The 72,089-nt window shown below is 38.6% G+C and overlaps 1 protein-coding gene across 3 annotated transcripts; it reads right to left on the bottom strand.

Moving 5' to 3' along the window:
• Positions 1-1,768: 1,768 nt before the first annotated feature.
• Positions 1,769-12,294, bottom strand: BMPR1A (bone morphogenetic protein receptor type 1A; the record flags this gene model as incomplete). Of its 3 annotated transcripts, none has more annotated exons than XM_082486754.1 (10): positions 1,769-1,894; positions 2,931-3,061; positions 3,669-3,844; positions 4,608-4,905; positions 5,299-5,485; positions 6,203-6,347; positions 7,195-7,294; positions 8,475-8,568; positions 10,100-10,202; positions 12,134-12,294. In XM_082486754.1, 10 exons carry the CDS (start codon positions 12,277-12,279, stop codon positions 1,769-1,771), a joined length of 1,506 nt encoding a protein of 501 aa, XP_082342880.1. The 3 variants fall into 3 exon arrangements, with proteins under 3 accessions (XP_082342880.1, XP_082342879.1, XP_082342881.1); XM_082486753.1 differs by having other exon boundaries at positions 5,299-5,491; positions 12,134-12,279; XM_082486755.1 differs by lacking the exons at positions 6,203-6,347; positions 7,195-7,294; positions 8,475-8,568 and having other exon boundaries at positions 5,299-5,491.
• Positions 12,295-72,089: the final 59,795 nt, after the last annotated feature.

The raw sequence follows: 72,089 nt of genomic DNA on the forward strand, positions 1-72,089 counted from the left end.
TTTTTTTTACCAAAGCACAAAACACACCATATAAATAACTTCCCTTTTTAAAGTTATCTAGAACAAGATTTACAGTACAAAGTTATAGGCACTTAAATTATCAAATAAGTTCAATGGTTCAATGGTTCCAATACTGTGTGTTCATTCTTCGGATGATTCACGCATTTGAAGCTTCAACTTGAGTTACGGTACTATTTTCTAACTTCAAAGTAGAAGTGCCAAAGGAGTTATAAATCAGTAATCCTGCCTTACAGTAACCTCATGGAGGGGTTCTGGTTTTTAAGCAACTTGTCTGGATCAGTGAAGAAAAGGAGGGAACTGCAGTTTCCTGTGCACGCCAAACAGTTGGCACAATAGGACCAAATTTTGCAATTATCTTGACTTATCTTCATGAATTATCTTTCAATGCCATTCCTCCCAAATGTGCCTAACTAGAACTTAAAACACCCACTGATTTACCTTGTCTCAAATATTAAATTCTGTAACTGTCCACGAAGTGGCCCACAGATGTGGCCTCCTGCATTTATATCAGGGCAAGCCAGCTCAAAATCTTCTGCACGTTGTGGATCTTATCTTCAACAATTCACACATGCAGTTTTCCTGGCCTTGACCTTTACCGTATTCTCTAATCTTCCAAGTGCCTGGCCTGTGTCTCCTGCCTTCCCTCTTTCGTGTCTGTAAACTAGACTTGTTCTCAAGCCTTTCAAAACTTATCTTCTGCCTAGTTTTGTCAAATGATGAAAAAGCATGCTCCTACAGCTGACTGATTCCCTCCTGTATGGAAAAAAGTTCAGAGCACGACAGACACCTACCAGTGAGTCCCAATAAAGTAGAACGGCAAAACACACCAGCAATGGTCTTTCTGTTGAGATGTTAAGTATTCTACAGCAAAAACACTGGTTGCATGTGGCATTGTGAAAAATATGCCAAACTTCATAGTCATCCAATTATGGAGCCACCTAGACTGTAAGTGAGATGACCAAGGCAGTCTATACCTCTAAAAGAGATTGTTTCAAGGTCTCTACAGACTCAGGTAGGTATGCCTTAATGTATTAATGGTTCATGTTTTTGCAGTTCTCCTTGTGACCAAAACAAGAATAGAAATAAAATTAAAAAGGAGATTCTGGAAGATAACTTAATGGCAAGGAGTAAATTCTGTAGCAAATCTCTAATTGTGGAGCCCCAAAATGCATGGAGCCCTGACCATAAAACTTTGTTCATTTAAATGGTTTCTTATCCATTCCAAATGACAGCAAAATAATCCTGGCACACGCATAAACACATAAAGAACTGTTAAACTGAGTAGTATCACAAACAGATTCATAACCTACAGGCTGTTTCACAAAAACTCGGTATGGATTGACTATGTTTTATCAGGTAGAAAGCAAAAAAAAAGCTTATATTCTCCATCTCTGTTGAATCCATATAGCTTGTTAGGCTTTCACAGAAAGCACTGTAATCTGAACATTCAATTCAGTACCCAGAGTTTTACTGGAGACTCACTAAGTATGACTGAAGTCTCAATGCAGCTCAAACAAAAACAAAACGTGTACTTTATCAAGGCTGTCCGTTTACGTAGCATGTAGTGTGTAGAGACTCTCAGTATCACAGTCTATGAAGTACTGAAAGATTTGATTAGCAGCCTGTAGAAGTGTGCTGAGAAAATACACTGAATCTCAGTTATTTCCTCTTTCCACATAGGTCTCACCCACTTTTGAGTGAAAAGATCTAGGAGTCCAGCTTTGCTCTCCAAAGTCAATTTACTATGTCAAATCTTTACATCTTGTGATTCCACCATCTTGGCAAGTGTCTTCTTGATCCTCAAGGCAGTGAGCCGCGAGGCAGGATTATGAGCCCAGCATTCAGACATTAATTTCAATATTGCTCTTAAACACTGCAAAATAAGAAACAAAGGAACAGCATTGTAACAACTGACAGAACTGACAGGTGTCTAATTTTGGTTCGCTGTCAAGCCCAAATCATAGAACTCTGAAGTCCAAATGTGCAACTTCTACATTTTCTGCAAAATTGCTGATGGAGAACTATTACAAATAGATCAACTAGAAAAAACCCCAAACCAACAGCCATGTCCCAATCCTCCTGTTTCCTCCCCTTCACTGCCTAGTATTACAGTAACTGGAATTAACTGAAGTGTTTCTTTAGTTTCACAAAGAAGCATTACCAGAACTTATCATTACAACTCAAAAACAGCGGTACAAAAATGGTAGCAATAAGAAGAAAAATGTCCATATATATGGCAAAAAGACTGTACAGAACTTTTTCACTGAAAATGAAGACGTGACAAAACTTTTTCCAGCAGTCAAAAAATAATACGGAAAAAACTGGGAACTCCTAAAAGAAATCAAGGATTTGGGGAAGCAAAGGGATGGCATACGGAGCCTGCTATGTGAAATAGTTACTATGTTCAAGCTGTGGCCCTTTAGAAACACATTTGGATTTAGTATTTCAGTTACATCATAGTTTGCCCTAGAACATACGTTAAAAAACAAACAAACAAAAAAGAAATCTACAAACACAGTGAAATCGCTTCATATTCCATGAACTACCTTAAGCGACAAATCAGTATGCTATACATTAAGACTCATAAAAGCAATTAAAAACTCATTTCGGTTTTAGCTCCAATCAAAACTCTGAAAATATTCCACTATTTACAAAGAGCTCAGTTAGAGCAGCATTCATACAGTTGGATGCTCCTTAAGGGTATATTCCCACTGAAAAGATACATAAAAAATGTGGTATTTTGAGTTGATTTCAAACGTGACTTTCTCCTATTGTTGCTGTGAGGTTTTAAAAATATCAGGATGTCTGAATGTGTTCCCTATTTTACAATGTTTTATTATTTTAAAAATTAAAATACCCTTCCGCATTAATGAACAAACTGAACTAATTTTTCCTTTCAGCATACTCACTTCATCACTATTCCATCTATTCGATACTACTGGGCGTAGGCGTTTGACACACACCACTTCTCGCATGTCCTCATAGGATGGATCATTTGGCACCATGTCATAATATGGCAACTGATACTCTTCAACAATACCTGGAGATAATTGTGAAAGATCAAGAACCATTAAAAAAATACATAGATTTAATTTATCTACTCTTGAGATTTCCTTAGCCAGGAGCAAAAGTTGACTCAATTTTGCACCAAGGCAAACATGCCAGTGTTATACTGTGATAAAAACCGAAGAAATTTCACTCTAACAATCAGACATTTAATAGAAAAGCTCCAATATTATGAATATTAATAGCTACAATAATTCCTTGCAGTCCCTTTGTCTTTGATACCCAATGTAGAGTTTGACATCTTCTAACCTACCACATGCTACAAAGAAACAGGGGGAAAGTGTAAGACGGAAGGATGGAAGAAGAGAATAAAAGTAAAGATCTATAAGGTCACAAAAGAAGAGTGAAAGACAAGGAAGGATCAGTCTTTCTGAGCAAGGAAAAAAAGCTTGAGATGCTTCACCGTAACAATCTAACAGTTCAGTGATTTTTCAATCTGTACTCTGGACAGACTGTTACTGCTACTTTTAAAGAATGCAGGCCTGTTGATATAGCGGGCTTGTTATATTATTTCCTGGAGAAGTATTGTTAAAGTGAGACAAGAGCTTGGTAGATTTTATATAGAATATTTAAAAGTTTACCTCCTGTGACGCAGCGCCGAGCCATTTCCCAAATGATCAGCCCGAAACTGTAGATGTCAGCCATGATGTATGGTTGGAAATGGTTTTTATTCAGGCTTTCATCTAGGACCTCTGGAGCCATGTAACGTTTTGTTCCCACTCTAGTATTCAAGGGAACATCAACTTCATTTGTGTCACTATATGAAAATATTAGGAAGTTAGTGAATTGTGAAGACATGGTATGAAATCCTGTATGATGCAATCACTACACTGCAAAGTTCCCATTTACAAATTAAATTCTTTCTTTTCTTTCCCTCTCAATAATACACTTAAAATACATTGTACCTCCCTGAAAAAGATTATTTAGAAAAACGATAGTGAGTATGGAAGTTGACAGTTTACTGCTTCTTTTGCAAGACACCGAAAACACATATGAAAAAACTGAATTAAATATTACAAAGATAAGTATATTTGGTAACAACTCAGAAAATTATTTGCAGAGGCTTATGCTTTCTTTCAGGCTCTATTGTAGCAAGAGACAACTCTGTTGAACTTAAAAAAGTATTCAATAATACTATTATAGTATTACCTTTTCAATTAAGTTTCAACTCCCTTTGCACTGTTCAAATTTTCTATGAGATAATTTATAATGAAATTACATGATAGTCATTACTATGAAAGGCTTGTGTTGAATAACAAATAAATTAGTCTCCTCTCGCTTTCCTCTATAAAGCTACTTCTATTTTCCACAAGAAGAGTCTTTTCATTGTTCTCTTAACAACCTATGTTCATCTTGATGCTTACCAGCATTCAAAGGAAGAACAGCATTTTCCTCTCAAAAATGAAAAAACCTGAAAGCATGCAACCAAATGACTCCATCTTCCTTTTAAACTGGGCATCTTGCGCATTAAAAAAGAATTATATGAAAGTTTTCCCACTACAGAGCATTTGTTCATCTACCTGTTAAACTTGACTGCAAGACCCAAGTCAGCAATGCAGCAGGTTCCATTTTTCTTTATCAAGATGTTTTTACTCTTCAGGTCCCTGTGTGCAATAGCAGGTTTGCCTTGTGTCCCATAAATTTCTGTGTGTAGATGGCACAGACCACATGCAGCAGAATACGCCAGTTTGAGGAGAGCCCTGTTGTCTAGCGTAGTGCATTTCAGAAAATCATACAAAGATCCGTTTTCATGATAATCCGTAATCAAGTAAAGCTGTGTCCAGGAGCCAGTGCCTTTAATATCTGCAGCTATGAAACCTACAAAATACATAAGCAAAGTTATAATTTATTTGTACATATTTTTTTTTTATGCAACAGATTTAGTAAGAATTCCTAAAGCTATATTGTCGTGGACTGTATCAAAGGATACCTGTTACCCTTATGAAAACGAATAATATAAAAGCTTAGATTTCAACTATACATGAGGTTACCATTCTGATCTTCCAGCAAAGAGATTGCAGACACATTTCCAACCAAGAGCAGCAAGATTCTACCCTTTTAATAACATTTTATTAGCCTACATTAAGGGACACCCAGCTGGTTATTCCAGAGGAGCTGACATATAACCCTCAAGCCACCCACTAAGAACTACTCTCCTCCTTCGCCTTCACATGAGCCCTCCAGTAGCCAAACAATATACTGCTTCCTTACCAAGGATGTTTTCATGACGCATTAAGACAGTTTGGTAAATCTCCGTTTCTCGGAACCAACTGGCTTCTTCTGTGGTGAAAAACACTTTCACTGCGACTTTTTCACCCCTCCATTTACCCATCCACACTTCACCATATCGTCCTTTTCCAACTTGCCTCACCATCTGAATTTGTTTGGCAATAGTGCGCTGAACCTAGGGAAGAAAAAAAAAAAAAAAAAAGAAAAAAGATGAGGGGAAGGTGGAGGAGATCAACCAAAAGCACCTGGACAAGCTGCTTCTCAAGCTTGGATTGCTTTGAATTTTGATCCCATCGTAAAATTTGTTCTATATTATTTTCCATTATTCCCATTGCAAACTCATTGCTGCCTCCGAGTTAGAATTGTATAGCAAACACCGAAAGATTAAATCAGCTCAACTTCTTATTTGAGATGCATTCTCTTGCAATTCTATTTTATAAAGAACTACAGTCATGTGTCTCACTGGCTAATTTTCATGCAAGTATTATATAGGATGGTGAATCAAAAATTATGAATCAGCCAATAAAACGCAAATCTATTTTATTGGACAGTGGACACGAAGGAAAAAAATATATCTGAGTTCACTCAATTCGATACTGGTCCACTCATTGCATTTTTATCTTAATGTCTGTAGGTTCTAGTTTTTCTTTAATTTTTGCTGATGCCAACAGACTTCCTACCATATAATCTAATTTTGCACTTCATTTTAGTTATGTGCAAGATGGGCTTTTGTACATGTTTAGTTTGTACTATATGTTTCACGGTAATTGCATGTAAAATAATTAACATACTCTATGGATAAACTGCTTTATTCTACACAATAGGTACAAACCAAACTTTATATTGGATGGAGTTCAGCAAAGAAAAATCTTAGTTTATGATTTACCAACAACGGTAGTCCTGATCCACTCCCAGAACTCTGTGACTGGTCAATAAGGTCTTTTAATGACTCCCCAGCTGGAATAAACGCTTCATCTTGTTCCAGGTCACGATTATAACAGTGCCTCTTTGCCATCGACTTACAGTAATGCCTGCAAAAATAACAGGAGAAGTTAAGCTGAACTCCAAAACACTCTTCAAAATATGCAGAAAATTGAGCTAGGCAGAAAGCTATTTAAATAGCTTTTTTTTTTTACTGTACAATTTTTTTCAGAAAGTTTTTTAATATTAAGAAGTTGTTGTAATACATGTAGAGGCATGTCAGTTTATTATGAGTCAGGTGGAAAAACAGCAGTTTTAATACGCAGGCCACTGCCAGTGTTACGAGCATAACATCACTCGTTTTGGTTTAAAGTAACAAATTGAACCTTGAACCATGGCAGATGAGGCTGGCACACGCACATTTCTACTGAAACTGCTAGAACAATGATCAGCTCTCCAGCACAGGACTGGAGCTGACAGAAGCAGGCATAGTCTCTTGAACTGCACCTGCATTAATTGCCATAGCTCAGCTCGTCAATTATTTAATTTTGAAACACAAACAGAAAAAGGAGAAGTTTATAAAACAAACCCTTGTCCCTATAGGTTTGCAAAAGCACTTCACAAAGGTAAATCTCAGAAATAGATGTAATTTAACTATCAAAATTCCTGTTTACTGGATGCTATAGCACTAAAGTTATATGTAGCTTAGAAAACTGTAAATACTTTGTAGCCAGAGAAAAGGATCAAATTCACTTAAATTCTATGCTGTGAAGAATTCATTTTACCAAGCGATGCAAACTGCTATCTACAGAAATGTGAAATTAAAACAGTTTTACTTGCAATCTATTTTTGTCAGAAATACATACGATTAACTGAGTACATTTACAAAATAACTGTTCTGTTCACACTCATTTGGGAAATTAAAAACTTTGCGAACTAAGAAAGCACTTTCCTTACTTGTAACAAAAGCAGCTAAATAAGATGATCATGACAATTATGCAGACTGCCATAGAAATCAGCACTGCCATCCAACGAATGCTGCCATCAAAAAGTCCATCTATTTAAAAAAAAAAGTAGTTAATTTTCCAAAGTCTATTAATTAAACATCTATTGAAAACAGTTTATTTAGGTATGATATTTTCATATACTGTGTATATGTATGTGCACAAACTGAAACACGGAAGGTTTTGTCTGAATATCAGGAAACACTTTTTTACTCCGAGGGTGATCAGGCACTGGTACAGGGTGCCCAAGGAGGATCAGGCACTGGTACAGGGTGGGATCTCCCTCCTCGGAGATATTCCAAAGCTGTCTGGACATGGTGCTGTGTAACTGACTCTAGGTGGTCCTGCAGGGGGACTGGACTAGATGATCTCCAGAGGTCCTGTACAACCCTCAACCATTCTGTGATTCTGTGACAGTAGTCTTGCCAAAGGTCAGAAAGGAACTAGACAGCTGATGCACATAACATATCAGTTCATAAGAAATTACACAAAATTTATAGTGTTTTAGTATCAAAGTAAGTATTTACATCAGAAAAGTAGAAATAATTTCATTTGGGTGACGACAACAACAACAACAACAACAACAAAAGGATTTAACTTGAGATTTCTGAGTCATTGGGCTTGGTTGACTCTTATTAGTTTGTTCTTAGAAACAGAAATGAAGGATTTACAGCAGTAAGATTCTGAGAAGGTATTAAGCAACACTTAAACCAGTACAACTTGTCTAGCAATAAATGAGTGAAAATGCATGAAAATATAAACTCTTTTCACTGGGAACAAAAGAAAGAAAAGAATGAATTTACAGTAGATAACAGTTAATGTCAGAATGCTTAAATTTTTAAGATACATTTATCATGGCCAAAGTACAGCACATGTCAAGAAAATAATTTTTAAAAGAAAAGATAACAGGCTGTGGAAACAGAATAAAACAGGATCAAAAGATCACATGCAGATCAAGATATGAGCAAACTGAGTAAGAGAATAAAAACACTGTGAGTGACTGATGGAGGAAAAGATTAACTTGGACGTGGCAGAACAGGAAAACTGGAAATAGAGTATGACATGTAGTACAGAGCTTTACATCAAAATTACTTAGTAAGGAAAAAATAGATCCGTGCAATACTGTAATTACATTTTCTCCTTTTTTTTTTTTTTCTGTTCATCAGGAAGAATCAAATCCACATAGCATTTATTTAGTAGCAGTGTGAACATCTAGGAGCTGTTTACCTGTACTATCAAGTGGTGGTAACGTTGGTTGTAAATCCTGATTGCAGAAGTCAGTCCGACAGCACTCAATTGTTCGACGTAATTGTGCTTTAGGTGAGTCCTGTTGAAGAATTGAATAAACATTCAGATTTTGAAGTGATCAGCCAGGATGGGGACAGGTGACACTACTGATACAACACAGCACAGACAGAAGTTTAAGCTATTTTATTTAAAAAAAACCACAAACCACACACAATTCAACCTCACCATTTAATGTAAGAGACGACTTCACAGTGGAAAACAAGCACCATTCTAATCTCTTTGGGTGCATATGTTCTACGTCCACATTTTTTTTATTTTTCATGGAACTTTTTTACTTGGTGCACAGAAAGAGATGGTTCCCATTTGCCATTTCATACATTGCAAAATTTTTAAGCTTGGTCAAGAGCAGTTAATTGCACATTAAGTAAATACTGCTCTTAAGACAAAAAAACCCCAATTCTTTTAGAAGTTATTCTCTAGCACTCATCGTAGTAGCACTGTTAGCTTCAAACACATCTTCAGTGCACCACATAAAAGATGGAGGGGCACAAAAATTAATCTGAAGGTAAGACGCTAATATAAATACAAGAACAATTTCAGGAGGTCATCATGACACCTCAGGTCTGATTTGCAGTAACCCTAAATATTCACAGCTATAACTGAAGTCAACAATGCTTCCAAAAAGCAGTGCTACTAACAACTACATTATACAGAAACGCAAGTCCTAAAGATTTAAAATTGAGCATCCAAAACAGTGACAGCATTTTGGAAAGGAAACAAAAAAAACCCCAAAGGCAAGCAACCCAGCTGGTGATTACCCCTGAAAGCTTTGTTTAATGTAAGCAATGTGACAAAAGAAAAGGCAAAATTCAGTCTTCCAAGGCAATATTCAGTTGCCTAGCTAGTGTTACATCCCTGCCTTCTAAACAAGTCCTTGCTTTAACTGTGTTTTCAGTTCCAACTTTTGTAACAGCTAAAGAAATTCTAAAGGCAGCCGTCTGCTTAATTATACCTCTTTAAATCAAAAGCAAGTTATACTCATGCAATTAACGACACATAAGTCTCCTAGAAAGGAAAAAAAAGTTGTATGCTGGACAGGAAAACATACACATTTGATAAACCGTGTACGTGTTCATGAAACTTTAAGGGGCTCTTGTGTCATCTGTGAAGACAATTCCTTATGATTATGGTCTTCTGTCAAACGAGCTGAAGAAACCACGAAATTCCAAATTAATCAAGAAATTCTGTATTAGAACATAAACTACTCAGATAAATTAGGCTGACTATAAAGTTGTCTCTTCAACTGAGGAAACAACTGACAGAAGTAAAAGGCTGATGTCCTCTGTTCGTTTTGTCAGTGCCTTACAGATACTTGCAGAGAACTCCAACAAGCCATAAGTCTATTCCAATCTTTGCTCAAACACCATTAAGTGCCCTTTCTGTCACTACTCACCCATGATTGTTCAGTCCCGTTCTCCTCAGTGGTAAATGGAAACATGCAAAATTCTATGACTGCAGTTGTAAACTACAGACATTTAAACTGCTTATACAGTTTCCATACATAATCTCCATGTAAACCTTAAGTTTTAATGATATCTCATTTTTTTTACCTTGCACTGGAAGTCTGAACCTTCATACTTCATGCAGCCAGAAGCAAGTGTGGGTTCTCCATGTTCATCTTCCTCAATGATAGCAAAGCAATGCCCATTAGTTCTGGAATAAACATATCAATAGTGCTTTACCAGCATGTTTGTTGTTTAATATGCAGCATTAGTTGACCGCAAACCCATTAAGAACACTAGAATGGCAATATCTAGAAAAATTCTTCTTTAACACAGCGGTTACCATAGTTTGAGAACAAAAGACCCCCCACAACAGTGTTTTCAAAAAGAACTCTGTAGGGATGTTTTCTCACAAATATTCTTTCTTTTACTTCCTCACCCCCTTCAAGATTGCTCGTATCCAACCACACACACAGAGTTGTTCAGAAACAACTGAGGGGGTAAAAGAGCGGAAATCTGACTAAACTGACCACAATTTTACAGGGTAAAAAGATTTAAAAAAATCACTTGTGTCTGATTCTTGAAACTGCAATGATAAACTCTCAAAGAGAAGTCCCAGTATGTGAAAGGTGGCTATTTCAAGGTCGAAAGCTCAGCCACACTTTCCCCACATAAGCTCTCTCAAATATTCAGCCTTTAGGGCAAAACAATCAAACAAACCCCCAAACCCCCAATCCATGCTGAAGTTAACAGTAACAAATAGATTAGATTATTTAAAAAAAAAAAAAAAAAAAAAAAAAGGCACTTCAACTCTCTATTTTCTCTTTATACAAATACTTTGATTTCTATACTATATGAAAATGTGAACAATATTTCTAAGGAATGCCAAACCAATTTACCATGGTAGGTATGTGCTTTCAATACCTGTAAAATTAAGATTTTATTAAGTAAATCAAAATTCATTCATTCTTTCAACACAGACACTAACGAAAACAAATCCAGAAATATTTTTGCTTGCCAATTTTTTTTATTTAAATGAATGTAAATAAATGCAGACTTGGGAAGCATAATTCCATAAAATACCCTGCACATGAACACTGCATAAGTGTTACTAACTCTAACACCTTTATTATCAGCATAATGTCTATACCACCATTAGCTCAGAGGCAAAAAAAAAAATCAGTAAGGCCTATACTGACTGCATACACTAGAGGGCGATAAAAGGCAAAAAATAAATATCAAAGAAATTGAAAGACAAAATAGTGGATCATAACTGAGAATTTTCTAGGTGAAAAACTGTGTTTGTAAAATACTACCTGTGTTTACATTTAAAAAGATAGTAGTGTTTACTCCACCTCTTTGGGTTGCACAAAAACCGCTTTATCTGTCAAGTGACAGCTTAGAGAGGCTTAATATTACGTGTTAAAGACTCAAATCACAGTAGCAAGTAATACGTTTTCCATTATGTATCTTTATATTATTCTTAAGGAAGAAAACAGAAGGGCCTTAAACATAGAACTGGAAACAAAGAGGAAACAGGAAAACGAAGGACATTTCACAACATGAAAAAGACATGTTAAGCAAACACATAATCAGTGCATGAGTCTGTTAGGATTCTTCTGCCTATCAAAGTTAGAACCACCCTCCTGTCCCTGTATGTTCAGAGGCTTTTCTTATTTTCCCCCTACCTTTCCCTCATACTCTACAACTAATGAACATGTAACAAGAAGAATTCCCAGTAAATGGCTATGTTAGTAATATTACCTTTTGACTACCAGATGAAGAAATATTAGACTGAGCAAGGAGGTAGTCATATCAGAAGGTTTAGATTTGGGTCATTTAGTACTCACCCGGTCACAAAATGCTACAGGTTACTTAAAGCCTCAGTCCTTCAAAGCAGTTGCTGGGGGCAAAATGACTGGTTGCAAATGGTTTTAAAGTACGGTGAAAGCAGTATTGTTTACATACAGATGGCTATGGGGTTTAGTGCTCAGCTCTCCACAGAACCAGCGAGTTTCTCATCAATTACAGTCAAATCACCTGACAGAACCTCAGTCAGAACTCTATAGAGATAGTTTGCTCTCTCGTGAGCAAAAATAAGCCTCTTCAAAGAGCCTCTTCTATCCTGTACGCAATACTTACATGCATGTGTTATTAATAGCATCATCTGGACAATGTCCTGAGCAGTAGCACTTAAGAAATGGTAAGGTGTCCTCTGGAGCCAGCGTTACTCCATTTGCTTGTTTCTTTTGGTCAGGATTTGTCTTCATTCCTGTGCCATGAAGCATGCTGTCTAGATTTTGACCTGGACATTTAAATAAATAAAAAAAAAAAATAAATTTTTTTGCATCTCTCATAACTGTTCAAGAGCTTTACAGGCAAAACATGACAATAGAATAATTATGCTAACAAATAACAAATAACTGAATTACACAAGATATAAGAACTCCCAAGATTACGGCAGAAATTTGAGTTAATAATTTTATTCTAGAAATACCTAGCTCAAATATTTTGTATCTTAACAGACCTTCCAACCATAATCAATATAAACAGAAAGAGGATATTTTCCCTTTTTGAGGTAGGGCAGAAAAGTAGTGATGTAACTGGTAAGAATTTTCTGAAGAAAGGCTTTCTCATTCATGTGTTTAGAAAACCAAAATGCTGACCGACGATAACCACAACAGTATGATTTTGTGCATGACTGGACGTACTTAATATGCAATTTTCTAATTTTCTGAACTGAAGTAATTTTTTATGGATTCACAGTCTCATAGAAGAGCAGTAATAACTCCAAAATCTCTTGGGTTTTTTGATCTCTGTATACATTAGTAGTTCAAAACAGAACTAAAGTAAATCTTGTTTGCAAATTAAATTTCAGTAAATGACATGAACGTCCACACAAACGAGCTTTCAGAGAATAAAAATAGGGCTAAATTACATTCCAAGTATCCCTCAGTTTCTCAACAGGAGAAGAGTTGAGCATCATTTGTTCTAGTTCATATTATTAAAGTGCTTTTGTGAATGTAGGCATTCCAAGGAAAGAAATCCATCTGTTTTCTTCTTAGTGAAGAGCATCCAGAAAAAAAAAAATTCAGGAACATTATCTGCCTCATTTCAAATATGCTTTGTGGCCACTACATGAGATAATAACATCTTCATCCATCTCCCCCAGCTTTATCACACATAATTTTACCCACAGAACATCCCTTTCTGCCCATCACCTAACAGTATTCTTGGCTCTAAGTCCTCAAGGGTGTGAACCAAATAAAGCTAGAAGAGTTGTGGACAGACTGTCACTTGCACTGACACAATTTACAGCAAGTGTCTGTGGGCGGCTCCGTGTGCAAGATAAGAGAATAACCAGTTAGGACCGATAGAAGCTTTTACACATTCAGTTATAATTAACAAAACTGGAGGTATCTCAGTACCTCTCAAAAAGATTGTAGTCACAATAAAATTTTCAATTTATCTAGGAATAAAAAAAAATAAAATATTTTGACCAGGAAACTCAGTCTGTTTTAACAGATTCTTGCGGCTTCCTGCCAAACCCATCAAACGCTAGCTGCAGAGTAATGAGAACGTTACTCTCATGTTGTACCTTGCTTGAAAGATGTGCAGAAAAACTTAATTAGAACCCCGTGCAGATACCACCCTCTGTATCACTCTACTGTAACATCCACTACATCATTCAGCCAAATGTGCTATTAAGTATTTATGAAATTTGATCTTATAATTCTGAAATAAAGAGGACTTGCAGATTTCCTTATCTAATTCGTACAGCACACCCATTGCTTTTTCCCCTGATTCAGCCATTTCCCTGAAAGTAAGGACACTGTGCCTTTTTCAGATACAATTAAGGGTATATCCTAAGAAAGTACAGCACCATTCACCTAAACCCTCGAATTACTCAGGCATGTCTTATTTGAAATGTAGTTTTCATAACAGTACTTCAGTAACACCCGAGTTAAATATTCCCGATATGTACCCAGTTAACAAGAAGGTCTAGTGCAAATAACGGAGTTTACCTGTGCAACAGGTAATTCCAATTTAACCAAAAGGAATTTTGCACATGTGAAATAGCAGCACCTCCATCTGCCCCCTCTTCTACAGTTTTCTTCCCAGCAAAACCTGAAAGCTACAAATGTTACGCAACATTCTTTATTCACATTTAAGAGATCCTTACCTGCTCAGAGAACAGGTAATTCTACTTAATATTTAAAGGAAAAGCCACTGCATATGTACAAATACTATCTTTCCTTCTAATTGTGTTGAACTACTAAGGTATCTTTTCTAATTAATGTTATAAAATGGCCTTTATCTTCAGGGACATTCCACATATTAAAAGTTACTTTATGATCTGTATCTCACAGCCACTCATCCATCTTCCTACCCTGAACACTGAATGCAGCATTTTTTCAATTCATTAGAAGAGACATCAAGGAACCCTTAAAGCATGGCTTCTCCTAGCTCAGAAGAGAAAGAACGAAATTTTTATGCAGGTCTGGGATCTTTTAAAGCAGTATTACTCTTTGTAAACTAACACTGATACATGACTACAGGTACATCAACCTTTTATACTAAAGATGTGATTAAATACATTTTTCCTCTTTATTATGATGGATTGTATAACAAGATTTGTGAATAATACATACCAAATAAAATAAAAAACAGTTAACTATTTTCAAAGAACCAGCATCTTTGTCTTTTGTACAGTTTTTATAGGCAAGGATTCTTATTCAGAGCAAAAGCAGACTACAATTTCATTATCTTTGTAAGCTGGAAGAGAAACAATAGTCCATGTTTCATCTTACAGGTAACATCTGAATTGCACAATAAAAAAAAGGGGAAAGGGGAGGGAAAAAAAGAAAAAAAAAATCACTTCCCTCTTGCATTTTTACTTTCTAAGACCGTAAAGAGAACTGTTATTAAACAGGAGTTTAATTGAGTATCCAGGAAAGGAAGAAAAAGGAAAATATTGAGACTGTTTGGGATCACTTGAGAAGAAAGTTTTTAATAGCCCCCTGTATAGATATTATCCCTAACTGTATCCTTTATTGCAGTAGTAAAATTCATCCTCAGTATTTCAAGAAAGATTAGCGTTTATCTGAAAGACACTAGGTATGGGGAAGGGAGTTGAACGTGGAACGTGACTTGGCTTCCATTCACCTGAGATGTTAAGAGGGCAGATCAAGATCTGAACAGGGTCACAGGATGTTTCATTGCTGTTTTTCCTGGTTAACAGATACTGGGTGAGTGAACAAGAGTGAATGAAGGATGTGCCTAAATGACATCTTGCTTCAGGAAGCACCTGACCTTCTTGCACCAGTGCTCTCATTATCCCCCAGCCTCAGAGCTCCACCTCTCAAACATTCACACTGCCTTATCTTCCTTCTGGGAGCAGGACAGAGAAAGGGAGGATCACGTTTGAGGGATCTTGCCACACTACGCTATTTGATGATGTAATTAATGGCTTCTTTTCCATGACACATGCAGCTGTCAGCTCCGCGGTGCAGCTAAGAAACACACATACACAATCTTACATAACCTTCAAAGGTGTAAATGCTATGCATTAATACATACAGCTTCAAAAGAAAAATGTTTGCACTGAAATACAGAACCCAGGGATTTCAGGCACAGCAAAGCTCCTTTCGCCATTATTTCTTACCCTCTAGCTGTAAACTGCACCGGGCTGCTGCGGCAAAATAAGATACATTCGCAGCAAATAAACTGTCACGCGCTGGAGGACTTGTTCAAGATCCTGGACCAGTTTCAGCCTGTTGGTCCAGCCTTGAGAATGACAGTATCATATACTTTTACACATGCAAACTGCTCTACAATGTATATTTTACAACATTTAAAAAAACCTTACAACTTTCAATGAAACATCAAGAGTGATCGTGAGCTGGAACATTCTCCTCTTCTCACGTAATCACAGCGTAAGACAATAAAGAGAAATAAGCTGATGGAACTTCCAAGTTCCCAGTTCATCATTTGCTCTGCCCCATCACAACACTGTCTCATACATATTGCATTAATATTAAATTTCTAGAAGTGTGAACAACTGCTACAGATAAGAAGGCATTAAAATGGCTTTCTGTGTAAAATTAAATTTTTTTAAATAATAAAGAACAGCTCCTGCCAATGTATCATAGCCAGTCCTTGATTGAAAATATAAATTATTCAAAGAACTACTTCCAATCATAGAAAATAAGTTAGACTATAAAATGTATTTTAAAGAAGAACAGTACATTAAAAATCCCACTATGTTACAAAAGTAAGTCTACTTGAAAGCATGGCTTCAAATACTAATATTAATATGGATAATCTTTAAAAGGTACTGTGCGTGACAGTGAAGTGCTATTAACCACTAAAAACTGAGCTAACTTGGTTGCAACTCAATGCCAGGATACATATATAATTTCATTAAGTCTTCTGATCTAAGAAAAGATTCGTACAACCCACGAAAAACACAGCTCTATTGAGAAAGGCACAGAGAGCAGTAAGTGAAAGAAGGCAAATACAGAAATCAAATTATGCCTATAGTTTCTTACTCAGCTGTACCCCCTCTACCTCCACAAATGAAGTTGCAACGCCAGAACCAGTAGCCTACAGCATTCACGTTGTTCAATAGCTTTCTGAATTCATAATGGTATAATTAATACAGATGTTCCACATAAAAACATTTTTATTCCAGAGTAAATTATCCTTAAAAGGGATTTATCCTAGAACTACAGTATTCTCAGCATTACTTTGTAGCTATTTTGATCCAAGCCTGTAAAAACCAATAAATCCAGTATTTTGATAAAAAGAATCTTTGTCAGAAGCCCACATTCATCTGCCTTCCCACTGATGCTAAAGCTGTTCACTGGGACCAGCCGAGGCTCAAGGTTTGCCCACGCTAAGCTCTTTTCATAAAAGATGAAAGTTGTACCAAAACTCTTTCTGTTAGATAGACCTTCCCCATGAAAAAGACATACCTTGAAAATTTTATGTGTTAGTTTTAAACGACTTTTTCTTGCTTTAGGATGCAGATGCTGCAAAATCATCCACTCTAATAAGGACATTTCACCTTTCGACCTATCACAAGCTTTCATAATGATTTAACATGTACTGCTATGTGAATTAAACCTCAGTACAACTGGTATAGCTTGAGTGAAATATTAGTACTTCTTCTTAAAACATATTAAAAAAAAAAATCAGAAAAAAAGCAGTTTTATGAGTGCAAATAAAACATCTTAAATGCTTCTATGAGCTCTGTGTCTGGCATTTTAACCATAATTCTCCCCATAGTGCATTTTTATATATCAAGCCTGTGATCTCCAAAGACCAGGCATGTTAGAGGTAGCTCCATCTAGCAGAACTGGTTCTTAAAAATCACAGCATGTTCCCAGACTACTTGTTTAAAATCTCTCTCTACCACCCTCCAGCTGTCCCAAGAGCAACACCAGTGCTCAACACAGACAGTCAGTCCCTGCCCCACTACCTTCCCAAACAACCTCTACTACCACTTCCCCAAAAAAGTTGTTTCTGAAGACTACTCCCTGTTCTTATGTATTCAATATAAAAGCCAGAGACAAGAAAGTGTTGCGTGTATTTTACTTTAAAAAGTACATTGCATTCTATTTTAAATTAAATGGACTTTTAAAGAATAAAGTTACTTAAAACTAAATTTGAAATTATAATAAAGAAATACATAACCTTTTAATAATCCATTAAAGTAACTTTAATCAGAGAAATATTAAACAATACATGTTTGCTGCCAATGTTTTAAAGACATTTAAAGACAAATGCAGCCACTGGGGAAATCACTGTTAAACAAAACTACACTGTCCTCAAGCCGTGGATCAGCTTCTGACAACTCTAAGATCCTTCTGCAGATTTTAGAATATTTTCTTTATTTCAGATTAGTTTATATGTTTAAATTTGGTAACTATTTCACCTGAAATTCAGAAAGTGCATAAAGGTAAAAAAAAGTAATATCCTTTTCTAAATCAAATCTTTCAATAAAAGTAAGTATGACAGTGAAATCAAATCTCAACAGATTTTTTCATTTCACTAACGGACAATGCCAACTTTAATAAGTCTGTTCTAATACAAAATATTAACATTAATTGTTTTAAAATTTAACTTTTAAAAAACCTTTCTTCACACATATTGAATACTAGTAATAAATTTTTAGTCAACTAATTTACAAGGATTAAAATACTGGTCTTCTGCGGTGTCTTTGAATGACACAAAGGTGTGACGAACCACATATCTAACACTACATCATACGGTAAACCGACAGTAATGAAGTACAAAATTTAGGAGAACATGTTTTAAGTATACATTGAGTTCTTTAACTACACCATTACATATATTGATTAGTTACGCTCATCAAGGCATTACAAAAATAAAGAAACAACTCTACTCAGAAGCAACTGTATCTGAACCTGCACTAGTGGAAAGACAAAAGCATATTTACCACAGTTGTCAACTGCCACTGAAGCTGATAAACTCTTGCCTTAGATGAGCAAAAGCAGGTGGATGAAGATGCGTAGGAAGTCACAGGTCTAATGATATTGCAAAGGCCTTCCACAGCCAGAAAGGAAATACAAAAATGTTTTTCTTGAAAAGGTTGCTATTAAATCTAGCCATCTGCTACCCAGGTTTATTTTTGATCATTTCTCATAAGTGAAAAAGCCCCATGAGCTATATGGAAGATACAATCCAAAGGGTAACCACTGTGTCCCCCCCCCCGTAGTAGCGACCTGAGAAAAAGCAGCTGTTCACCAATGATTTCATGGAACGGCCCGTTTTCTGCTGTTGTTGCAAGAATATTTTCACATTAATCAACACATGCAGCCCCTTGCTTTTTAAAGTTACCTATTAAGGAATCTAGTGTGTATACATACGTGCTGGTACACAGACATACTTGCTATTATCGTTCGCTCAGGTCTTAGTAAGCCCTGAGATTCCTACTCTTTTGAAGAAGCCTCCAAAACAAGTGAGGGAGCAAACCATTAAGCTGGGTGCTAGTCACTGAAAGTACACATGCTGGGTGTTTCTACTCTCTGCTTTTCCCTCCTCTTTCTGTAAATCACACAAATTCTCTTCACATCTGCACGTGTCTTCTCCACCTCTATCGGTGCCTTTATGATGCATTTTTATAACATCCTGCATACATTTTCCTGGTTGAAACTATTCTTTTCACTTTCAATTTCCACTTTTTAAACTTTTCACTTTAGATTTCTTCTTTCCTATAAAAATTTCAAATACTTGATGACTATCAACTTTCCTCCCCCACCCAAAACACAACTCCTCCCTCCATGAATCTAGGGACAAGCAGAAAGACTTCACTGTTTTTCTACTCACCACCTCTAGAAACCAAACATATTTCATACATTTGAAGACAAGCCCTTAGGCAACTTGCATCAAAGAACCAACAACATTTCAGCAAGCTCAACTTTCCCATGGCTTTCAGAACTTGCTCAGTATTGATTTGAAAGTCAGACATAGTCCTAAAACAAGGCAATTTCTTCTTTAGAAGCTGAAACAAATTTTACAGGGTCTTTAAACCTTATTTAGCTATATTATTTATTACAAGTTATTTATTAAAGCAGTATTAATAAATGTGATCATGGCAGGAGTTAATGCAATTTAAATTTTTGTCACTACGAGACCTGTATATTTGCATTATTATTTCTATTTGTATCTAGAGGGGAAAAAAAAAAAATTGTTCCTTTAGTTGCTATTGCCTTTGAGTAAAATGCTGAATATTGACTAAAGCAAAGGGGTAACCACGATTTCAGTAAAGAGAACACGTGTTAATTCCCAGCCGCTTCAAGGGAAGAAGCTGGTATCTTCTGCAAAAAGCAGCAAAACTGCTTGCATACTAGTGAAACAAGCTCCACTGCAAATTGCTATATCTGAGAGTATTTTAGACTGGAAGAGACCTGGTACCACCACTTGGTCAAAGCAGGACCAACTTCTAAGTTAGACCAGGTTGTTCAAAGTCATTCTGGTCAAGTTTTGACTATCTCTAAGAATGGATATTGCACAACCTCTCCAGGCAGCCTGTTCTAATGCTTAACCACACTCATAGTGAAAATTTCTTTCCTAATTTCTCACCAAAATTTCCTTTATTGTGATTTATGCCTGCTACCAACTTAACCACCTTAAAGCTACCTGTAAATATTTGTAGATTTGTAAATGTTAAAGATTTACAATCTTCAACTCCATAAACTTCAACTATACCCAAGCTAGGCTATTTCTGCATAGATCGAGCGATTTCTTGCCAATTAAAAATTACATATCAAAATTACACAACCGGAAGAGGGACTGGTCTTGAGAATTTCGCTCTCCCAAATTAACTAACATAATGAAGACGGAAGAATGTTCTTTTTGTTGCTTTTCTGGATTTATGCTTGTTTTGTTGCTTTCAACCTTGAAATCTTTGCTGCAACGGCAAAGCTTCAAACGAAGACCCATGCTCTTCCCCACTCCTAAAATACACGTGTGAACGCCTACAAACACACACAGTGAATTAAGCCAAACATCAGCGCTTAAAGCACATTCCTAGAAGTTACGAGACGCTATTCTGAGCCCCTAAAGGCTATAAAGATGAAAGCACTCAAATAACTTGGCAATTATACAAGAACACTTGTCCACTTTTGGAAGAAAAGTGTTTACAATTCTGTAGGCTGTACTCAACGACACAGAAGCCTTTAGTGTGCTTATGGTAACCTCCTGGACTGAGCCCCACAGGACAGCTGAAAGGAAGAATGGCAGTTCTAAATATCTTCAACCCGCAATTCTGCACAGATCCAGAGAGGACTTTCGTTCCATAAAAGCTTAGCTGTGAACGTATGTGTGGGATGGCTACTTGAAAGAGTTTAAAGATGATCTGTCTTGCACTGAGGCACTATTCATTTCAGTCAAGTCTTCGCGTAGTTGACAGTTCATCCCTGGTCAAGTCCAGGTAAATAGCTTCAGTGTCATTTACATTTACTGCTTAATAAAGGTTTAGGTTATGTTTAATGGTACAGTCTTGTGCTCTAAGTGCTTCCCCCCCTACCCAGGTTAGAAACTGCAGCAATTCCCAAATACACCTTGGCACTTGATTACAGGAGGATATACCACCACATGGGAAGAGGCAGAATCAAGTGGCTTGGAAGGGGCAGGCCATTACACATTTGATGCAAGTCTGCTCTAAAAATCAGTTGCCAAGCTATGCATCAAGCATAGTCCCGATAACAGACAGCTTTGCTAAATTCTTTAATCTAATATTGCAGGTACACACCAGAGATGGAACATAAAGATTGTCATTTGGGTACTTACCAGGCTTTCTTCTCTCTCCATTTTAATGTGCTCGTTGAATTGTTATTCTTGAAAGTAAATAACTCAAAATCTCTCAAAATAATATCAAGCACTAAGCAGTAATCGACGTAAGTATGAAAAGAGAATATAAAACCTTTTATACTCAAGTATTAAAACGCAAATGAGTCTTGTCTATTTCCCTCAAATCGTATGGAAAGCTCTGTGTACTCAAACATGTGAGAGGTGCACAGCTGGGAGAACAAGAAATCTTACACAGAGACCAACTATGGATGTACACGCTTGATGGACATGCTCAGCACTACTTTTCACATACCACTAGCAGCTCAGATACCAGTCTGGTACTTTGACGCTTCTCTGAACTAGAAGCAACTACAGAACCAGATCTGCCAGGTGCAGTTGCTAATAAGGAGTAAGGAAATAATAGTAAAATGGATTTTCCCACAAGCTAGTTATAATCTTTACACTTAAGCTTCAATTCCTGATAGAGCGCAAGACGGTCACATTTGTCACTTCCCAATACTTTTTAATTCAACCCAATTTGACAGCGGAGTTAAATTCCTGATGATAACTGGATTTCCAGAAGGTTTTGATACTTGGTGGCTGGAAAGACAACAGACCCACAAACAAGTATTTTCACTAACTGGAAACCAGGCTACTGTGAACATCACATAGCCTCACCTTGGCCCATCAAGTAGGCATAACAAGTTTATTTAGATCAGCGTGACCATCTCTTGGCTGCTGGGAGCATCAGAAGGCATGGCAAACTGCATACTGCAATTTCTTCAGTGGGTCAAGTTTAAAGGGGTCAAAAACGCACACATATAGGAAACAAACTCAAAGTCAAACCTTCAGTTCTGCTGCTCGTATAACTTGCTCCAAAGCGTACTATGTTTTTCTGGTATTGTCCCTATTTAAGCAGTTGCTAAAATAGACCTAATCTATAATCTATACTACAACACATAACTACTGTAATGTCCTTCCTTTTAGGGAAATGTCTATATAGCATGCGAGGCAGACAAGCCACCTGTCTGCAAAAGAACAAAAACCCCCAAACCAAAAAAACCACACCCCAACCACTAGAATACACGTCTTTGATACAGATGAAAAATACAAGCTAATTTCAACTAGCACATATTTACCTTGAACATGGAGAATGATAAGCAGGTAGGCTCCGAGCAATCGCTCATAAACTCTCAGTCGAGTCATTGTTCACTTTTAATCCTTCCGGTGCAAGGCAACTGGCCCTTCTGCTTGACAAGTGTTAAGCTTAGTCTGTTCGGTGAAGCCTAATACAAGATTTGGTGCTTGACTGCAAAGATGATTTTGTAACTTTTCCAACTTCGCTTCCTGAAATATACAGCAAAACAAAGTGTCAAGAAACTCCTTGCATTTCTGAAGAAAAAAAAAAAACAAACTCAAGATTTCTCATCCCACAGATCATAACCACACGTACTTGAAAAAATAATTTAAAAGGCATATGTTTATTAAGATTAATAACAGAAATTATTATCCATATTTGCTATGCAACTGAACAGCAGGGTTCTTCTGAAATATACATTTTTGGTAACAACCCACGGGAATGTTTTTACATGGCTATCAAAAATATTAAAAATGTTAACTCACTAGTCACAGCCGTATATTTTAGACTCACATACAGCTACGATAGGTAATAAACAACAGATTAACATGTAAATGTTTGAAAACTATTTTCTTTACAGAACTTAAAACATTATTCTTCTTACAAATGAAACTCAGTGGCGACTTCCCATAATGCTGCGGGGAAAAAAGCAACACTGTGTTGAACCACCAGTTGAAAAATGCTTGCAGAGAAGCTTTATTGCAATAAAACCCCGGCCTCTCCACTGGACGAAAGCTAAATTTGTATTAAAATTGTTAGCTTAGTTACCTAATTTACCTACAGTGTTACTTTTGTCTTATAGAATAGTACTAAGTCTTTAACAAAAACCTCCACACAATCTCATTTAACATTTGAATGAGGAAATTAATTTCTCACTTAGCATCAACTATATTCCAGTCCTTCTTCCTGTAGACTACTATGTTATACAGTGTTTTTTAGAGAAAAGAAACTTAACTCAGTTCACAACACCAATGAACACTGATTACTAATCTCTGTTAACTCCAATCGAAAATCCTGATAGCCTTTCTGGATTTCCAAGTTTTGTGCAAATTAATCCCTCCTGGAAAATTACGCTACTATACGTGCAGGCCATTTGCTCCAAAAATAAACTATAATCCTACTCATCCAGTGGATGAACACACAGCCAAGAGAGCCAAATTGAAAAGAAGTTACTTTTTCAGACAGCAGTAGTTGCGGTCACGTTCTGCCTAACGAACTTTTCTACAGCGCTTCCCAAGGGAAGCATAATTGGGCCTCAAAGGACTAAAAAGCAGCTCGAACACCTAAACAGTTAATCGCAACAAAAGCGACATTGCACAAAGAGGAACAGAGGAGTGATTTTGCCTTTCCTCGGCCTCTTGTTTCGGTGGGCTTGACCCCCCTGACCCCTGTCAGCCCGGCGCTGCTCATGAATGCCAAAACTGGCGTTCGCTCAGGGACGGGCTGCAATTACTGCTGGTGGCCGCTTCCACCATCAATAACTCAATCTGTCCGTCGGTGAGACCCAAGAACTTTTCATTTTAATTAGTGCTTCGGAGGCATTTAACATGGAGGCAAATTAGCAGCCGAGCCGGGAGGTGTCCGTCACTTCCAATTTCGGTGGGGCCGGGGCAGGCCGCCCCCGACCCCTGGCCTACTTTTCACACGTCTCTGACTTCTCCCTAATGAAGCCACAAAGCGCCTCCGCGCCGGGGGAGGCCGGGGGCGAGCTGCCGGCCGGGCCGCGCTCCCCCAGCGCCGCAGCCGCCCCACTGGCCCCGCTCGCCGCCATCGCTGCCGCCGGCCTGCGGCAGGGGGGACTCGGAAGCACAGGCTGTGCCGACGTCCCAAACTTCAAAATACGCTTCTTGGCCAGGTTGAGGTAGCAGCAGCACGGGAATAGAAAAATACCCGCTCTCTTCAGTGTTCCCTAAGCACAAGGCACAGGACCGATCCCCACGGCTGACAGGGAACGTCCTTCCAGCCCTAAAAACATCAGGGCAGACACACAGGTCTGCGCGTACTACTGCTTTATTCCCCGTTTCAACTGCAGTGAACTTCGATCCTCAATAACACACGTGGAAGACGGAAACTGCCAACAGCTTGTGTGTAGTAAAAGAGCAAAGGCTTTATTTACAGTAGTATTTTTGCAGTCCATCAAGGAAAAAAAAAACCCAACCACTAATAGTCGGTTTAATGTGTATTTTAACATCGTTTCTGCCTGTCTTCTCCACGCGAGTTTCAGTGAGGACTACGTATTCTCCCTCTTCCACATTTCAAGAGCAGGAGTGTTTTAAACTTTCAGAAAAACGGTGATCTTGCTCGCCAGTTAAATAAGGTAAGAGAGCACACTGGCACGGCAACTTAACACGCAACATGGATTCACCACCACACTACGCAGTATGTCATCAAAAAAATCAAGAAGAAATGGGGGAAAATAGAACATTTTAATGCAACCCACTTCCAACTTCATGGTGATTTTCATTCAGTGACACAATCTAAGGCAGTTTTCAAAAAATGTTGTCCAAGCCTATTCAAGAGTATAACACTTTCCACTTTAGGTATTTTGTACCCGAATCTTCCTTTCATTAAAATTTCATTTCACTTTTCAGATACGTATGTATTCAAATGTAAATATGTATAAAACCATATATAAAAACATGTAATAAAATGACAGTGAGAACAAGTTATGTTATAATTTCCCCATTTTACAATCATTCTAATTTGAGAATGCATACCAGCATTTAAAAGAATACCTCAAAAATGGAAAGTAAAACCCAGCAGGGCTGCAATCCCCTTCTCTTCCCCCAAAATGCGCACATATGACGCCTTAATACTATTACTCGAGTTTTCTTTCTGTTGCTGCTACCATCAGTGTCAAGTTCGCTGTTAGGAGAGCCCGGCAGCTGGGGACAAGGCTTGGGCAGACAAGCAGTGATGAGCCTCGCTGCACCCCCAGCACTAACAGGAACGTTTCACCCCGGGCAGGTGAGCTTCAGCCACTGATGAAGAACCAGAAAGTTATAACAAAATGCCCCAATATGAACTATGTGAACTGCAGCGTGGACACATGTCCTATTCTACTGCCCATACTACCAAAGCCACAAAGCTGTGTTAAAAACGTGTCGTGGACAGATTGAGGCAGTTTTTTCAGTCACAATGTTAAAATCCAACAGAGCTTTCCTGCCACAGCTATCAAAAGGGATTTCAGGCATTTTTTTTTTACCCATCCTTTGAACTGTTCTTTTTTCATGTAAGTTTCCGAACTAAACAAACTAAGGCAATTACTTCTCTAATAGCCTATGTTGCTCTTCTGCAGAGACAGAAACTGCTTGAAAACATTTCATTCTTAAAATCACCTGGCACTCCAATATAGCTATATAGTTTAGCAGCTTAAAAAAAAAAGTTTTAAAAAACAAACTAGTTGTTCTAGTGCTTCTAGCTAATGCCGCACCCCAAAATGACACAGTTATGAATATCTTTCACTAAAAACAAAACAAACCACAACAACAAAAAACACATTTGACAAAACTGAAGAGGCCGCAGTGACACCTTCTCTAAGTCGCTTCTGAATTCCCATTCCAGAGGAATCCTGGTAGCCCCGCTAAGGCACACTGTCTGAACTGAGCAACAGATGGAATTTCTGCAAAACGTGCCTGACATTAACAGTGTAGAATGACACAACTAAATGACTACTTCAAATGTGTTAAAGCACCAATTAACACCTGGAAGGCTACTCTGCCAGAGTCAGGCTGGAGAAATTCAAACCCATAAGCCAATCACTTGATTTCAAAGCCCTCAATCTCTCGTTTTTACCTATTGTAGCCATGAAGAAGCGTTCAACTATAATCTGTTAAAGAGTAATTTATTCATCAATCGTAACACCCAATTTTTCTACAGTGTAATTTATCATCTGTCCTATAAATAGTTTATTGAAGAAAATGCTTTTGTTATTAAAACTGCATGAGTTTTTTTCTGAACTGGAACTCAGCTGTGAATTCATGGCACTATCATGGCAGTCTAGCCCTACACTCCGTATGACTCCGAACAGATGAAGCTAAAGCATGCAAGACTTGTCATATGGTCCAAAACGATTCTGAAAGCAGGGAGTTCAGTAGTAACTGTTCTTTAGATGTGGCTCTGTAATATTTTTAACAGCATGATCCCCAAACCAAATGAGCTGCACTGTCCCAAATTTCAATAAAGAATGATAGTGCTGAACGCAACCACAGAGACAGTATTGTAAGAGAGGAACACATTGAAAAAAGAAACGTCAATCTCAGACTTCACAAGAATTAGAACATACAATCCATTTCAACAGACAAGATGTTTCAAAACATTTGCAGCAGTACATATAACACCAACTATGTATTTGCCAGAGCAAAACTGAAAAATATTAAATGTTTCTCCTACGCATAATGGGGACAAGAAGTGTCTTGGATAACTGCAAGCATATTATTACCTCAATCACGCATGCAGTTTTGAACACAACTTGGAGGTGGAACAGAATGCCAGAGATGAATTGGACTGTCACTCTAAGCCAGTATGCAACAACAACTTTTCTATTAGAGCTCAGAAAAACCTGATACGGTGCCACAAAGAAAATTATTAATTTGTATGAAGAAAAGAGAGGTTGTAAGAACAGTAAAGAATTTTACCACAGGGCAGATGACAAGTAGTTTCAAGAACAGAGATTATTAGTGTAGTTCAAATGACATCCAAGGACCTTGATTCTTGAATCAGCTCGATTCACGACTACTTACCCTTTTCATTAATGAACTAATCACAAAAAGTAAACCTTTGATTAATCTTGCTGACAAACATGAATTGTCAATTCAGCTGAGTGTTGTTTTTATGCAGGAAGATTTGGATCACCTGAAGAACCAAAGTAACAGAAACGTAATGAAATACAACAGCACGAAATCAGTAAAGTTATGCATATTCTTCAGAGTTCCAAATTTCTGCCTCACATGGATGGACCAGGAGGTCATGCACAGGAGATAGCTACATCCAAGGACTCAAGCACGCTAACCAATTACACAACATCAGACACATCCATGGGACGTTGCTCGGAGAAAGAGACAGATGCAACTCTCGGATTTCCTAGGGGAATTTTCCCAGGGAAATGGTAAAACATGAGCAGCACAGAGACAGTATGACTGATAAATTCAACACATTCCTAGAAGGCCTAATAATACTATCTGGAGAACAGGAAAGCCCTGTGAATGGAGACAAAAAGAAAAGAAAAAGATTAATACAGTGAAAGTTGGCAGTGAAATGATTACTCTTCGAAAACATAACATAGGAATAAACACAAAGACAGACAGACAGCTAGTCAACGTGAAGAAAATTACTGGTTCAACAACAAGTAGGCATGGATTTGCCATTAAAATTTATTTAGATCAAGAATTAGAAGAGAATTCCTACCCAGTGGTTAGAAGGTTCCAGGTCAGATTTTCAAACTAAATAGAGTCCAAAAATTTAATTAGTCTTTAGTTTGCAAAGGCCACCATCTCATGTAGCTGCAGGTGACAGGACGGGAGCAGACTCTGATCCAGGAGAGCCCTTACATCTCCACTTTGTTATTTGTAATACAAAAAGAGCTATAGTTAACTTCAGCTTATTCAAAGTCAACTAGTTAAACTTAACCAATTCCATAACGAGAAGAAAGTTTAAATAAGTTTCAGATTCTGTACTGTCTAGTTCTGTCCAAATATCTGTACTAGCCTATTTTTTAAATGTGTTTCTAATATTTTATTGCCAGGCATGCCTACACAAATTATAGAAAAGCATCATACTGAAAGAGCTGAACTAGCTATGGTTAAGTGCTGTCAAACATGTTAAGGTAATAACACAGATGAATACGCCATCAAAATCTATGAAGGAAACATAAAAGTTGATGGAGAAGGCTGCTGGCTATTGCAAGCTAGTTGGCTGCATGGCCATCAACAAAAACTACTTCAAATAAGGCCCTATTTGTTTAGGCGCTAATCTGTGCAAGCTCACAAAAATAATTCCATTGAACTGCAAATTGTATTAGAATTATGTAAAACTATAACTGACTGCATAAATTGAAAAGCCAAAAGATTGTGTTAATTATTTCAATGTTCTTTCTCCCTCTACAAACCACTACAAAATCTGAAACGTTAAACGAAGCACATTTGTGAGTGTACGTGTGTATTATATACACTTCTCAAAAGACTGAAATGAAAAAATATATCCAAGTTTTATTTGTAGGACATTTATAACCATGTATTTATAACACACGTACTGCAACGGTGGGTTCATTCGTTCAAAAAACATGAGCCGCCCAACAACTGCTTTCTGCAGCAAAAGTCTTAGAAAAGTACTTCTTATTTTTGAGCAGCTGGAAGAAAAATCACCAAAATCCACATAGGATACTCTAACAGAAATCTTATGAAAGGAAGATTTCATGCTGCTTGCAAAAATCAAATGTGTGTACATTACAGCAGAATTTAGAAGCTGAACTACTAAATTATGATATATCTGCCTGTTTCATAAACAAAGTTGTTAAGCATGAAGAAATTAAAGCCTAGCTGCTTTTTACCATGCCCAGCACAATTAGGTAATTGGGGACGCCACTCATTGGACTCCTGAATGCCCATCTTACTGTTACTCTGGAATTCCAATTAACTAACTGCTAAAAAGCTTCTGCCATTAAATTAACAGTAATGAAATTCAGTAAAATTGTTTTCCCAGTGCCACCAGGTATTCAGACGTATCCTAGTGTGCTACAAACATGACACATTCTCTTATTTTAGTATATTCAAACAGGGTTTCGCTACACAATTTTTATTCATCTTGACCCATTTCCCCTCTTTCAACTCCATCACTTTGGTGATTAGCTGGCTGAGAGCTTCTGCCCTTAAGACAACTGGCAAACAGACACCCGTGCTCCTTCTACCATAAATGACATCAACTTCTGCTATTCTACCCAGAAGCTATCATTCTTAAATGTGTTTATTATCTATTTATCATTTTTGCTAGTGCCTTACTGTCATACCAGTCAATGTGAATGAGGAGCAGTCTCCACATGTAATACATTCCATCACTAAATCTAACAAATCCAAACTGGGAATGTAACTTAAACCTTTTAAATTTCGTTTGCCAAAAGAAATTACTTAAAGAGTGCCTTTCGTTCACTAAATATAAGCAGCAAGAGAAAAAGTCATTAAAGTTGTTACGAATTTCACCCATCACTACTGAAAATATTATGGTCATACTATACCACCTGCAAGACCTATCACATATTTTGGCTCTGACCTACAATTGTTTTATACACACAATATACCTAAGCTGAGGAAGAGAAAAAGCTGGCCCTCAATCCTGAATACATACTTGCTCACTTTTCTTAAAGTGAACAATGGACCTTAAAATCGGGACCAGTGTCTTTAGAAATACAAATGCTTTCACAGGAAGGGTTTCTCAAGTGCAACATCCCTTTCAGCACTATGAAGAAGACTAATGAATGTTTTCACAACCTTGCAGTATTTTTTTCATAATTTAGGGACAATTGTTCATTAATCTATGTCAAACAAAAAATCCCCTGACCAAAAAACTGACAGGGTAAGCTCTTATTACACTTAGATCCCGTGGCCTTAGCTTGTTTCTGTTACACATATAACATTTGCCCAATCTAGAAAAAGAAATTCCCAACTACTTTTTGTCTCCAAAGCAAAGGTGATTATGCAAATTCTGGGACTCATGAAGAGTTCTCTAGAAACTGGGTTTTTGTTTGGTGGTTACAGAGCGTATTTTTCATTTCATGGTGCCTAAGTAAAACAGCCTGTCTTTTTTTTGGATACAAAAGCACGCTATACAAAAACCATGCTTATCCCCCGATGTCACTAACACGGCTTTCTCCTCCAAGAGAAGGAGCAAGGGGTAGAACACCAAAAGCCTCCCCCCAGCCTGCAGCTCCAGCTTCCAGCACACTTTCCCACCCCAAGGTTATACCCACAGGAGGGTCGTGCGAGCTCACCTCCGAGGAGAGGGGCACGGTCCTAAAATCTCCATCTTTCCCGCAGGAGGCCGGGTAGAAAAAAAAGCAGTTACTATTTTAAAAAAAAACACATCACTTGAATTTCAATGTCGGTACAAAGAAGAAAACGGCAGCAACAAACCTGAGGCAATTCAGTAGGGTTTTGGGGTGGTGATGGTGGCGTTTGTTCTGGGGTTTGGGTGTTTTTTTTGTCCTTCTTGGGTTTTTTTTTTTTTGGGGGGGGGGGGGGGAGTGTGTGGCTTTTTTGTTGGTTTCTTTTGGGAGAGGTATGTTCGGGTTTTTTTGTTTGGTTGGTTTTTTTTGGGGGGGTGGAGTTGGGGGGAGCGGGTTTTTTGTTATTTTGGTTTTTGTTTGGGCTTTTTTTTTTTGGTTTTTTTTTTGGGGGGGTGGTTTTGGTTTTTGTTGTGGTTTTTTTTTTGTTTGCCTATTTTTGTTTGCTTTTTTTGTTTCATTTGGGGGAGATGGTGTTTTTGTTGTTTTGGGTTTTTTTATTTTGTTTGGGGGGGTTGTTTTTTTTTTTATTTGTTTGTTTGGGATTTTGTTGTTGTTGGTTGGTTTTTTGGTGTTTTTTTTTTGTTTGTTTTGGTTTTTTTTTTTTTTTTTTTTTTTTTTTAAAACGTGAAAAACAGACCGCCACTACTTCTCTCCCTCTCCCCCTCGCTTCCACCCTTGGTTCTTGTTTTCTAGGTAGTAAGATTTTTTTTTTTTTTTTTTTTTTCCAGGGCTGGCTGGCCGGGCGCCAGGCCCCCGAAGGCAGGCGGAGCGGCGCTCTCCTCCCCTGCAGCCCCGGGCGCCCTGCCTGACATGCTTTTCCAGGCGCGCTGGGCTGCCCAGCAGACTTTCTGGCTCCACTTCCATTGTTTGCACGGCTGCTTTGCTCCTTATCCAGAGCGCGGATTAGCATAAGAATACTGCTTCCCCCCCCCCCCCCCCCCCAAGCCAGCTCCCCCTCCAGAAGACCTCTGCCCCTTAAGAATAAACAAGGGGCTGGCTTGCTTTTTCGCAGATTTTTTTTTTTTTTTTTTTTTTTTGCTCTTTAAATCCTCTTTTCCTATTCGAGACTTGTAAAACCCAATAAAATAAATACAATGCTAAATAAGCAGGGCTGACAAGGCTCAGAAATACCCGATTGCGTGGATTAGTAATTACCAAGGTCAAAAGAGTCAACTTGATAATACTATTCACAGAGACCTCGCTCCTCACACTCTGTGGGTACGATTTTAGTTATTAAAGGATACACTTTCCAAACCAAGCAGAGAATAACTCCCAGGAAAGAGTAACAGAAAGGAGACCTTAAACCCCCCTTCCGTTTTGTTGGTTTTGCTTTGTTTGGTTGGGTTTTTATATATATATATTTATTTTTCTTTACCCCTGGGAAGACAGAATTTCAAATTACCGAGAACCGACAGAAAGCATTACTTATCAACACAACCCTCAGCCAAAAATACAAACCACGCCCCTCCAATCTGCTAGTAGCGATGCTTTAACACCGGACTTGCTGCTGTCTACTCATACAACTGCAAACCTCTTCCCTCTGCTATCTGACCAAGGCACTCCGGTGTCCCTTGTAAAGCAAGTGATGTGATTGAGTATTAGGAAAGGCCGGCAGAAGAGCATTTCACAAGAAGCAAACTGCTTGCCATCAAAACACTTAAAACTGTCAACTTGGCCGTATTATTTTTGTTCTGCTACCCATAAGATAACTCTTGTCCAAGTTAATTCATACATTGTTTTGTGAACAAGATAAAAAAACACTTGCAAATGGTTACTTCTTAAGCAAGCCACATAATTTTAAAATCATCAAATTCAGCACTCCTCGTTGCAACGAGCAAAAGAAAAGCCTTCTTTAACAGTATTTGCTCAATCCATACAAACAGCAGAGACAAGACTGGCGAGTTCAACATCATTACAAAATGCTGCTTGGCAAGGTAAGCCTTAATCCGCATTTTCCTCACCTGCTTGCCATGCCCATAGAGCACCGTATTCTGCTGATAGGAGGAACGCTCTGTCTAGCTGTTCTCACAAATCACTGTAGGTAACACACAGATATTCTCAAAGGAGCGGTCTCCATCAGTCTTCCAGAAAGGCCATTTAATAGTGGGTAGGCCAAATAAACCAAGTAGTAGACGCTGCTCTTTAACACTCTAAAACACGGATGTGGAAAGGGGAAATCATTCTTTAAAGCGTTCTTAGTACAGAAACAAAATTTTACGTGTGTACTTTGCAAATTAAGTTTGTTCTTCATAGTAGTTATATTGCCCTTCTAACTTTAAATTGCTGAAACGCGCCCTTTCAACCTCTCTTATAATTCTTTTGAATTATATGAATAGTCAGCTAACAGCTCTTCTGTCATCTGTGAGCCTCGACACTCACCCTAGAAACTCATGTTGGGATATTTTTACGAGGTTACAAGCTCCAGACACAAAACACAAGGAGGTTACCACCTCCACAGCAAGGGCAAGAGAAGTGAGCAAGTATTGTCGGTGGCAAGTCTAGCATGGCCTAAACCAGAATCAACGGCAGTTTAAATTAATATGCCGGGCTCTGAACAGCTGTGGCTGATGAGCTGCCGCTTGCTTGATACTGCCACAGAGGCACTGACCTCCAGCAAAAGAGCAAGGTGGACAGATGGGGGTAGTAACCTCACAAGCCCTCTCGCTAGTAACTCCCAGAGCTGGCAAGGAGAACCCTGCTGCAGATGAGTAGGTTAACAAAGCTTCAGCAGGCCCAAGCAGAAAAGGAAAAAAAAACAAACCAGGAAATAAAATAAATAAAAAAAAACCCCAAACAACCAAGATAGGAAAAACGAATAACCCCCAAATCCATGTGAGAGCAAATATCTTGTAATTACAACATTCATTATCTTACACAGAACCTGCAAAGTAATTTGGTTATTCCCAGCATCATAGAGCGATAAACACTTCAGTATAAAGTGTGACATGCTCGCGCACAGAGTTATTTCACAAATACTGGAGATACTAAATTAGATGGCTATATTAAGAAAGTGCTTCCACAGTACAAATAATCCAAAATTAATTCTATGCCGCATTCTGTTTCTACTTTCATCTGCAATACTTAATTTTTAGTTGTGAAGTATGTGCCAAAGTGTCATTGCTCTGGGAAAAACTTCCAGGGCTGTAGATGTATGTCTCTGAGCCTATCTTACCCTGTTAGCATTCTGCAAGTTTTGCTGAGATGAAAATACATTTTCCTGCAAACCAAAGTTAAACTCCAAGTGCATTGTAGATCCGCTTGGTTAAATAACTACAGAAACAACATGGCATGCACATGCCCACAAACTACTCCTCTTAAGTTTAAACAATGTACTTTCATCAAATATAGCTTCAAAGACATTTCTAAATCCAAACACAGTAATCTTTCAATAAGTAGACAGAGTTCAAAGGTAACATTTATACTTCAACAGTTACAGTCCCCTATTTCCCTGCACCGAAGTGCTAAAGCAATACTGTTATTTTTTTTCACACAAGATTAACAAACAAATGTGCACACAAGAAGCACAACTAGAAAGCTCAACGAGATTAAAATATTTAGATGTTAGTAGTTTTATTAGTAGAATCTCTCCCATTGGTATCCAAGCAGTTACACCACTTCTTTTCGTAGTGCAAAAAGGTTATTTCTAATATGCTAAGGAAGAAAAGTTTTTCAACAACCGTTGCACAGTAGAACTAAGAATAGCAAAACATCAACATGTAAGGTTGTAAACATGTAACGTGTAAGGTTAAAATCCTAAATTTTTTTCATTCAAATCTGTGCTTTTCTCTCCATATTGGAAGAAAGCAACTGGACTTCAGACCTAAGGAAACTAAGAAGGTACAGATTATACTATATGTTCCTTCTTCTACCACTTTAATGGGCTTGCCTGTTTTTTCTTTTTGACCCTTGTGGTCTGTGAATTAAACTGCCCATACCCCATAATACAGGAATGATTTGGACACTATTTCCCCCATTCCTCCATCATCCTTAAACTTGAAGGTCTCCTCTGATGTCTCAACACTTCCTTAACCTAAAAATCTTAAAAGTAAATCCATCTGCCTCCCAAGTCACCTCTTCATTAACTTTGGCAACTCGATTATTCCCCAGTTATTCCAGATCACATTCTTACAACCATCTCATTCTGCCTTTTCTTAAGTTAATTCTGTCAAGGCCGTTATTGCATCTAAAAGTCATCTATTCCTAGTGCTTTCAAAAACTTTCCTGATAAACTATCAATTGGCTGTCACAAGGTACATGAACATGCTTTACCCAAATTCCAGTCTTACAAGAAAACCGTAAAATTTCTTTCATTATCCCTAGAAGCATTTTGCTACTCACATCCCCCAGGACAGTGAGAGGCATACAACATGGTATTTTTGTTTATCTACTCTATTGGAAGCACGGGTTTGATATTCTGGCACAGAGTAGTAGTACAGCAGTCTGTAGAGAATATACTTCTCCCAGATCACAGATCTATAAATGCATTACATGCTCAGGTATAACTGCTCCCCTTGTAGTAACAACAGCTTAAATCTCAAGTTGAAGCATTTCTATGTAAGTATACCTGATTATTTAAAAAAACACTTTTCTTTTCAATTGTGCATTTTTTCTTCTTCCTTCAGTTACAACATGAGCTACATAATTAGCTTTTTCTGGTTTTGGGAGGTGAACAGTCAAACCAAGTATCTGTTTGCCACAGAGGCGAATGTTTTAGTTTTCGGAGGAACTCATTTCAGCTTATCAATTTACCACCTGTAAAATTTTAAGATGCATTAACACGTTTAAAAGTAACATCTACACGACCAAGAAATTAGGAGGCTTACTTGCTTAAGTATGCAGTATGTTTCACACTGGATTTTGAATTCCTATTAAACCCAACTGACAAACAAGAGCAAGAGTAGCCACCCTCACTGGTTCAAGACTTCCAAAAGATCTTTTCAGATGCTTTTTAAATTTTTCTTCCCAATCATGGGAATGGTGACAGTATGCTTTCTTTTCATGAGACTGGATGTCCACATAAGGATTCAGCTACATCTCAGCCTCTGACTAAGTAATAGGCAGGGGAGGGGGAAAGGTACCATCAACTGATGTATGGAGATAGTAAGAGCAACAGAACTGTCAATGTTAACTTTGTGAGACTGATAAAGAAAACTTTTTTTCCATTAAAAACATCTTGTTAATTCAAAGATCAGGGATATAACAAAACAACAAATTTACTGAGGGGAAAAACTGAGCAGATTAAATTATCATAGAATTTGCAAATGTACACTTGTAAAGTGCACAGAACTTCAAGACACCTGCATAAACATCCCTGTTCTCATGCACTGCCATCTCAAAGGCTGCAGGGAGTCTCTCCTCTGTACAGGCAGACCCCCTAATCACTTTCATTCCACTGAAAGCCTAGGACTGTTTCTGTAAAAAATTTTCATATGCTTTTCCTGACGATTGAAACACAGCAGTGTTTTTGAAAAACCAGCCACTTGAAGCAACATGTTTGCATGAGAACACATCTTCACTGTGGAAATTCTCTTAATGGATAGGACTACGGACTGCTCTAGCATTACTCTAACAGATTCAAATTTTCTGCCGCTAACAGTGATCAACTGCAAACATTTAAAACTTTAGGGCAAGGTGACCTGTCTATATCAAAACATGGAATAATCAGTGCACAGAAACTTCCTCATCACTGTAAGCAAGCCACAGCTTCTAGGAAATTCACCTTAAAAATCAGGAACGCGAGCCTGCTGTTTTCTCCAGAAGTTTGTATACAACACACACAAATGCAGGCATATGCCTAATTTTTTCCCGTGCAACTTACGCATTTGATCATCCACATGATTATTCTTTTTTAATACATAGTAAACACTATTCCAGACAAATTTTCACCGAGAGGCAAGAACTCAGAGGATTACGTAAACCAAGCACTTAGTCCTAAATATGTTGTCTTTCTGATTTGTGCATTCACAGAGTTGCAGAAGATAGGGGCATCCATTTCATTACCTTTATGCACGTACTGCAGGTGCTAACAACTAGGTTGACGAGAATGGATGGGTAACGCTCAGGTTTCTAGCAAGTCTCTGCTAAGATGACACAGTCTCTCACAGCTTTCCAGATACAGGTATGCCATCATGTTTCTAAAACTTAACAGTAACGTTTGCTTCTCAATTTCTTACCTATTGGCATGTTCTAGTATTTTACAACTATCTGCTTTACTGCTTTAACTAAAGAACTGTATACTGTGGCAACACCAAAATCCTTGCTCTGGTGGAAATAGCAGCAAGGCTCCCTTTGCCTCCCCTAAAGCAAGTATTTGACGACAGCTTATTCTGCCTAGTTACATTTTCCTCACCCTAAATTCATACTGAAGTACTTCTAAAGTAACTGTTGCCTTCATCCTTGCTTCATCAGTCATTCTAGAGTTGTGTACTTCCTTTATTTTTCACTGAGCTATAGTATCTTGCCTTTTTTCCTGCTAGCTTGCTCTTCAGATTTTTAGTAAATACAACTAAAGTCGTACTACTTCTTGGCATACAGCCGCCTCACCTGTCTTTTTTTTTATTCCCCCCAAAACATTCCATTGTGAAACTGAGTATTGTTGTACTGTTTTCTTACTCATTTTCTAGGCAATTTCTGCTTATTTCTAACGATAACTAACAATCTCCCTAGCAGCCTAAGACTTTAAATGGTGCATACGCTTTAAGACTTGGCGCACTTGCACATCATAGCTGAACCAGTGTTTTACATCTGTTCTTCCCCGTATAAAGCACACCATCCTAATATTCAGAGTCCATTATTAGAAGTAACTACTGGCATTATCACATCAAGTCCGTTCATGACAAAGCACATGGAAGAAAAAAAAAAAAGCCTTTTTTTTTTTAATTGACCTGTACTATCAAGAAGTTATCTTCCATTCTATAGTATTAACAGATTTCCCTGTTCTCCAAAAATGACAAAATATTTAAATTAACTGGCATATGACTAAGCAATTCATGAATATTTGCTTCCTAATTGAATATTATTCAATTCCAATATGAATACTGATTATTTTTCACCACATGTATTTTAACAAAGAAAAGTTTCAGAACAGAATATTTACGTTTTAAAAGATTCAAATTATTACTCAAGATCCTGAAATTCCTGTACTGTGTTGTAAATGCAAAACATACGTATTTTAAGGACACGATAAAAGTACGCCTTCTTCACCTAGACTTGGCTATGGTACACATTTCATTTGTTTAAAGGATATTACATATCTGGATTAGAAGTAAGAAAACTAGCAAGTTTCTCTCATACTGTTTTTTATGAAGATTAAGGATATTGTACAAGGACCCTTATCTAAATCAATCTTAGATTTTGGTAAATTAAGAAGTAGCTGTTTATTATTTTAAAATACATTTTAACTGGATGCCTAGATTCGTTTCCATGCAATTCCGTATCACCTACAACACTTCAGAAACATTTCACCTAACATATGATGAAACTTACCATAACATCATAACCTTGGAACCTCTGGAGAAGGACATTCTTGACTTTTAAACCTAGCTCAGAGGAACCTACTCCGTAACTGACTTCTTAGGACTGCTTCAAAATAGTGCCATTAGAAGGAAATACTCATGTGCTTGATTTTGCCTCAAGGAAAAAAAAAAAAAAAAAAGGGGGGGGGGGGGAGGAAGGGGGAAGAAAAGCAATTCTTGAAAACAAAAACTATCCCTGTATTAATGTTTAGTAGATACCACATTTTACCATTCTTATTCTAAACATTAAGTCAACAAATAAAGAAGAAAATGTTGTATGTTTCTAATTACATATCCACGTTACAATAATTTGACTGTAAAATACACTCCTATCAATACAGACATCTTCAGACTGTTCTGGGAATGTGTTCCCTGTACAGTTTTCTCACCATAAGTTCTTGAATTCGTTCTCTGTCCTACTCCATATAATTCCCGTCTTCAGATATGGGAACAAGATATAAAATTTAGCCTCCTCTTACGACACAGGAACTTGTCTGGATTTCTTTGAGATCTGTTACCCACTACAGTTTCAGCTGGAGCTTCTGAGCTGAACACAGCCAACATAAAAACTGTAAAGTGAAGGAATGCTTAGACAGCTTAACTTGACCTTCCTGAACCTGACAGTCTTGGCCTAGCAATAGGCTCTTGTTTTACACTGAGATCAAGAAGGTCACACTACTGGAACCAACTGGGCTAAGCCAGGCCAAATGGAAGTCAGGAAAGCACTGTTAAGAGGATACTGGTCAAAGGTCCAGCAAAACATGTGACGGCACGCTGCAGAACAGAGCAGCTCTGGAGTGGAATCACTGGCACTTCCTGTTTTGATCAACCCATTCAGAAGACAACACGGACTTCTGGTTACTCCACTCCTAGAAAATGCTTTGAGCACACTGACCTGCATTTCCCATTTGTGGTTTGAGCCTGAAGTGGCTCAGCCTGTTTGTTATGGAATTAACTCCTAGCAAATAGTTTGCCACTGAGGAAATTCAGTGGCAGCTAACCCAACCTTACAGAGTAATTACTTCCTAACTGAATGGAGCAGATCATATGCAGTCTTGATGGTTAATAAGAAAACCATTGCGGGAACACCATCTCATCACCGGCAGATTTCATTCTGAAACACTTGACGTGTTCCTAGCTACTGAATGAACAAGCTCCATCACATGAGAAAAGATGGTTCTACCACAACTGGTGTGCGAGGAGACACAAAGATAATAACTCTACAGACACTAGAAGCTGAAAAGTAGGAAGTTATTCATAAACTATCAACTAAAGTTATTGGTTCAGTGTTGTACATTAGAGGTCTTTAATCTCGTTCTAGTTGACGCCTTGCTGCAGGCAGGTCAAACTCTAAGGGACTCTTACATTTTAATGGAGGGGGTGTGTGCGCCTGTGTGTCATCCAAGTCCAGTTTTCAATACCCCAAAGAAAAAGTAATCATGCAACCAAAATCTTTATATTAAATAAAGAGAGAACATGATACAGGAGACCAGTTGCAGAAGGTAATTAAGTATACGTAGCCATACTGATTAGGTGTAATATACTAAGCTGTATTTCTCCAGTTACATGGCACTAGAAATGCTAAAGACTTGCACAAATTCACAGTTGCAGTTAAAAGACAGACATTTACTCTATTAAGTAAGATGTAAAGAAATTTTACGGTGTCTCCAAAAATAGAGTAGAACTAGCAAAAGTACAATGAAGGGCCATATTACAGAGAGATTCCATATCAAAAAAAGATTAAAATAAACCATCTTGAGAACTGTCAAGAGACGTATGATACTCTTCAATGATCCTGAACATGGAGGAGACAACCGAAGAGATTTAATCAAAACTTCTCTCTGTACACCAACTAGGAACTAACAAATAAATTATCAGGCAGTAGTTTTAGATGCAAACAAAATGTACCTTTAAAACTAAAGCACTCAATTTCACAAGGTTTTGTGGGTGTCAAACATCATTAATGGGCTCAAAACATATACCTGAAAGCAGGTCAGGCAATGAAATACAATACCACCGATCTCTCACTCGGAGTACGTAAAATGTCTGATCAACACCTGGGACCATGTACTCTGTCCACATCTGGTATTTATAGTTTTTCCCTCTTTTGGCCTTGGTAACCTTATTTTTTTGTCTTTTGTCTTTGTCACCTTGCTATTGAAATTCAAGTATGAAGTTATGAAAACTGGAGGTAGAACATACATCGGAACAGAAATTATTAGCAAATGTTTTTATTTGGTTCTGATAAGCTCCCTCCTTCTTGTTGACTTACAAGCCCATAATCCTTAGTAAAAACAGGACAAGGTGCGTCAAGATAGGGAAATTTTGTGGTGGAGTGGTGTTGCCATTATATTTTTTGCCAGATCAGCTATTTACATACAGGGAAAGCATAAAACAACATCCCTCCCTCAATTGTTGCTATTATTACTATTTAAAAAGACAATGGACAAGAAGGGGGAAAAAAGATAACTTGTGAAGGCGGTTTGGGGGTGGAGGTGGGTTTGTTTTGTTTTTCCGTTTTTAAAATAATACTGCCTTGAATGTTTTCAACCCAACTGTATATGCTTATGTCCTGCCACTTGACACTGGAAAGCTTCTCTTTCCTTCTTCCTAACAGAAGGTCATCCACCCATTTTTCAGTTCATTTCAATTTAGGATAGCATCTGAAAGACACTTAAGAGGGAAACACAGATGGTATCTCAAAGACATACTAATTAGCCTTTACTGGTACTCTTTATTCAGAGGGTTCACTAATACACGGCGTCTCCAGGCATTACCCTTCCCCCAAATCTCTTATATGAGAGAAGTGAGATTTTTTCATTAATAAAGTTTACAGCACTACTTCTCTAAATACTGCATCAACTCTAAATGCTTCGGGAGTGGGATCATTAAGAACAGAGGGCAGAGTGATCAAACTGTTTTATGATGACCCATTGCCTACCCTCTACCATTCTCTAATCCTATAACGCCCCGAGATGTACACACACAGATTATCCTTTCACTTTAGCCCATTGATTGCTCTTCTGAATGGCTGATACGGTTGTAGTGTCCACAGCAGACCACCTAGGTTAGTCAACCTATTTAATGCTACAAATAGCTCTTAAAAGTACACAGTCTTCTATTAATATGCACGTGTTCCCCAAATGCTTAATCTCCATTTTGAAATTTGCTTGTAATTACAAAACTGAGAATATAAACTGTTCTTTCCGGTAGACAAAGGAGAAAAGAGTGATCTTTCAAAACAGTGCCTCGTCTGCAAAGTCCTCTATTGATAAACAATTTGAGAACTGTTACGTACTGTTCAACTGTCTCTCTCATTGGAGGAGAAATGACCTGCTCCCCTCCTCAGAGAGAAATGGGGAGGAAATTAGCTCTTGGATTTGTGTCAGTGCGAAGTCTATAATTTTCAGCACTGACTCCAAGTCAGTACACAAGTATGTTAAATCTATGCTAGCTGTTGCTTTGTTTGCAAGATACATAGTACAGTTGGCCTTAGAGTTATCCAGCATCTTTTTAGGGATATGTGATTGAATGAAAAGAAACAGTACTTGCCTGTCTTCTTGACAGGCATAAAAATAACCTGAGTAAAATAGGAAGGTAAAAGAAGCTAACAAACATCAGCAAGACACGCATTCAGCATCTAGACCAGATTACGATCTTCCTCACCTGAAGTGCTGCAGATTGACTACAAATTTTGCCCTTGTCAACACCAGTTCCAACTTCATAGCTTTGTGAATTTGCTTATGGTGTGCAGATAGTTACAGGTCTTGAGCGGTAAGTCAGCTAAAGATAAGATGTGTGTTAGCTGAATTCAATGCTAATCTTTCCCCTAGAAGCCGTTTCACTAAAATTTGACCTCCAAAAGAGGATACACGCTTTTCTGTCAGTCAAATCCACAAATGTCAAGCGTATGTTAAGATTCCCTGGCTGATCTCTGTAAGTGAAAGAGGTCCAGTCCTGTTGTAAGTAAAGTTTCTGTTTTCTTGAAAAGGGGTTCAACATTTGTTTGTAACAGTGGCCAAAATCTGCAAGATAACATAATGTGAGATGCAAGCTTCCTTTGAGAGAGCAGATGACGACTGGTGAAACCTCCTAGTGTAACTCTTTGAAGCTGTCCCGCCGATTAGAGACCCCATTTCTACCCAAATGGGAAAAAGTGAGAAGGGCCAAGAGCATCACAGCTTAAAAACCACTGTGTGTGGGCATTGCCTCACCTCCAGTTAAGCAAAACTGGAACAGTGAAAAGCTAAATGTAGGAGGGCCAGTGCTCACTCTGGTTTTTAAACAGATTTAATGTTGCAGAAGAGAATTCTGAAATATGTCAGAAATCTGACATTTCAGGATTGTTCTACTCAGTCTCTTAGTTACATAAAGGAAAAAAGCTCCAGACACCACAAAGCAGTAAACTATGAACGAAACGAAACACCCCCATCACTCATAATCAATCACAGGAATGCCTTTAAGATATCGAGGCAGTGGAATTTAGCAAGGAACATGCTCCCATAACATTTTATTAATAGCCGTGATAAAAAACCCCAGTGTAATAACATTTTGTACCAATCAAACACTGTGCCAGAAGACAAGATGCCCAACAGGCATGTCACTTAGTTGCGTTACCAGTCCTTTATTACAAATAAAGCATTAGTAATAACCATGACCAGACAGATTGTACCAAATAAAATTTGTCTCATGTGGTAACTTTTTTTCCAATGTATGTTTCTACAACAGATGCCTGTGTAGTTGATGCTGTTTTGTCCTTTTTCATAACTGAAATATGGACAGAGAATAGATCAAACAGCTGTTTCAGTATGGTATTAAAGACCGTCACTAGCATAAAACTGAAGGCTCAGAAATTTTTATAAGAAAGGTTTGGGGGCTGCATAGCATACGCTTTTTATACCTGAAATACCTGAAATAGAATTCTGCATGCATTAACCTTACCTCAGAATTAGGAAACGGAATGAAACTGTATTGTACTTCAAGCTTCCTCCAGACTGTTTTCATCTGTACTTCCACTTCATTAGTTCAAAGGTGATATTATGGAAATGCATATTTCTATTAATCTGTAAAACAGGAAGAGAATTTGACTTTATATAAGAGAATTTATATTCTATCATTAAATCATTCAGTTATATACTTTAAAAAAAAAACATTTCTATCCTTCAGTTTAAATACAGATTTGTCTTAGAAGAACAGTGATGTGAGGGAGGAGGAGTGTTAAAAATCTCTGTAGATAGTCTTCCTATGAAAATAAACCTTTCTGATCTCTCCCAATAACTCTTGCATTCACCTGGTCTATACCAGCCAGATTTGCATACCTCCAGATACCAGGTTTCTCCCATTTTTTATTTTATTTTTAAACAGTCAGCAGACTAAAGGAAGGACACATTGTTGGTGACACCGATGGGAAAAACAAACAAACAATGCACAAGTCAATCTATTAAACACCGGAGAATCTTCTGTAAGACTGCAGCTTCACAATAAAAACCCACTGCTGTCACCCCATTAGTTCCAGTGCACAAGGCGCTGCAATATACTGAGAAATAATCAATAGGTTTATTCTAGCTGCACACAGGCATCATTACTCCTGGGAAGAAAAAGCAAGCCAAGAATTAGGAAAAAAGTACTGGCAATAGGTCAGCTTTGATTTTTTGTTTGCGTTTTTGAACTGGTGTACACCCAAGCATTAGAGGTCAGCACGGCACAGGCTCTTACCTGGCACTCTAATAATTGTGAGCAAGCCTGACTTATGTCAAGTCCCAAAGTTTTAAATGCATTGTGGATAGCTAAGTCGGGCTTATCAGCTTTACTACTTAAATTCCAGCTTGAACATATGCCACCAATTGCCAACTTTTCCCATTTCATCACAGTGTCACAATTTCGGAATGTTGCCGTTACCTGAAGATTTCAAAAAGATCATGCATGGCTTAGTGGTGGACTTGGCGTTAAGTTAACAGCTGGACTTGATGATCTTAAAGGTCCCTTCCAACCTAGATGATTCTATGATTCTACACAAGAATTTTATCATTTAGAAGTTCCACTCTTGTGACTGCAAACAACCTCGGTGGCTTAAACACCAGCAATCCAGCTAGACTGTTAAAAAACATATGACCAGTGTAGAGATGTAATGACTTATTTTTGAAATGTCAGGGCCAAAAGTACTGAGAATAGGGATGGGCAAACCATGTGCCTGCATGATTTCCAGCAGAGGAAGAGTTTCAGCACTAACTTTCCTTCTCTTTTCCTTTCTAAGCACCATAAAGACCTTTCCCATTACAAGAAGGTCAGAATACTTCTGGCTCCATGTCCATTTATAAGCACTGTTCCTCACACACCGAGGTTTAATAGTCTTGGTAATAAATAATAAATTTGTGTAAAATGGTAACCCGAAACCATCCTGAATATCAGATAGCACCAGTTCCTAAAGACAACTGTCTCCACTGAGCAGACAGGCTGACACTTGACTATTATTTCTTCCATGGTAGAACTGAAAACAACATTCTTGCCATGCAAAACTGCTTGTAGAGATTGTTTTCGCTTTTTTTAATGTAAAGAATCTGCAAAATATATCCATCTCTCTCTAACCAAGGAACTTGAGTTCATCTTCTGTTGAACTCCAAAAGAAACGGCTATAAACAGAAAAAAGTTGGTGTGCTTTCTGTTTTTACAACACCTCCCAATCCCCCTGTATCTAGTATCTGATTTATACAAAGGCAACTTTGTATTATTTAAACAGGCTGATTTACAAGGGTAAAGACATTTCTGAACAATGCTGGTCTTTTGTTTTTAAAACTATGTCCTGATATTTTTTCCAAATTCCCACATTGATGAAATTCTTAGTAACTGTTAATTTCTGTAAGCATTCATTGCACTTACTGATCCCACTCCTGTGTATCAGATATCCAAGCTCTCTTACCAAACAAAATTATTTTAGTGAACTTCCTGATCGGCACGACTCTAGGTATGTCTACATTAGCATTTTAATTCAAATCAGGACTGCACTTTTGAAATCCATCTCCCAAACAACTCTGTTTGCTTTGCTTTGCTTTACATTGCAAAGTAGTCTCCAAGTACACGAACCAGATTTCTTTCGAATAAAAACAGATCCAAGAATGAGGTTCAGGTGTGCATTGTACCTGCTCCAACCACTAACAGAAATCCGGCCACAAGATCAGACGAGGACCAGCTTGAAATAAAATCCTCACAACCTGTATGGCACGGATGCCAGGTTCTCAGCACCTGAGAGATCTGATCCTATTACACCACACTGCCTGGTAGCGTGGACACAGCCTCTTTTATGACTTTCTGATTTTTTTGTGTCAGTTCCAAATTCATCTCTCCCTTTTTTAAAAGGGGAACTACAAAACCTCTGCCAGAGATGGGAATGAAGTTAATGACAATTATTAATTTATGTGAGTGACCTCACTGTGTTACTATTTCTTCCATTTCTTCATCAGCATGAGATGCCACTTAAGAACATACTTAATTTTATAAAAATCAATTGACTTAAATATTTATTTTATGCAGTTATTCAAAATGCTTAATTATTAATGGATTACTTTTTCAAAATGTTTAGTGCCATTCTTGATGGCATCTTCCAGAGAAGCACTATCAAGAACAAAATAAAACTATCAATAAATTATTTGCACAACTCCACCTCCACTGTATTAGAACTTGGTCTACTACAACGACTACAAGACGCACAAACAAATTTGAAAGTACAGAGGCTCACAGTGCTTGTCACTAGTTACATATGAAATCCAGATTTATCTGGGAATTTTTCTAAGCGTTAAGATTAAATTCAGGAACTTCATATACTATTAACTCAGAAAGATCAGCACCTGATCTGGGAAAAGAAAAATCTGAATTACATGAATACACTAAATACCTAGCCAACGCAGAGAACTGTAAATTTTCTGCCGTTGGCAGGTCCCAGGGAACAGTCAGAACATCTAAGCTGAGCTGATTTAAGCCTCATTCTGTGTGTGTTGGGGGGGGAGGTCTCCCCTGCTAGCACAGGGCAGAAACAAACAGCCACAAGCAGGACAGACAGACAGGAGAGACTTGAAATGGCCAAACTCAAGTCGGATTGACTCACCCCGAGGAGGAAACCATACTCAGGCTGTGGATTCCTTTTTCTTGTCTTCCCACTTATCTCTAGATCCTGCTTCCCTCCTCAGTAGCTCCAGTTCCTCCAGTTCCAGCGTCACATCCAACTCATTCCCTCACCCGTCTCTTCTTTTGACACTAAAAACATTCCTGGAACTTGACTGTCCCTGCACACTGTTCCTCCAGTTCATTCCCCCTCTGCCCCAACTGCCTCACCGGTTTTCTACCGAATTACTTTAATAATCTTAAATTATATCTTCCTCCTCAAAGGTCCTTGCTCCTTGTTACGGTTGGAGAAATATGCCAGAATTTGAGAACTGCCTTTTCTTTGGGGGATGGGGTGGGTGGAATATGTAACTCATTCCTTCAGCATGAATTAGAAATTTCATAGCAGAATAAGACACCAGAAGTAGATGAAGGGCATTCCAGATGTGGCTATACACATCCAGCACCCTGACAAACCTGCAGCTGAATAAGCACCACAGCTTTTAGCCCAGAAACAGACGGGAAAGGTCAGCACACGGGAAATCTGCAACTGCTGGAAGACAGGATGCTCAGAAGGGCTTTACCTTTAAATGAAAATTGACTTACCACAGCTTTTAGAAACAGAAGGGTGCAAACGGCAAATCTGTGTGCTATTAGACATCTCGAAGTCAGGTGTGTATTTTAAATGCAAAATTATATGTATTTAAGGAACATAAGTTTGGAAAGTAACTTTCAAGTAACATAACAGTTAAAGTAATTCAATTGCAATTAAGTCCATGATCATACAAAGACTCATCGGTACAGACTACGGGTTAAATACTTCTCCATTCACTCCAGCTTCCGGTTACTTCTTTCCTGCTTTTTTACTTCCTCCAGCCACCAGCACTTCACTTCTGTAGGGATAACTGTTCAGCTAATCACACCTTTACCTCAACTTACGAAACAGAACTTGTATTAAGATCCTGTAAATTCAGATCATGTCACAGACACGGGATAGGGTGATAACAGGCAAACAGTTAAATCGGGAAAAAAAAAAAACCAACCCAGGAGCAATAACCTTCCGCATGCGATTTGGGGTAGGAGGAAAGGAGAGCAGGAGAAAAGCGGGTTGTGCTAGCAACATGTCTCTATGCAGCGTCAGAGAGTTCACGGCCAGCTGATGGCTCTGTTAGCCATAGGTGGGAGAGGCTTCAGAAGCAGAATTATTCATTTTTTGGTAAGATGCAGTCCTAAACAAAAGGCTTTTTGTTAGAGATTGATGCAGATAAAAAAAAAAAAAAATACACTGCAGGCCCAGACGGCAGCCTAGAAAAAGTTAAGAGTCTCATGACTGCCCCTCCTGGTTTAGCCAGGGTTGCTGTAAGGTAGAAAGAGTTGGAAAAATAGCCAGTATACTGCTTTTAGAAGTCTACTTACTGTAGCTGTGAAATTTGATTGGAATTTTTAAGGGAAAGCAGCCATACCAAATTTCCAAATCCTACTTCAAAGTTCATGTCCAGGGATATGAATTTCTTAAGGAAAACCTTTTCAACAAATTTACACGTGAGAAAAAACCCACAGCATTCGGGAAAGTGCAAACATCACACTGCCTGTAGCACATTTGGGGCTTGGCGGTTTTGTCTGTGGAACAGTGAACGTATACGAGCAAGAACATCTCATTGAACAAACAGCCCTTCCAAATTTCAATGGGACTGTTATATGAAATAAAATGAACTGGCTGAGCTAGCATAGCACTTTCCAGCCTCTGGTCACCAAGCAGCAAGATAGGAAATAAAAGCCTGAAATACGGTTCGAGCACATTTATCCAATCCTTGAGGTAAGCTAGTTCAAAATTGTTCAAAATCACTTAAATAAAAATATACCTACATGAAAGCTAATTTTAAAAATTCATTTTATGCCCGCATTCCCTTGAGTTTGACTAGATAATCACCAAGTTATTCTTGCAAGGCACTGAAAATGCAAGGAATAATACAATATTCCAGCACTTCATGTCGTACTCTTCTTCACATCTGTATTACAGTGGTTTGGCCTTTCTATATATCTGGTCAAGACTCTCGGATTAGTTCAGGATACCACTGATCTTTCCAGCCCTTTCAGGTTGTTCTTGGAAAGCCTAGGTTTTGTTGCCTTTACCGATTACTGCATGGATCCTCTATGGCAGAAAAAAATCTGTAACCATTTGTGGGGAGGTTGACAGAACTTCATAAATACTACCTTGGAATACTTTGATGAAAACAAAGTATCACATATAAATAATACAGACAAACATCAACTAGTTAATTTAAGTACTAATCTAACCTGGCTGGTTGGTTGTGCAGGCAGGCAGAATAACAAGGGCTGCTGCCACTAATGCAAAATCTCTTGATTGACCTTTCCAGTCTGACAAAAAATATAGAACAAATCTGCAATTAAAAAAAAAACAAAAACAAAAAAAAAAACCCAAAACCCAAAAAACAAGCAACTGCTTTTCATTAAGTCAGGTCTCCCTCTTTTTCGGAAAAATTTCTTCTCTATCAGAGGCATGCAATTTTCTTCTTACTGAGACAGAATTTTTATTTATTTCATGAACATTATGAATTGGAAGTTAAATCAATGAACTAGGCCTAGCACATTGTTCTGGGGGAAGAAAAAAAAAAAAAAAAAGTCAGAGACAGCTGCTCTTCCAGGTCCTTAAAGAACTTTTCTACTCAGGAGGTATCAGAGGACTCTTCGCATGTCGCATCGTTTGGTCCCTTTACACAGGAGGAGAGAATCTGCGCCCTAGAACAAGCTGAGCTTTTTCTTGCGAGGGGTACAACCACGCAAGCTCACAGAGACAGAAGACACCCTGCACAGGTAACATCTGAGGGACTGACACTGCTTCACAGCTAGGCACTCTCCCAGCCCTTATTATGCATTTGTTCTCATCATCTGAGTTTCCTGCCAAGATATAAGACAAAGTGTTCTACGCCATCAAGCTCCTGCAAAATCATTGCCCCAGGTTATATCTAGAAGTATTAGAACACAAATTCCCGAGCAAGGTGGGACTGTGCAGTACCAGACAGATAGACAGGATGCATGTTCCAGAATGACATGAATCTGCATAAATCACAATGCACCATACTCTCCACAGCATCTACTGACACAAGGAATTCGTTATTCGGGCCATGAGAATCCAGACATAAATCTCCTTAGACCCATAACGAAAGTCTGGCTTGGCTTTTACTTTGTCCTGGCAGATGTAATTCCCTATAGTAGAAAGAGTTTAAGCCTCCTGATTTCTTAGAGGATATCCCGAATATTGTATTTTGGCATACCTAGCTACATCATCTGAAGTCCTCTGAAGGACTTCATAGCCTGCTGTGCTGTGAGAGCAGGCTCTGCGCTCCCAGTGAAGCCGCAGTGTTCCTCTCAGTTGTCTTAAACGTTCTTCATTCAATGAGGCAGTAAAAGCTGAAAAATCAGCTGACTCTCCATACTTTGGGGCTAAAAGGAATCTGACAAGAGCTCGCTATTAAAACAAAGGCAGTTATATAGCCGGCCACCCTCAAAGGCAACCCCATCAGCCCGCAGCACTGGTGACGCATCAAAGCCAGACAGTTCATTCAGAGGGAGAGGTCAAGTCAGAATCTGACTTGCCAAGCTTTGTCAAAAAACAACTGGGCTAAAGCCTTTGCTGTGCAGCTGCTCCTTTCATCATATCCCACAGCTCTCCAAGTATCCAAAACAGTTCTCTAACAAGTACTTTCGCTTTTCAAGAGATATCTAAAACTCAATTGTTTTACCTCAACTTCGGAGGTACCCAACCCAAAGCTCCTCCGTCCACCATCTGAAGTTTCTGTCAGGATACTGAAGACAGACTGGCCCCACGATTAACAGTCTTCTGCTACATTTGACATCCCTGAAAACATAAGGCTAGTTGTGATACCATGGACTTCACAAGCCTTCCCGTATTTCAGAAACTTTTCAAAAAATTTATCAACAGATATCTATGCTGTTTACCCATCAGGCAAATTTCATAGTCAACTTTCCCAGCATGCTTCAAGACCCTCGCTGGGTCCTACTGGCCACCTGGCTAATAGGTTGCCTTGAGTGGATGGAAGAACAAAATTTGATCACTTGGCACACAGACCCAGAGGCGTGCATTCTTATCATAATACTGATCCTGGGAATGCTGCCCAGACTTCAATTTCTCTCTGACAAAAGAGCCAATGAAATCTAGCTTCTGCCCGTGCCGCAGGACATATTAGACCACATTTTGATAGGTGATCCTATTCTCCCTCCCCCTAAGATTCCTGCAAAAGGTCAAGTATTTCTTCAATTTGTCTTTTTACAGAGTAATTCAAACAGGGAGACACATTTTCAGGAACGCTTTAAAATCCCATGGTCTTGGGCACTATCAAAATACTATAGGACAAACAAGATCCCAAAACTGCACTAATGTTCTATCACATTGACTTATACACCTGCATACATGTGTAGGATTAATGTTTGGTTACTTTCATTTTTAAATTGAACGAAAGTGTGGTGGGTTAACCCTAGCTGAATAAAGCAATAAACAACCTTAATAAATAACAGTAATTGGTGCTCACCAAAGCTGCTCTGTCCCTCCCTTCCTCAGCTGGGCAGGGGAGAGAAAATACAATGAAAGGCTCGTGGGGCGAGATAAGGACAGGGGGATCACTCAGCGATTACTGTCACAGGCAAAACAGACTCAACTTGGGGAAAATTAATTTATGACCAATAAAATCAGAGGATGATAATGAGAAATAAAAACCAAATCTTACAACACCTTCCCCACACCTCTCCCTTCTTCCCGGGCTCAACTTCACTTCCCATTTCTCTCCCTTCCCCCCCCGAGCAGCACAGAGGAACGAGGAATGGGGGTTGTGGTCAGTTCATCACACGTTGTCTCTGCCGCTCCTTCCTCCTCAGGGGCAGGACTGCCCACGCTCTTCCCCTGCTCCAGCGTGGGGTCCGTCCCACTAGGTGACAGGTCCTGCCAGGAGCCTGCTCCAGCCCGGGCTTCCCACAGGGTCACAGCCTCCTTCGGGCATCCACCTGCTCCGGTGTGGCGTCCTCCACGGGCTGCAGGCAGGTATCTGCTCCACCATTAACCTCCATGGGCTGCAGGGGACAGCCTGCCTCACCACAGTCTTCACCATGGGCTGCAGGGGGAACCTCTGCTCTGGCACCTGGAGCACCTTCTCCCCTCTTTCTTCACTGACCTGCGTGTCTGCAGGGCTGTTGCTCTCACACATTCTCACTCCTCCCTCCTGCTGCTGTTGCTGTTGTACAGCAGCTTTTCCCCCTTCTTAACTATGTTATCCCAGAGACGCTCCCACCACCACTGACGGGCTCAGCCTTGGCCAGCGGCACATCCATCTTGGAGCCATCTGGCATTGGCTCTATCGGACACAGGGAGAGCTGCTAGCCGGTTCTCACAGAAGCCACCCCTGTAGTCCCCCACTACCAAAACCTTGCCACGCAAACCCAATACACATAGCCACGCAGAATCATATTAAACACAGCTTGTGGGGTTGGTAATTTCTGACAAGGAACACAGGTGACAGGAACGAGAAAACCTTTCCAAGGAGATCACTGCCTTAAGCAAACCACTAAGAGCTATCATCTCAACAGCTCTGAACACACAGAAGTGTGACAGCATCTTAAAGGAAATCAGGAGACACCTCAAACATCCCCCTCCTCCCCAAATGGTTAAGGGCGGTCACCATGAGCAGACTTATCAGGTACATAAGTTTTCCTACAGAAAATGATATGGACTACACTCTAACATTCAAGAGAGTAAAATAACACTCCTGAGGGAACATGTGCTGGAGCTCAAAAAATTACTTTTTCATCCAGATATGAGAATACAAACATATCTAGACATTTTTGGCAGTTTAAACAGACTTTAACTACTAAGAGCCCTTACAATTAACGTTCTTCTAAAACTCATAAAAACACTTCTTTATTAGTTCAAGAGTGTTCCTCCCCAAAAGCAAAATAAACCCCTACATCTCTGTCATAACTCGGTCTTTACAGCAGAACACTCAAAGTACAAATGGCTTCCCCTATTGGACCTGACACACAGAAAACAGTTGAAGGTCAGTCATCATGCATTTTAGTTGTCCGCAATGAGAACTGGTTAAAGAGAGTATGGAAACCTTAAGGTTCAGAAGTTAGTAGCTGGCACAGAGTCGAACATTTATTTTTTTCCCCTGGAGCTTTAAAAATGCACATAATTCTATTAAATGGCCAGTACCGAAAACAAAGTTGTATTGGCGTTAGAGGCACAAAAGCACAGAATTCTTGCCTTGCTCAACAAAATCTGTTTAAGTTCTGCTAAAACATATAAACCTTAAAATTTGCATTTGTTTCCACCATTATAAAGTAAAATGAAAGAATCGGTCAACTATCATTAAATCTTAAAATTGGCAGTGGCTACAAAAGCAAGGAAAGTACATTTAGATGGAATTCATACAGTGTGCACCATATCAAGAAAATAGAGACGAGTGTTCGTATTTATACACCAAACCCTAAATTTAGTCTCCCATTGATGTAATCCCTGATGATAAAAAAAACACAACACATGCTTTATTTTCTATAACTGATTAGTTATACTTTAATCAACACTAGAACTTTATTAAAGTGTATTGCGAAGTGCTTTTCCTTCAGACTGGTTATGACTTATCAATACTGCTTTGGGAAAAAACTGACTACAACAAGGATGCTCAAATAGGAAGCAGATGGGGTGGCTTAGAATGCTGCAAAAGATCTGTGCATCCTTTGGAGATTCCAGCTGTTGACAATCATCTATATAAGCATATATAAATATAAATACATGAAGTTTGGTTCCCAGTAGGCCCATCCATATTCCCCAAAATACCACCTCATTTCTGTAAAATAGTGATAGGACATTTGGAGAGTAACCAAACTCCCCCAAAAAGTCTTTAGATGAGACAATCAAGCACAGGAGCCTTTTGCAGACAACAGCTTTCAGTTAAAGATAAAAAGACATTACATCCAGTCTCCTGCTTTAAAGTCACCAACTATACAATACTGTACAACAAAACAAAGGCATATAAAAATATTTCAAACTATTCTAGACAACTTCAGAATTCATTTGGTCCAAGTATAGTATCTAAAATTTAGGTATTTCCGTGGTCTATACATTAGATCTTTTTGGATAAAACTTCAGAAAATCATAATCCAATATTCTTCTAATGCACAATGGTTCACATGGTTATCTAAAGGGATGTATGTTCTGGCTTTCCACAACTAACTGATGTTACAGAAATTACTGTAAATCTTTGGCAGAGAAAATACAGAACTAAAAGTTTTACCACTTTTCATAATTCAATGGTACAAAACCCCCTTCTATATAGAAGTAAAGGGGAAAGAGTGCTTTATAATCCAGAAACCCATATGAAATTACCTTGGTAGTGTTTGATTGTATCTGATCTCAAGCAGACTGAACTTTCCTTCATCTGTTTAAAAAAAAACAGGGTAGTACTCTTCCTGATGCAGTAAGACCGGTATTTTTATACAGAATACTATTAGTAGAAAACACAAGTTGCCTTTTTTCCCCAAAAGAGGTTACACATTAAAAAAAAAAAAAAAATTAAGAAAGGCAATTCAAAAGAAAGCTATAATTATGGAATCAGAAGTCTTCTATTAAGAAGTTTGCACTAGGGACTTATCCCTGCATACCTGGTCTCTGAAATTTCTTCAAACGTTATTTCAGAAAAACGATCATTAGGAGAATTAGAAGAAAAGTCCCAAGTAATAAAACAAACTGGATACTGCTAAGGTATCCTTTTACTCATTAGGATCTTAGAAGATATGACCATAAAAAGAATCTCCATCCTTATCACTTGCATGATGATACAGAACTCTATTTGCAAGTCTAAACTCAGGCCACCACAACTCCAGCAGAGGTTAACGGGTTAGAGTAAGGCAACGCTGCATCACGTAGGAAGTAATACATGTGGGTAATTCAGTGTAGAGACTAAGCAGCTCAAAAATCCTCAGCCATTTAGCTATTAAGACTAACAATTACACATTCAGACCACTAGAATATTATACTGCCTACAGTCCTTTGGCCACTAAATGATGGACCTTTTCAACTTGACCTAAGATTTCTAATGACAGATTTGTGAAAAAAATACTTCATACAGAATAGATATGAAGCCCACAGACAAACACAGGGCAGGAAAACTCAACACTCTGATCTTGGACATGCTGTATAGTTACCTAAATATCTGGCCTATTGCATCTCCTACAAATTTATATGTTCAGAAGTAACGGTAAAGAATTCCAGTTCATCTCAAATTCTCTTCTCCAAATGCACAGGACTATTGGTGCCCTCATTTTTTTTTTTTTTTTTTTTTGAAAACCCACAATGAAAAAAAAAAAAACGTGGTAAATACTGGTGACAGACCACTTACAGAGAACAATACAGATCTCTTCTGGTTAACAGCCTGGGAACAGGTTCACTTTATATAGCAAAACCAACTTCTATGAACAAATACTGTAAAAGATGGGATTTATCTTGAAAAAAAGAGACTTGAAGAAAGAATGGCCAAATTAAATCCATAGCTTCTTCAGCCAGGCAGAGGTTTTTGTCAGCAAAGCTCTACAGACACCAGAGGTGTGGCTAACCGGAGCTAAAAAGCACCCATCTGCGTAAGCCTGCTGAGAACTCCAACACACTTGGTATTCTGCACATACCTTTAACCACTCTGGCAATGCCGATGTATGCTAACAAACTTAACTGACAGACACGTTCCTTCAGACAAATTTTAATACACTAACGTAGAAGTTAAAGCATCTTCCTACGAGTTGTGGATGAACAGGGCGTTCCAAGATAGACCTGGTGAGTACAAGTGATGATTCTCTGCTGCACTTGCTGAAGACACGTTACTTCACAAAGATGAGCGCGAGGCTCACAGAAGAAGGGGCAAAAGGGAGGAAACAGGCATAAATTGTTTTTTAGCCAATTAAGCATACCTGGGGTGGGAGAAGACTCCTGAAACATGACCACGCTTTAATACATGCTTTATAGCAAAATACACTCCAAACGAAAAGTTATTTTATTCTTGGGAGGTAGAGAAACTAGGTTAGACTTCACTGCCTGTGTTCCAGAGTGGCATAAAGAATAACATAAAAGCCTTTCCACCAACATTGAGAGAGACCATCAGGGAAATATGTACATTTGTGATAGTTACATTGTTCAATAACTTTGTTGAAAATTTCATGTTTATTTTAGTTCTGAAAAGCGTGCCCTGCTGCAAGAAACTTAAGATACTTGACGTTGTTGCTTTAATGTGACTTCTAACAAAAAAAAGGAAAAAAACCCACCAAAACCCTCTGACACTAGCAGCTTTTTCTACTTAGTGAAGGCACAAGAGGCAGCAGCTGACATTTGAATCTCATCTAAATTCAAACAGGAAATACACTTTAAAGACTTATCAATTATAGACTGATTCACCCATGACTGCAGCAGACTCTCCATTGCCAGAAGACTGCTGAAGGCATACTGGATATATTACAGTTAAATGCATTTACGGCACACTGGGATAGGCATTTATGTGGGTTTCCTTTCGCCCTGAAGTCCATGAACTGAGAACAATCTCGAAGTAAAATTCCCCAAACCTGAAACCAACACACATAGCTCTGTTCAGACTAACCAAGAAGAGCTCCCCGTGTACAGGACCGCTTTGAATTTAGCGGAGACAAAGTTCCATTGCACAGAGCATGGACCATCACAGGAAGATCCTTTACCTTTCCAGCACTGTCCCACTTGTTGCTAATTAATAATATTTAAACATTAAAAAAAAACAAACAAACAACAAACAACTTTGAAAAAAGACGGAAGTGGAGCTATTTCAGATGTATACGTTAGTAATGTACATCTTAACAAAGAGCTAAAATAAGTTTTACAGGTACACTTTAAACTATTCATTACCCTAAGTAATTGCTGCTCCATTATTATTTTCTGGGATATTGAAGAGAAAGGAAAACAGAGCATCTTTGCATGTTTTGGTAACTTCGGTATTTCATTTCCTACCCGAATAAGTGAGTAAAATTCTTACTTTAACCAAGAAAAAATGCAAAAAGGAGTTCAAATATAGAGGTAACCTCTGTCCCTCTCTACACCAAGAATCATCTGGATTCTATTAAACTGTCAAGCAAGTACCATGGTTAATAGAGAAATAAAAGAACCAACAAAATGTTTAACATTGGTAGCTTCTTATAGGCTACGCTAAACCTCTATATGAACTTCAGCTGATTTAACACTTCGAATGCATGACATCTATTTTATAAAATTATACAGGCAAAACTGCAGCAAAATATTTTTAGCTACTATCCTAGCAGCTGCCTGCTCCTCCTAAGCAACTTAGGGAACTATTTATAAAATAGCAATCAATACTGTGAAATTTAGGGGAAGGCACCAAAGGCTTCCATATAAGTTTGTCAGATTATCTTCTCTCTTACGTTTCTGTGTTTTAATCTTCTATGTCACAGAATACAGATACACGTAGCACTACTCAAAGACTCAGCGAGAAAAGAGCCCAACTGCAGACAAGTACCTCCTGGGCTCTGACGAAATTCAGCCTCATCTAGGTGTACGCTCAAGTGACAAACCTCACCAGCGGGAGCATTCCTTGGAATACTTTCATACTTTAAATAGATAATAACCATGCAACTGAAGCGCCAGTCTTCAGGTACGTCTTTTCACCATAATATCATTCCCACTGAACTAGAAAGCCATTGAATTTCCTTACTCCTTACAGAAACAAATTTCAGCCCACTAACGACTTGCTGGAACTTCAGCATTCCCTGGTTGACTAGAATGCAAGTCACTCGCAAGCGCTGATAGATTTCAACACTGAATAGTTTCCAAGAGTACTCATTGGAAATAAAAAAGGATCCCAGTTCAGGATAGCTGCTTCCTTATTCAGGTGAAGAAAGGTGAAAGGCCGTCGCAAAGCAAACTGAAAGTAAACAACAGAAAAGTCAGGGTTTCATGAAGCGTTTTATAAAGGATTGGTTATTTACATTTTGCCTCTGTTTTCTTTTTACAGCAAGGTACGTCAATTAAAACTCCCATATGCATACGACATAATTAAACAAGATTACAAAAGGAAGAGAGAGACACACACTATCGTGACCACTTTTGCTTGTTCAAACCTGAAATGCAATTGTTGGGACAAACAATTGTGGGGAAAAATGTACAGGTTATGGGTTTAAAATTTATAAGGTTACATTTTAAAATGTAAAAGAACATAAAGAAATGTTATTTCTGTACCCTCTTCCTTATAAACCACAAAATGTCAGGAAGCATGAAAACAACCTTCCACCTTTTTTATAAGTAGCTCTGAAAACAACCAATACTGACACAGAATTCCACAGCCGTGCAGCAGCAGGCTCCCTTTATTGAAGCATCTTTCGCATTGCCCCACAAAAGTACATAGCTTTCCTAACTATCAGCCCTACCAGCTCAACCGAGGGTCAAAACCAGGTTACTTTCTTGGCATTGCATTAACAGTGGAAGATACCGCAAAAGAAAGTATGTACCCCAGATACGTCCATGCATATCAAATCAAGTGATTTAAGTATACAGGACTGCAAGTCAGGAAACAGCTTTCAAGCACATGAGGAAAGTTAGAAAGTCTGACTTGGTTCTGCTGGCTCTAGAAGAGTCACAAGATACTAAGTTATTAATGTGACCAGAAATAAATGAATATGTTTAAAAACAAGTTCTGCTGAATAGAAGCAGTACTCTTGCACATTCTTTCTAACATTAGTATATTCTCAAAACTAAAATAGAACAAATATTTGAATATATTTAAACAGAACCACACAACAACTCAATAACAAGCTTACAGCTCTTTATATTTAAAAAGAAAACAGAACGCAAAAGATCTAAGCAATGCAACTACATCTTGATCAAAGAGACATGCAATCATATGCTGGCAGTCAGTAGAGCAGATGCCTGCCATTAGTGTAATGTAAGCATCTCCATAACCTAACTCATCCTTATTTAGAAAGGAAAAAAGTATACGGGGTAAGAACAACAACAACAAAAAGTTTGAAGTTACAGGAAACCCAGGAAAGGATGAGCTCAAGATACTGTAATATATTTCGCTTACGCCCGTATGTCTGGAAGTCAGGTGAGACCCAGAAATTCTCAAGTTCTTTAAAATTCAGGATGTCTCTCTCTAATAAACCAGAACATTACAGGATAATTCAGTGATCTGATTAAATGAGTTTTAGACTGTCAAACCACCAAAACTGCATGTAGATCAGACTACAGGGTCTTGGCCTTTCCTAAAACTGGAGAAGGGAGTAGGGAATACGAGGAGGAAACAATGATGACATGGGACACAGATATGCATGACCCAAACCAAAAACTCCTAGTAGTGTCCTTGAACAGGACTGCTAACTCTTGCCAAGGCATTAAACAGCCCCAGGTTATTTTGTGTTTCCTGAGCCAACTTGGGAGGCGGAGGGGGCGACCCTCCCAATACATATTCTTCAAGATACAGCTCAAAAAGCCTAAAGATTGAAGCATTCAAGAATTCTTCTGATGAATTAAGAGCTTGTGTGCTTTCCTTGTCCACACTCACACAGGCGTTAAGGTTTATCTCTTTGTCAGCAGAACCTAATGCGCTGCAATTTGTACAATGACAATACCAGTTCTTCTATGCACAGTCCAGCAAATTGGTTTGGGGGAGGTGGGGTCTTCTTGGCTGCTTTACGGGGGGGTGTTTTCTTTTATTAAATAAGCTGAGACCTGCTTGTAGGTCCTCCATATTAAAAGTAGCAAAATATTTATTATTTATCTCAAGAGGAACATTCTTAGATAGTGAGAAATAGCAGCAGTTCAGATACATAATTCTTACCACGCTACTTGTAAGTTGATCCTAGAATTAACGAACTGAAAAGCAGGTTCAGAACCCTATTACCTGCTGGGCTGTGGGGGATGTTTGTGTCAAAAAAAGATACCTGATCATTTGAAAACTACATGATCAGACGCTCTTAAAGATACAGAATACATTAAGCCAAATACAGGAAAAACACTAGCAGGATGAAGCAATACCCTTCTGTTCAAGTTGATAGATGAGACCTTCAAAGGTGTACCAATAGGAGGAGGAAGAACAAGATTTCACCCTCCATCAGCCTCAAAGGTCATAACAAAGAAAACTTTATCAGTAACGTATATAGGAAGGTGTCTTAAATAATTGAGTAACTGAAAATATTTATACTTTGAACGGGACGAAGAGGAGGGAGACTGTTTAGGATAATGAAAGAGGTAAGGAAAAGATGCGCAGAGAGAACAGCTTTGTTATAGCTACTGCTCCTCTCCAGGCAGAAGTTAAAATACTCCAGAATTCAAGTGAGCTGTACAGCGAGGGAAGTACTCGCCCCAACACCCCTGAGCCCTGCCATGCTGCTTCAGGTGCACCGACTCTATACAGCAGCCTCAGAAAAAGCAAATTGTCTACCGCACACAAAGTAATGACAAACAATTTTTCCATTATTGCACAGTAACGCATTATTTTTCTACAGGTCTTTCAGCACCTGGATTATTTTAAAAGATATTTTCCACATTTTTTAAAATTAATAATTTTAGACTTTTATGATTCTTACACTCTTTAGTCAACTGCTCTTTTTTTCATGTAGTCGTGAATGTTAGGAGTTTTCCCAGCCAAAGCTCTAACTTTACAGATAAAGTTGGATGTATTTTGATGAGCTACAGGGGCTTCTTTTTGGTAAAATGCATGAGAGGATAAACATTGAACAAACAGAAGAGCCCATTTAATACTTTAAACTGTTCTGATGTTATGCTTTTAGGACAAACAATTGCGTGAAACAGCAATTAAACAGCACCACCAGGATATGAAGCTACAACTGAAAAGTTGATAAAGAGCCTTCCAAGCCACTGTCAACAACAGCGAAACTGAAATAGTTTATGGAGAATCTAGGAACTACTGAAATCATGATTTCTGCTACTGCAGTACTAAGAAACACTGCACAAAAATTATAATGGGAAGTCGCCTTTAATATGGTCTTATCTTTATTACATTTATCTTATTATCTTTATTTTATCCTCCTTAAAAAGGCTTCCTCTGATGCTATTCAGTTTATGTGCTACTAAAAAATAAACAAAAAAGCCACTTTTTATAAGAGAATCTTCAAGTACAGCTGTTCCAAAGAATATATCGCGGAGGCACAATTTTCACTTCTTTCATTAGCTAATCCTCTGCAAGAGCACCTCTACTTTTCTGGCAGTAATGATATTTAAATTGATCATTCAAATTCAAGTGATACACACACACAAAAAAAAAAAAAAACCAAACCAAAAGACAAGGACGAAAGCCCAGAATTCCAAGGAAGTGTACTGAGTTTTAAAGCCTGAGTTAATACAAGAGAAAAACCAAACCAAAAAAACCCACCTAATGAAAAAACATAGTTGTATTTGCCTGACATTTTCTTGAGTTTTTTCTTTGATAAACTACAGCCATATTTGAGAAAGCTTTCCGGTTCACAGATCCATTCTATTTCTTGTTGATGTTGCAATGAATTTTAATTAAAAACAGTCACAGAAAGAAAAACATCAAATGCACAGTTTTAAATAAAAGCCAAGAAAGATACTAAATGCTTATATTTCCACCTTCTAGTGATGCTGGGGGGGAGGGGGGAGGGAAACAGGCTACAGAGAAGAATTAACAGTTGCACAATTGCTATCAATTTACAATGTAAACAAATAAAGGAATATTTTGTTTCCGGGTCTAACTCATAGGCACCATATTACAAGTAACCATGACTTGCAAGAGAACACTGGTCCTTCAAAGTTATCTTCATACATTTATATATGTACAGTATAGAAATTGTCATTTCCAAACAGTCTAAATTGAAAGAAGTAATAACAAGAGGATAGGCTTCAATGCCAGTCCAGAGCTGATATTCACAAAGAACAGGTGAAAAAGATTCTTGCTTTTTGTATTTGTGGAATTTTCTCTAGTTTAGTAATCTGCCTTAAGGTTTCTGGTCCTCCAACATGGTTTCTTTAACAATCCGATTTAAACATTTAAAATAAAAAGAACTCTGTGGAGCTGAGTGATAACATTCACATTTGGTAACATAGCCAAGAAAAAATCCAACTGGAAAAAGAACGTAATGATTTACTTGTGCAAGTCCTGCAGATAGCCAGAACACCAATTCAAAACGTGTCAGAGTTTATTACATATTACTACAGAAGCGATACTGTTGTCCTTTCTTGAGTTTGAAAACCCAACGTGCGTAAACTTAAGCTGAAAAAACCTGCTGTCAGTTTTTGATTGTATCTATTTAAAAAATAATTGCTTACAGGCCAATAGTTCCACCTATAGCCATTTCACATCTCATAAAAGGAAGGAGTAAAACTACTTGTAGTTCACTTCAAAGTAACCCCCCCCTCCCTTCTAAGTCCTACAATAGGATTTTAACATTTGCAGAAAAATCACGGGGCTCACAAGAAGTACATTAAGAGTTACTCCTTTCCTGGCAAATTGTTTCTCGTGTTTGTGAACCATTGCCAAATCTAACACTGACAGAAGAAACACTTCAGAACTTCAACATTTTTTAAAGTCTTTCCATTGTTTCAAATAGGCTCTTAGAAACAAACAACATTTAACATCCATCGTTTCATGTTCTCTTTCCCAGGTCAAAAACACCCACAATTTCAAAAAACATTGGTAACTGCTGTAGCACAAGACTATGTACAGTTACTTTTGCTAATACAAACACTAAGATTTAAAATAAAATAGGAGCCCAAATCTACTTAGACAACTAAGTGGTCAAACTACCGAAAAAAAAAAAATCATTAAAAAAATGCTAGGCATCCACCCAATAGCTCCCACTGACAAAATATTCAGATTGAGATTTTCAGATAGCCTGTAGCACTAAACCACTTGGCAGCTCTCTTGCCTCAGTTCTTTGTATTGAGAGAGACTTAAATCAGGAATAGAAGACTACCACAAATGGGGGATAAACAGAAAAAGTAATCTACGTAGATTTTTACCCCCTAACCTATACCTTTAGAAAGCTAGAACTCAGACTATTTGAAATAAGCAAACCTTAGTTACAAGTGACTAATTTAGAAGTGAACTGAAGACAAAAAAAAGTAATTCCGTGAAGTCTCCTTCTAAAGAAAGATGTACTAGAAAAGCTCACCAATCTGACCCTAAAAAAAAGGGCCATCACTCAGTGCCACATCTATTAGCTGAGCTCTTCCCTCAACTGTGAAACAAAAGGAAGATGGTGGTACACTTGCAAACTATACACTGAAGTTTGAAGTTCCAGTTTTCATTTTAACTCCCTGATACACAATACAAATCAAAGTTAACCACTGCAGCCAGATAAACTAACATGGCTGGTGCTGAACAAGGTTCAGGCAATTTTTGCTCCTGTCCTCCATTCACTAACTCAGTTGAATAAAATTATACCAATTAAGAAGGACCAACCAAGCAACCTATTAGACTGGGTTAGAAATCAGATTAGAAACAAATTGTCAGAGCTCCAGAAGACCAGGCGACCACAGGAACTGCCAACCCCACACATCCAAGTTGCTGTTAGATAGAACTATCAACTCAGAGGTTGGAAGAGACCTCTAGAAGTCACTTAGTCCAACCTCTTGCTCAACACAAAGCCAAATTCAAAGTTAGGTTAAGTTTCTCAGGACTTTGTGCAGTAATATCTTGAACATGTCCAAGAATGGCAGTTCTGCAGCCTCTCTCAGCAACATGCCCCAGTACCTCACTGTTCCAATATTATTTTTTTTTTTTTAATCTGGTGAAAAATTGCCTTGCTGTAACTTGTAACCACTACTTTATCATCCTTTCAACACGCACGCCTGGGAAGATGGGAAGACTCTAGCTCACCTTCTCCAAAACAGCCATTGGGTAGCTGAAGACAACCAACAGATCATTCCTCAGCCTTCTGCAGGCAGAACAAACACACCTGGTGCTTGGCAGCCCCTCTGCTCCAGGCCACCATTGCATCGCTCTCTCTTGTACTGGGGGACCCAGACCTGGAAGCCCCAGCCTGCTGCCCACGATTTCTGTTCGAATTTAGCAGAACAGCGAGCCAAACCCAGAAGGTTTAGTCTTGATCTAACTACCGCAGTTAGCACCCCATGTAACCAAAAGGATAAGGTTCCTCAAATAACTGATGTGATGGGTTTGGTGCTGGGTTGTTTTGTTTGGTTTTGTTTTTTGATAGGTTGGATTTCTGACAGATCAGGACAATGAAATGACTTAACCTGGTCACCACAATTGCTAGATGGAATATAACAAGGGAAGTGCAAGGGGCAGAACCACCCATTATTCCACTGCCCTATCAGATAGGCAAACGAGTATCTGAGAGAGTTTTACAGCCAAAGCATATCCTCAATTTCCAAGGTTGTTAGCTCAAATACCATGCTATTTTAGTGCCAAAATAATTTTGTTGCTTGCCACGGCAGATTAAGGGAAGTGTTTTTAATGAAGATCTATGCAAACATTTTGCAAGGTAAGCATGCGTGGGCAGAAGCAACATAATTCAGATATGTTCGTTGCTAACTTACAGCGTAACTGTAGCAGCTACGCTCTATTTTAACTAAGACGGGAGTGTCGGTACTACAATTGTACCCAGAGCTCAACATCTATTAATTTACCCTGGATCCCAGCACAGGGGCTTCAAAATCACTGTCAGACCGCTTGAAGTTTCTGAACTGGCACCAGTACCTAAGCAAAATACATTATGTGTGCATTTATAGTCCTTTTCTCACTTCTAGACATTATACACACAGAGATCTCAGCTTGAAAATGATGAAACTATCTGAACTGCACTGAAACCCACTATAGATGTACACATTGGAACAGATACACAAGGAAACTGATAAAAAAAAAAAAACAAACAACAACTGTCGTATATTCTCAACATCTGCTGCATATTGCTTTTTATTTTTGAATAAACATATTTTTTAACCAACAATAAACACATTTTGAACTATAGCGTGGGACAATGAGTTGAGAAAACAGTAAGACTTTGGCTAAAGAGTAGATGAGGTGATCAAGTAATTTATTTTTACTATATGTAGTCTTACTATGAAAATGAGATAAAGCATCCATTTTCATTTTTGCTTTTAAGGTGAAATTTTATTGGCTGTAGGATAAACTCAATCTTCCCAAGAAGTTTATGCTCAGATTTTAAACTTGTGGAGAGGACAGTAAGCAGTCAAGAATAGATTTCTCATGTTCAGGCTGAGGAGAATAAAACTTCTCCAACCTGTACCAGAGACACTTCTGCTGGGAGAGGTACGAGACAGAGTCCCTGCAGTGAAACAAAAATAATCAGTTTGATCCTTTTGGTTTGGGGAGCTCAGGGATAAAGCAGCAACAACTCTTAGAATTTCCATCAGAACAAGACATTCCCTGCGAGTGCTTCATGCTAACTAAAACAACTGTAGAATTTTGACATAGGACTCCCCATTTCCGTGGGTGATTGCTTTTATTTGTGAGAGGAAGGAGGGGAATAAAAGGAATTCCTTTGACAAGAGAGCTGCACTGCTAACCACAACCAGGATCATTTTACCTCTTTTGCTACAAAGAGGCCACATGCCATGAAGAAAAATCCCATGATCTAACAGCTTCATACTATTTTACAAATAATACAACTCCAACCAGTCGCTAGAAAAGATATTTTTGCAGGTGATTTGCTTTGTACATTTCACAGCACTTGATATACAGTAGTCATCATTTAGGCTCCAATAAATGGGATATCTTCTGCCCTTGCTGAGTCTTCCCAAGAGCTGTACTTAGCTCTTGAAGGAAATGTAGAGTCTTTATTTATCTAATTTTTGTGATACAGAAAGTAGAGAAAAAAAGGTCAGCAGTTACAAACACCCGATTGGCAGAATTATTTACAACCTGAATTAAAAGGGGGGGGGAATGCACCAAAACCCATAACACAGTCAAAATTTCAAATCAAGATTTCCTGCTTAGTTTCTTTTACCTGAAAATATTTATGCAGCCTCAGGAAAGTACACAAGACGTGTTAATGACCCTACAGGAAGAGTAGATGTAAGCTGACATTGCTGTATCTTTGCACTGTAACAACTACAATAAATATTCCACAGAGCATTCTGTTCCAAAGTCAACTTGAAACTTTAAATACAAACACAGTTCTATTATAAAAAGCCTTAATGATATTCTCCTGCAGGTTTTTTTTTTTCTTTTAATGGTGAAGGCTTTAAAAAGTGTGCACTAAGTACAGAACCATTGTTCTGCCAAGGAACAACTCAGCACTGCTCCAGTGCAAACATTAAATGGAAATTATATGATCTTTAAAACACATTACTTCAAATTGCTCTTTTGTATCCATGGGAAGAGATGGGAAAACAAGCAAAATACACAAACCTCTATCTCCATGAAAAAAGTAAATACTTGTATAGAATTTACATAATACTGTAAATATAGGTAGCAACTTGAAAAATGAAAAGGAAATAAACGCATCAGATAAAATACTTCTTTGAGGGGTAGAAAGTTAATTAAGCACAATACTCAGTTTCCAGAAAGTCCTTAAGAACACTGTTGCAGCTAAGCGAAGTTAAACGAGGATTTCTGATCGCTAAAAACACTTCGAAACCAAGTTCAGTCCTAAGGAGTTCTTATGCTTGCTCGGAGCCAAGCCCAAACCCCGAAATCCTCCCGGAGCGGAGGAGGACACCGGGCGAGCCGCTGTCCTTCCCGCACCCAGCCGCGCCGAGAGCGGCGCCCAGAGGGGCTGGAGGCGGGGAGCTGGGCTGCCTCTCCCCGGGCCCGGCCCGCCCAACCTCCCCGGGCCCGGCCGAGCGGGGCTGGAGCAGCGGGGACCGGGAGGGGGACCGGGACGGGGACCGGGACGGCCCCGCCGGCGGCGGCGCTGGAATGCGGGTCCGGTAACCCGATCTCCTCCCGCCCCTCCGCCTTCGCAAAAAAAAAAAAGGTCATTTAAACCTCTCAAAATGGCATCTCGGCGCCGCTCGCGTCCTCTCCTGAAATAGTTTTTTTTCTTCTTTCCGATGTCACCCGTCGGTAGGCGCGTCTGCCCGAGGCGCGGCGGGGCAGCCCGGCAGCCGGGGGCAGCGGCAAGCCACCCGGCCGGGGGGGGACCGCTGCTTAGCCGGGCCACCGAGGGTCTCCTTTGTTCAGGTCATCCCTACCCCGACTCAGGGTCGCTAACCCTAGGAACGGACAGATCTTCCTCGGGAGCGAGGGACTGGTAAGAATAGCTCTTTTTCACCTAAAGAGCCTTGCGGCTCAGAGCCAGAACAGTCACCTACAGCGAATGAGACGGAATTTCATTCAGAATGCCACTACGTAAACCCAAATGAAAGGGACAACTTCGTTATGAATCCACTTAATTTTTCAGACTATACACGTAGTTTATTTAGGATACAACGACACTACAACGTCTGTTTTCAGGTCCACAAGATACATGCACAGAAATAACAACAAACCCAACGAACTTATCCCTCAAGAGAACAAACGAGCTGATCTTACAGATAAACAAACTGCCTCCATCTGTCTTCTCTAAAAGATAATACTTCCACGGCATGAAAAAAGGCTGTTGCAATTTGCAATAAGTATTTTGCTGTAAACAAAATCGCCAAGATTTTTACCATTCTGAACATACCAAAATTACTAAGATAGCATTAACCTACTAGATAAGAGACAAAGACTTGAAAAAAGTTATCAATCATTCTTGTGATAGCACAGCGTAAGAAAAGAGAAAAAGTAACCTGAAAAACATTTTTCAAGCAGTAGAAATTTTAATCATTGAACACAATACCAAACGTTCTTCTATCAGGAACAGAAAAAAAAAAGCTCTCAGGGTGTCGCGGGAGGGTACAAGTCTTTAGGGCATCAGTGCGGCAGTAAGGAGCTCACACTGATCTGCTCTTGTGTGATTTCCATAGGAGGTGGTTTATACTTTTGTTGGCTTAACTAAATGTAACACTGCAAACCACTGGTAAGGATACTCTGTGACTCTGCCAAGAACAGACCTTTGGCCAGCGTACACGGTATCCGCACAATCACTCTGTTCGTGTCAAAAACATCTCGCCAACAACAAAGGCTCCCAGAAACTCTTACCTGTCATCAAGTCTGGGGCCTAGATTTTTAAATATATTAAGAAGTCAAAACCAGAAATTCAGAGCTGAGGGATCTTTAGATATGGGATCCTTCACAGCTTCTCCTGGATTGGTTCCCAACTACAAAATAGGAACAAATTCTAAATGCTAAGAAATGTTGACCTGAAACAGTGTTTCCATGCTAAAACCCCAGAATCTAGTGAGGAATGTCAAATACCACTATGACGGGGGCTTCCAAAAGACTTCAAATCTGGCAAAAAAACTAGAGCAGGCATGACAACTAAAATAATCGCCCCCATCAATATACTAATACATTTACAAAAAAACCCACTACAAACATTTCTTAACTTTGGTCATTGCAGGTCAAGGATCAGAAGCACTAACAGCTGGCTACTTCTACCCTTATATTCTAGGCAAAGTAAATGCAGGGTTTTTTTTTTGTTGTTATGCATGGGAACAAAAATCCTACTCGGATGTCTTTGTTACTTACAGAGTATAAGCACTTTAAACAAATATTTTTATTTACTGCAAATATTGACTAAAGTTTGCAAGACCTCTTGTTATTTTACAGAAGGCAAAATACAGTCATTTTGCTTGCATGCATCATATACAATGCATCTTTCAGATTATGCAAACTCTAAATCTTTTAAGTCTTTCCCCGATGGAACATGTCTTACATGTTACTCATCTACAGAATTTATTTCTGGATCATTTAGTTCCAATTTATAATTTGTATCACATAACCAAAATTCAAAGTAGGATCACCGTTTCTAACTGACAGTATTTTCTGTTTTACTTAGCGCTTCTATATTAACCTCAAGGTAACAGAAAATGCTGCAAATATTCTAACACATCACCAGTTATTTTTCTTTTAAAATGTATTTAATAACACTTACTTGGTTGGAATAAAATTTATTCAAATTGTTGGTTACAAGTGGAAGAGCCAGTATGTTTACACATTAAAACTGAAGCTCAAAACATCATAACATGATTACCTGACAGCTATTAAATGGCTTCCAAGAAGTTATTAGGGTTGATTCTCTTTCAGAAGGCCTATATAACAGTTCCACCCTTAGCATCCTCCCCGTAGTTGTACTTTGTTGTGTGTTGTTGGGTTTTTTTGTTTGGTTGTTTTTTGGTTTGGTTTTTTTTTTTTTTTTAGCATAAACTTCCCCCTCACTCCCACGGGTTGTATTTTGGTCTCAAGACCTATTATTGGGATATTTCACACAAGCACTATATATAAAGAAAATTAAGACAGCCCTAAAAATACAAAGTAATCCTGAAGGCTTCAACCCACCGTGCTAAAAATAAAAGAATGTATATGTATTTTACTGAGGGTTTTCTGCTAATGCACTGTTTTCCAAAGGACAGGTAGAAAACATGATTGTGATGTTTTATGAGCACATCCAAAATGCCTTTAGTACTTCAGTTCAGCACAAGTTTCATGCCAGCAAAGATTACAACCAGTCACTGAAGGGGGGGAGAAGGGGGGGGACGGACACCAACACCAAACAGCAACAAAAAAAAACAACCCAAACCAACCAAAAAAAACCCCAAACCCCTAAACTCACATTGTCAGTGGAAATTAATTGTAACAAATGAAAAGTAATGTCAGGAACTATACCTGCTTATAACAATTTTTGTTTTCACAATCACAACCTTCTTGAAAGCTGCAGACCACGTATCACAGAAAAATACATGCATGGTAAAACCGCAGAAGAGACACAAAACAGTTTACATGAAGTACTGTTAAAAAGGAGTATTGAAATGGAAAATCTCCTCTAACTCCTTTTAATTGTACCACTCCTGGGCCCATGAGCAATGCAGAGCCTGACAGGTGGTGTTCTAAAGGAACCCTCCTTTTGAACACACTTCATTCCACATGAGAAATGTGACTGTGAACATTACTGTTCTCACAAGTGCAACTTTAGACACTGACCTCTAATGTAACTGTGCACAAGCCGTCCCACTGAGCTATAACTGAACCGAGTCTAGCCAAACGGAGCTATGCCCATGTGTTACTGCTTTCAAGAGCAGAGAAAGTCTTCTGAAAGATGTATCAAAATACCATTTTAAATAAAGTTATTTTTTAAGTATACTTTTAGAAACGTGCATTCTAAATTAAAATTAAAAACTCAACAGTATTAGCAAATTTGTTTGCATGACAAGAAAATATTTCCTAATATACCTTCCAAAAGCACAAGTTCTGGATGATAATGCTTCCCGCTGAAAAGAAAATTCGGTGCAAAAGAATAGCATTTGGAAAATCCAGCATTTTCAAAAACAAGTGAACTTGCAACAAGCAGTTTACACAGAATCTGTTTTCTATTACAGTATAATGGGTTCAGGAGGTGGAGGAGTGTGGACTGCATACATACTAATATATAAACATGTGGCTGCATCAGTACTCCTGTGACCTTGTCAGACATTTCAACACCATATTTTTAGATGATTCTCTCATACCAACTTCACTGTTAAGATGCATTTAATTCCATTATGCCCATTGTAAAAAACCTAGTCTTCTGCTTCAACTGCAGCAGTTCTTTGAAAAATACATTTTAAGCGACGGTATTTAATTCTCAGATATATCTCCCCATTCATAGCCATGAGCTAGCTTCATGTAATACATAGAAAGGAGCATACACATTTCACTTGCTAGATGCCATGTCACCTTAAGCTCCTTTTGACCAACTCTGTAAGACTCCTTGGATTTAGGAGTAGCATACACATTGTTGCATCTGTCCCTGCTATATAAAGATTTTTATTGTGCCTTCTCTCTGTTCTACTAAAGCCTAGGTTACACGAGGAAGACAGGAGAAAAAACTTGGCTGAATTGATCCCTTCTGCCCCAGCAGTGATGCCAAACACACACTTATGGTATTTCTGGTTCTTATACCTCAAGTGATTTTCATCTCAGATTTTCCTCTTCATTTGGGGGGGTGAGGGGGTGGAAGTCATCACACATCAAACAAATTGCACACTATGAGCAACAGACCTGGGAAGGCCTGGTTTCCTACAGATTTATGTTCTATTTTGGTCTGTATCTTTTCTCAATGTAATTGCCCCAGCTCTCTCCCTATATCCTGCATGATTTCACTCTCCCTGTCCTTTGCCATAGATCCATTTCCCCACTCACACGCATATTCTCTAACCACAGCTCTTTCTCCTTTTCCCTCCCACATCCTCTGGTGCCAAACAACACGTCGCACTGGCTGGACAGTATGTGCATATTGACTTCCCCCTTATCAGGCATAACAAGTTTACTGAACACTTCTGATCGTAATATTCTTCACCTCTGGGGACATTAACACAGCTCAAGACCTTTGAAACCGAAACAGTGTGACATCTACTCCATAATCTTACCAGACATCTAATATTCAAGCCTGCTGATACCTGCAGCTTGTCTTTGAAGTTTTAGGTATTAGGAATTTGCCAAAATCCAAAACTTTATATACTACATCAGAGGCAGAAATACTTAAGACTATACAACAAAGGATACAACGGCAAAAGGAAAAGAGCAAAGAGGAATGTGGGGATGGGAAAGTAAAGCTTCTGCTCAACCCCTTTTTGCTTTGGGGAGGGAGGATATACTGAATATACACGAAGAAGTTACATGGGATCAGTATGCAAGCTAATCACAAAAAGTGTTCCAAAACGGGGAACACTCCCAAATGGCAGCTTCACCCACAAGCACACTACACTACAACTAAGCTGTGTCTGGAAGGGGCACTCTTGTTCTGTATGGTGACACTGGCACTTGGTCTGCCCCCACAACCACAGCTAGGCTGGCAAGAAGTGAAGCCTATTAAAAAAAAAAAAAGGGGGGGGGGAAGAAAAAAGTAATGGGAAGTAATGGGCTTTCAGCCAGTTTAAATTCCTACATCAGAGGAGTGCCAGGCAGCGCTGCTGTAAAGGAAAAGGCAAGGACGCACAAGGGTGGCGTTAACAGGGAGCAGAACTGGCCCTTCGAGTGTACCCGGCTGCTAAGCTTGCTTATCTGTAGCACAGAACTGCCCTCGTCATCTGCTAGCTAGTTATTCATCTAGCAGATTTTCATTGCAGACATCAATGAAAGTCTACCTGGCTGCACTTCTCCAATCCTTAGGAAACTATATTATCAGTCTTTCCACACTAACCAAAATAAAGTACCTGAATGGAAAATGTTCAGGATAAGGTAGACACTAAAAACATGTTACTTCACGTTTGATGGCAGTATCATTAAACCAAACCCAACAAATGTGCCAATGAAGGCAGCTAGATGCCAGGGCAATATGAAAAAAAAAAAAAAAAGCTGTAGGCGTTGCAGACACTACTGAATGTAACAGCAGAGGAGCTGACGTGCCTGGGTGTGATAAAAGGCATACGAATTAGCCTACTGCACTGTAGCAGATGTCTAGCCCGGCACTCTGTTTTGTGACACCGCCTGCTATCAGGTCAGTTGGGAAAGAAGCAAGACCAGAGCCCTCCCCTGCTCCATCCAGAAGCCTCTGTAGTTCCTGATCTACAACTGGACACAAATGACTGTGCTATTGCCACCAATGGACACATCCTTCAACAAATCTGTGTGATTGCAAACCTGCACAATACTTTCATCCCCAGCCGCTTACTTTGGCAGCGACTCTTCAGCTAAAGTACTGGCTGTGAGGAGGGAAAGAAACACCACATTTCACTGTGCTTGTAACCTGCTATTCCCTTATACCATGGAGAAAAAAAAATAGTGGTGAAAAATTATTCCCTGTCAGTTTTTTAATTTCATTTAAGGTTTGATAGATCACCATCACCCTTTCCCTCTCTGCTGTTTCTCTCCCCGACTCAAGAAGCCCAAGTCTATTTAGTACTGCACCCCATTTGTACTGCTGTAGGAAGAAAAAAAAAAAAAAAGACAAAAAATT

Source organism: Vanellus vanellus, assembly GCF_965231255.1.
Source record: "Vanellus vanellus genome assembly, chromosome: 7".
NCBI classification, from domain to species: Eukaryota; Metazoa; Chordata; class Aves; order Charadriiformes; family Charadriidae; genus Vanellus; species Vanellus vanellus.